The sequence below is a fragment of the Eleutherodactylus coqui genome, unplaced genomic scaffold (genome assembly GCF_035609145.1).
Source record: "Eleutherodactylus coqui strain aEleCoq1 unplaced genomic scaffold, aEleCoq1.hap1 HAP1_SCAFFOLD_43, whole genome shotgun sequence".
In the NCBI taxonomy this organism is placed as follows: Eukaryota; Metazoa; Chordata; class Amphibia; order Anura; family Eleutherodactylidae; genus Eleutherodactylus; species Eleutherodactylus coqui.
In genome coordinates, this window is record NW_027102323.1 from 654,887 (window position 1) to 726,975 (window position 72,089).

Sequence of the window (72,089 nt, forward strand, 5' to 3'; positions counted from 1 at the left end):
TGGGTGAGGGCCTGGGAGAAATGTCTTTCCTGGCTAGTACTTTGATGGCGATCCCTAGCGTGGGGCCGATTGTAGGATGGAGTGCTAGTTCTGTGGGGGCTTGTCCCTCAGACCATGGGAGAGCTACTAACGGCGCCAGGGCTGCTGTTTGTTCTGTTGCTATCCACTGTTTAAGGGCTGCATGCCGGTGCCAGTCCACCATGCGTACTAAGTGTACTGCCTGGTGGTATTTTACGTAATCTAGTAGTCCCATGCCCCCCTCGCTTTTCGGCCGAGATAAAGTGTCTCTTGCTATCCGTGGGGCCTTTCCTGCCCATATGAATGTGGGCGTGAGTGATTGTAAATGCTGGACGAAGAGCCTTGGCACTTGTATGGGAAGGGCCTGAAGTAGGTATAGTATACTGGGGAGTATATTAATTTTGATTATTGCTCCCCTGCCGAACCAAGAGAAAGTCCCTTTGGTCCAAGAGTTGAGGTCTTGTCGAATTTCGCTTAAGAGTGCTGGAAAGTAGGCGGGGTATAGGTCCTCAATGTTTGGCGTTAGCTTGGTCCCCAAGTATTGAATGTGATTCTTTTCCCACTGAAATGAGAACGAGTCCTTTAATTCCTCCACAAAATGTTGTGGGAGAGAGATGTTAAGAGCTGCTGACTTATGATAGTTTATTTTAAAGTTTGATATTTTGGAATAGTGGTTAATTTCTGCCAATAGGTTTGGTAAGGAGATTCGTGGGTTGGAGATAAAGAACAGGAGGTCGTCCGCATATGCGGCGATCTTATATTCTTCCTCCCCCACCGTGATCCCTTTAACGTTTGGGTTATTAAGTATTTGTGACAACAGTGGCTCCAGGCATATTATAAAGATCAGTGGCGATAGAGGGCAGCCCTGCCTTGTACCATTTGAAATGGAAAATGGCTTTGAAAGCTGGCTGTTTACTCTAACGGACGCGGATGGGCTGGAATATAGGCCTGTAATCCAGTGTAACATGTTAGGGCCCATACCCACGTGGGTAATTGTCGTAAATAGGAAGTCCCACTCCACCCTGTCAAATGCCTTTTCTGCATCTGTGGATAAAAGGCATATCGATTTGGAGAGTCTGTGCGCCTGGTGTATTAGGTTAATGGCTTTGGTTGTGTTGTCCCTTGCCTCTCTTAATGGGACGAAGCCGACTTGGTCTTTGTGTATTGTTACATAAGTAGGGGGAGATCCTATTTGCCAGAATTTTAGAAAATAATTTCAGGTCTGCGTTAAGTAAAGAGATGGGGCGGTAGCTCTGGCATTGCGCTGGGTCCTTCCCTTCTTTAGGGATGACCGCTATGTGTGCTGTTAGGGTATCTCTAGGTATTTTGTTTCCGGATGTTATGGAATTGAAGGCTTGGATGAAGTGGGGTGTAAGTGTTTCTGCGAATTTCTTATAATATGATAGGGTTAGCCCATCTGGACCTGGCGCTTTCCCTGTCTGAGAGTCTGTCAGCGCTTCTGCTAGCTCAGTCGGGGATATTGGGGCCTCCATCAGTTCTATGGCCTCCTTTGGGAATCTGCGAATGTTTGATCATTGTAGGCATTCGTGGATCCTAGCTTTCTTGTGTTCTCTGGCTTGCTCGGACTGTGGTGGAGATTGGTTATATAAAGAGTAGTAATATTGCCAAAACGCTTCTGTGATTTGTTCGGGAAGATGTAGTGTGTGGCCTTCGGAGTTCTTAATGTGTAGAACGTAGGCCCTAGCTCTTGCTGCGCGGAGGGCCCGGGCCAATATGCAGCTCGGTTTGTCTCCAAATTCAAAGAAATGACGTCTACATTTCGTCAGGCTCACTTTTGCCTTTCCCAGACAGTGGGAACGGACCTGCTCCTTCAACCGTAGTAATTCTGTTCCCTTCTCTCTGTCTAGTGTCGATTTGTGGGAGGACTCTAGTGCCTGGATCTGATCCAGGAGTCCCCTGAGATGTGCGCTACGTTCCTTTTTAATGCGTGAGCCAAGGCCTACACAGAAACCCCGTATCACGCACTTGTGTGCTTTCCATACCGTTAGTGGGTCAACCTCTGGAGTGACTTTGTGTTCAAAGTATTTCCTTAATGTTGTGCGGATTTCGTCTGAGTTCGCCGTGTATTGAATATCCAATGCCATATTCTATTGTGCAGGGTAGGTAATTTCAGCGCTAGTATGATCATTGCGTGGTCTGAAAATGTGATGGTGTCTATTGTAGCCGAGACTAGATTCGCTAGGGATGAGAGTTGGAGGAGGAAAAAATCGATTCTGGAGTATGAGTTGTGTGGTTGGGAAAAGAACGTGTAGTCCTTTGTGGTGGGGTGTAAGGTTCTCCAGGCGTCTTCCAACTGATACTTGTGTAATGTATTTTTGATCCTGCGGTACGCTGACCTGGGAAGGTTACCGCTGCCTTTAGATGTGTCTATTCTTGGGTCCAACGGCATGTTAAAATCTCCTCCCAGGACCAGGGTGCCCTCCTGAAATTCCTCCAGCTCCTCCAGGATCTCCTCTAAGAAGGACACCTGGTTGGAGTTGGGTGAATAGATGGCCGCTAGTGTGATTTGTGTGCCAGTGAGTTTCCCCTTGAGGAAAATATATCTACCTCCCGGATCACAGCGGACCTCTTCCTGCTCCCATGGGACGGAGTTGGCGATAAGGATGGAGACCCCTTTGGACTTGGATTCCGCATTTGTGCTGTGGTAGGTGTTTGGAAATCTGTCGTTTGCAAATCTGGGGCTTTTGTTCGTGCGGAAGTGGGTCTCCTGGATAAAGGCCACATGTACTCTTCTTTTCCAGAGGAGGTGGAGGATGGAGGACCTCTTCTCTGGCACGTTCAGTTCCTGCGCATTAATGGAGATTATGGAGAGGTTAGCGGAGCCTGACATTGCGAAAGAGAGAAGATCAGGTTGCAAAAAGAAGGGGTAGTGAAAGCACCAAGTTGAGAATCAGGAAAGATATAGAGAGAGAGGGGGAAGGAGAGGGGAGAGTGGAAGAAGAAGAGAAAAAAAAAGAGGTGGGGGGATGGACACTTACACGACACACAAGGAAAACTAATCCGGGACAAACACAACTAAGGCTAGCCCGGTGGCTAGCAACTATATTTTAGTCAGGGAGCCTGTTTCCCCCCCTCAAAAAAGGGGTTAAGCCAGGCCCCCTGATGCCCTACTGGAGGTAACGTGGAAGTGCACTTACTGTTAAGGCCGCTGTCTAACTCGGAGATCAGATAACAAGGAAAACGACCACCGATTCCGTATCTGTTCCTCTATAACCTTCTTACTCGGAACTTGCGGGATGCCACTATCATTAGAAGTAGTACTGTGGGAAAAAAACAAGAGGAAGCAAAGAGACAAAATTAGACAGCTTTCAGCCCGTCCGGCGGGTAAGAGACTGGGGAACGCGCCGCCGTCATCCGTAGGGTATCTGCTGGCGGGGCACAATAAGTCTCGATTTCTTTGATTGGTTGTTAGTCTCGGTCCCTGCTGCCTTGCCGGTTGGAAAGGTTCCCTGGGTCCTTCGCGGGTCACGGGTTGCTCTGTGCCGTGTCCATGGGCATAGTCCAGTCTGGAATGGGCACCGCCAGGACTTCTAGGAACCTGAAAGCTCTGTCCAGGTCTGTGGGTGATCTGACGGTGTACAGGCGGCCTCGCTTGTGTAATATTAAATGAAAGGGGTGGCCCCATTTGTAGGTCGCGTCCGCCTGGCGTGCTGCGTCCACAAGTGGTCTTATCAGTCACCGACTATTGAGGGTCAGTCTGGAGACATCTGGTAAGATAGTAATTTCCACTCCGTTAAAGTTAACTGGACTTCTTTCCCATGCCATGCGTTGGATTTCCTCCTTTTGTCTGTAAAAGTGCACTCGGCAGATGACATCCCTTGGCAGATTGGGGTTCCTTGTTCTCCCGCCCATCATTCTGTGGACCCTGTCCAGCTCTATTGTCCTGTCTTCCGGACGGCGTAGTAGCTTGTTGAAGACGGTTGTTACACACTCATAGAGCGCTTCTGGCGCCTCTCAGCTTTAGGTTGTTGCGGCGGCCTCTGTTTTCGACGTCGTCGAGGTGGAAAGTTAACTCACTGAGCTGTTTCTGCTGTTTTTCTATGAAGCTTGTTAGCTGTTGAAAGTCCATATAGGAGACCTCGGGGTTCTCTTCTAGCGCCATCACCCGTTCTGTAAAGGCCTGTACTGAGTGGTTAACTGCCGCGATGGCCCTCTCGTGTTTCTCTTCTATACATCGTATCTGCATCTCTAAGTCTGTTTTGGTCGGTAGGGCACGTATCATGACCCAGAGTGCTTGTAGTGTTTGGGAATCGTCTGCAGGTGGCGCTGTATGATTGCCAGGAGCTTCTGTTTCGGGAAATTACTGGGAGCTGTAGTCATGGAAGGTATTTATATCTCTGCTGTTGTCTCTCTGTTGAGAAGGAGGTCGGGCGATAGGGATAGGATTATCTCCCTGCATTACCCCGCTCTTGCTTGGGTTGTCCTTCCGGGGAGGGGTATGGTCTGCATCAGGTCCCTTTCTGCCACCCTTTGCGTTAGGGCTGTGTCCCTGGCTGGGGGTTTCATGGGATTCATTACCAATTGTGTAGAGTGTGGGTACAGTGGAATGTCTCGCTGGTGACCTCGGGGTCTCTGCCCTATTCCCCCTCCCATCCTGTTCAGGGTGTTGGGCTCTGTTTGGTGGTGAGGTACCTGGGTTCTTGGTCCACTGCTCCCTTAGTCCTTCTTGCTGCCCCTGCTCCGTGTTGGTGTGGAGCTGCGCTGCTCCTCCGGCATTTGAAGGTGGTGCTTCTGCACCCTGTACTGGCTGCCCGCTCTTTTCTGTCTGTAGCCCCTGGGTCTAGTCGGCAGGGGATTTTCTCCTTCCCTCAGGGTATGGCTCTGCTCCGCTGTTGTATGGGCTTCTCTCTCTGCCCTGGCGGTGTGCCAGCATGGGGCTCTCCTGCCTTCACCTGGCCTGTGGATAGGGTTGCTGGATCTCCACTCTGCTTCAGCGCGGGCTTGTCGCGCTGACCCAGTGCCATGTTGGAGAGCCGTCTTCCCGCTCCGGCAGCGTGTGTTCCGTGCAGGAACCGACTTATAGGGGATCCCTGGATCTGTGGCTGGTCTGCCTTCCTCTTCCCCACTCTAGTCATCATCGGGTATGGGCTATTTTCTTTGTTTTCTGGTTTTCTGAGAGTCAGTGGCAGCGGAGCTCCGAGATGTGCGGCCTCCCTCTCCTATGCCAAGCCACGCCCCCCATGCCACTTGTCATTAACTTTTATCTATCGTACAGTCATGTCTTTCTATCTCATATAATTATTAATAACATATAATTCTCTATACACTTAACCGCTTAATCCTCCAACCTTAACAACCCCCCCTCAGGAATTTCTCTTATCAAGGAGAGGTGATGGAGTAAGATAAACAAAGCTTTAACTGTTTTAGACTCCTACAGCTAACTGCAGTATCCTTGGAATATTTTTCCCTTAATAGGAACACTCAGGTCTCACATTATTAACAACTTAATTATTATTATTTTTTCTTACATGACATTATCACATTGAAAACACCATTTAACAATCAAACGCACTGCAAACCAATTACAGAACTAACATGTACACAAATAACAGCAAGAATGTATGTTCCCTATTCACACAAGTTTATATTAAACTTAATTCCTGATCATCTTCATTACAAGTCTATTCATTTCAAGCAAGCAGAGCATCGCTCTCAGACTACTACGTTAGAGAGTCAGTCACACACTCCCCCCTCCCTTCTTCTCACTAAACTCTAAAGCTGAAAGGTGAGGGTGAAAGTGAAACAAGCATTCCAATGTAACAGATGATTTAACCATTTGTGAGCTAACCCCACCACACAGAGCCAGCACTCAAGCCATTGTCTGTCAACTTCATTTAATACTACTGTAAACTTTCATTCCTTCACTGTCTTACCCCAGGACTATCTGCATCATGTAATCATCTCTGCTGTCCTGCTGCCTACTATCTCTGATCCTTGTCAGCACTACCGTCATCCATAGCAACCTGTCCCCTCACTACCTGACACTTATCTGAAGGAGACCATACATATTCCTCTGCTACGACTAAATATCCCACAGTATCATACTGACCCTATCTTATAACCCACACTTAATAAGGTAGACTACATATCATCAACACACAGAGGACAGTGATGGAGGGTTCTTACTATTCCTGCACAAGTCAAAGAAGGCACTAATCACTAGTGTTGTGTACTACAATCAGTGCAAGCATTGGGATGCTAGGTAAAAGGTACATCTATGGGAGGTGTGAAGCCAAGGTGGCGCCTGGGCGACAGCCGAGGGTATTGCAGCAGGTACTAAAATGGCCGCAGGCCATGACTAGCACTAAAATGGCCACCAGGGATGTGGCCTGACTAAGAGTACTATCAAGCCAGGCAAGCATCTAGCCACGCCTTATTCCTTTGTGTACAATGCCAACAAGTCCCTCATCTGACACATATCTATAATAATCTTTATGTGTATAGCGCCAACATTTCCACAGTGTTTACATAGACAGGGGGAATACAGAAAGACAAAAGTACAAAAAATACAGAACCACGGATACATAGTAATCAGCTGATGGAAACAATAGGGGTGAGGGTTCTGCTCCATCGAGCTTACACAAGTAATGGGGTGATACAGAAGGTAAAGGGGCTGGAGATGTGCACAGTATAGCGGGGTGGAGAGTGAGGGATACTATATACAGACAATGGTCAGAGCTCTTCCACCATTCCCCCATCGTGTAGGATCGGGTAATATGATGATGACCTCTGACAATTTCAGGGCTGTCATCAATAGCGTTCCCCAGACTCACCAATACACCGAAAATAAATGTTATTCCTGTTATTTTTGTCCTTACCGAGGAGGCCCATGGGGAAAGGGTGTGGATTTCTTCACCGAGTTGAGATGGAGACCACCTAATGTGCCCCCCCCCACCCCCCTGTAATGGGCTAAACTAGACCCCCTCAGCACACTGTCCCTGCTCTGCCTGTGCTACCTTTTTACAGTGAGAATGGTGAATCCAGGTCTGCCATTCAGCAATCTTTATTGCAGCAGGAGTGGTCAGGAGTACCTGGTAAGGTCTTTCTCACTTTGGGGTCTTCCAGTTCTTTTTCTTTATCCCCTTGATGAGGACCCAATCACCTGGTATTATTTCCCTTAGTAATGCTTTAGCCACTGAGGCTTCATGCGACTGACCTGTGAGAAACACTTCTATCCACTTGGCTAAAGCATCTATAATAACTAGGCAGTATTTCTTACCTTCACATTTGTTTAATTCTATGTAGTCCATACAAATGTGTTGGAGGGGATACTGAGGTGTAGGACAGCATCCCCTCCATGGTCTTGTATTATTTGTGCTAAACACAAGGCACAAGGGAATATAAGATAAACAAAAATTTTTAGAGTAGTTTGTAAACGCATAGGCTGTGAATACTTTCGATATGAGTGCTACCATCCCCCCTGTTGAGAAATGACACAGGCCATGGCTCAAATTTGCTGCATATCTGAAGAACGATTTAGGTAAGATAGTTTTTTTTCCTTCTGCGGAGATGTCCAACCCATCTACAAAGTGTGTATTCAGCATCTACAAGAGATACATCCTGCAGATCTGGTCTGGGTAACACCTTATGTGCCATCTCTCCTAGACAGTTGTATGGAGGACCGTCTGAAGAAATAGGCAGTAAGGTAGATGGATGGAGCGTAGTACATCCCTCAGTTGTCAGGTGTGGCTGTGAGAGCAGTAGTGTCATGTAGGAGGGATGTCTGGAAGGACAAAGATATGAGTATAACCAACTGCGTGCGGTACACAGTGTGAGTGGCGGAACAGCACTATAGTGGCAGGTCTGACTGCTTCAGCTGCCGCTGCTACCGCTTGTACACAGGGTGGGAGCGCTCGGCCACTGGATCTAGTCTGCAGGAGTAGTATGCCAGCGATCTGTTTCCCACTGTGTGCCTGAGTTAACACAGAGGTCATATATCCTTCCCTTGAGTCAACAGCACAAAGAGCTTGCTGTAGTTCAGCAGCCCCCAAGACTGATGTGCCCACCAGAGTCTGTTTTAACCTGACAAAGGCTTCCTCAGAGGGTGCATCCCACTGGATCCTGTCAGCTGCAGAAAGAGGTTCATCATAGATGAGTCTGGTAAGAGGTGCTGTCAGGGATGCATAATTTAGGATCCAGGCTCTGCAGACGTTTGTCATTCCCAAAAAGGACAGAATTTGCTCGTGGTTTTGGGACTTCCAGAATTGCTTGCCTACCTTCATCTGACAGGTTATACCCCAGATATTTAACTGTTTGCTGACAGTATTGGAGTTTCTACCTGTTTACTTTATGGCCTTGCTTATAAAGAAACCTCAAGGGTTCGACTGTGTCCCCCCACAATTCGCTCCACTGTCTGCTGCTAGCTACCAACATACAGTAGTAGCCCAGTTCCAGCATCCTAGAGGTAGTCAGCTAAGTTTGCTGACATAGCCTGGGAGAAAATTGTTGGAGATTCACAGCAGCCCTGAGGTACTCTGGTGAAGGTGTACCTAATTTTATCATAATATCTTATCTCAACCATTTTACTGGACATATTTAAGACTATATAATCTGACATTTCACAGGCTTATTTGTCTCTAGGTCTGTTATAACTGGTTCAGAGAGGGATTCCCTGTGGGTCCGTCCATTAACCCCTTTTACCATGATATGACTATTACTACATTTTACATTGGGTATATATTGGGATGTATTAATGCCCTGGTGGCTCCTGAGCCCACCAGGAAAGTAATCATCAGCCCATTCACCTGGAGATCTATCTCAGGCAGTAGAAATTGCCAAGAGATCCTCCAAGTGTTGTACATCCATCCCTCTTAGTCATTTTTCCCCAAGGTGCCTGTGAGCATTGTTTCTCTGGGCATCCTCAGGCAAAATCACCAGATTTCCAATCATTCAAACACACATTTAAATCCCCGAGCTGTATCCCACCTCTGCTTCTTCCTTTGCCTCTACTTTCACATCCTCTCGCTGTCCAATGACCTCTCTGACTTTCTTGAACCGTCGTGTCACATTCTTCTCCCTGTATAAAAACTCTCACTTTCCCAACCTTTTCTTTGTAAAACTTTTCTGCATGTTTTGCATATTCCAAAACATCCTGCAATGATCCCATCCTAAGGGTAATCATGTATCTCATTGTGGTGGAAGCCCAGTATATATCTATATGGATCGGTGGGCCTTGGCAGTAGACAGTTGTCAATTTAACATTCTGTATACATATTTGCTTTCTGTCTTGCTACAAATATAATGTTCTTACAGTTATGCAATAGGTACTTCCGCTCATATGAAAATATCTGTTTTATAACTCTGCTGACATGGGGAAGCCAACATGAAACTTCTGTACTCAAAACGCTGACAAGATAATATATAGTATAAACACGTTACATTTTCCATCTGTTTTGCAATTTTGGAGGACAGTATAACTCAGACGGACAACCACAGTCTGAAACAGCCACCGCAGAAATTACCCAAGCAATTTTACTGGAAACGTATGCAAATAATATGGGAGGTTTGTGCAATTTATAGTTCATGATGTAACATCCAATCATATCGAAGGAACCACACGTGGCTCCAGGACAACCCACTCATTTCATCCACCACCTGATGGCCAATCACAGATGACCGGAGGATGGAAGAATTGCAAGATGCTTATCCAATAATTAAACAATACGTTGTATCTATGTAATCTTTGACCTGCCCAGATGGGCGGATATGTTAAACTCTTAAAATAGGCTACACGCCGATCATTAAAGTTAGAATTGAGGAAGCTATGCATGCTGAACCTCGTGTCAGTGTGAAAACTTCTTATGCGCATTATCAATTCAGAATTAATATGGAGGGGTGTAAACATTCCAACTTGAGTAAGCCGTGATTCCGCAAAGGAATTCTACGACAGTGGCACCCCAGATGGGACTGTGATCGATAGGCTCCGAAGAAATCGGACACAAGGCACGGACATAGACAACCTTGGACTTAGCGGGCCCACCAAATACACGGTAGGATAAATTAATTATCTATACCTGTGTGGCTAACTCCGGGCTTGCCTATGTGCCGTGCCAGGCCGATAGATTTGGAGACGCACGACGACAGGTACTTCTTTAAGTCTCGATCACATGATAAGAACCTGTCATAAGATATAAAGGAATGTTTACATGCCTGTTGTTTTGAGAGTACTGGTCGAGTGGCGAGGTCAGTAGCTGCCTTAAGGGGGGGGTTGACCCTGCGCAGGTGTCCCGATTACTCGGTCCAGGTTTGGTTACAAAACCTAAGAGTAAGGGACCTGTGAGGGTAGTTTGACGGGAAGGCTTTCCTGCTCTGGTCTGGTTTGGTTACAAAGCCTAAGGGTCAGAAAGCCATCAAACGTCTGGGCAGGTATCGCTACTTCGGTAAAGTCTGGTAAAAGGCTTCCGAAGAAAGGGAACTGACAGACCGGATCCCGAGGGGCAGTAAGACTAAAACCAGCCGTACTGGTGCTCTGTCTATTTGTGTGTGTCCACAAATATTTGTTTATCGTTTGAATGTCCACGAGTAGATCCCTCCGTCTGAGGGTAGATTGATAAACTGTGTAGCGACAGAAATGCTAGAGACTCTAGGGCGGGGCATATTGTGTCTGGCGTCTGAGGAGACTTCTATAATCATAAATCTGGCAGCCATGATTGAAATTGAAAGGCAGCGAACATTGTACCGAGGTTAATTCTTACACCCTCCAGGAAAGTGTGGAAGGGGTGGAGAGTCAAGTTATCATTGATTAATCAAGCAATCTTTCTGTGTGTTTAAAACGTCCTGCCTGTCCTTTATATAAAGTTAGTGTGCTTGTCTGTTGTGTAGAGCTAATCCTGCTGAGTTATTATATAGAATTAGTATCAGTCCTGCTCAGCTGTAAGAAGGGATTGTTAGCAATGAGCATTGCATTGGCTGGGTTATAGCCAAGATAATGCACCGTACACAGTGGCGCGCTGTGGGTTTGGACTTTATAGGTTAGGTTGCATTATTGGATCCCTTCTAGTAAAAGACAGACTACTAAACTGTGTTGCCTTTGAATTGTTAAACGTTAACAATAGCATAGAAGTATAGGCTTGTGCCCGTAAGTGTGTTTGGAGGAAAAGAAGAAAAAAAAGGCTGCTAAGTTCATTTAAAAAGAAGAAGTGGAACTCCTAATAGAAGCAAAGCGATTCTTGTGCTCCAACATTTGTTAGTTATTTAACTAATGTTGGATGTTAAAACTACTCGTATGTTTTATTATGTAATCTCTAAACTTTGTTATACACCCGTCACATAAATGTAAAAAGTTATATGCCACTCACATCCTGAGGGGGCTCTTAAGAATACAGACTGCGTAGCCCACCATGCCCACAAGAAAATACGTCTATGTTTGCCAAGTCCCCAACAGCATACATGTTAGCAGTCCCCAATTCAATTGTAACCACATACAATGTTAGGTGGTCACCGCTGTGACCGTAAAGTTACAACATAATATATGTGATTTATGCATTAGACGTTAGAATTTCCCTAAGAGACCTGAAAAGGGGAAGAGAAGGTGGGTTGAAATGGCGTCTGTATTAATACACGCCAAAGGCACCAGCGTTCAATATAACAGTTTAGTGAATAGAGAGAATTGCAGTACATTACCAATCAGATGGAGATGCCCGGCATCTAAGACTGCATCTGCCCGGTCGCCGGAAGTCTGGGACAAAAACTGTTGTAAAAGTAAAAATTGTAATCCCTTGTAATCCTGTCGCTGGGCTGTCACGGGAGGGAGAGATTCTGAAAAGAGGAAGTTACTTGCCCTGTAGTCCCAGCACAAGTAACGTATATTCACAGACAATATAAAATAAATAAATAAACTACAGGGAGTAAGAGAAACTGTGGAGAAACTGCAGAGAAGCCAAGGAATAGGAAACAAGCAGGTAACGATAAGGCCAGGTATCCACAGGAGGAACGGGGCAGATTGACTCGTAATTTGTAAAATGTAAATTGTGTGATGCATAAGACTTTATCTTTATTGAGTTGCGATGTGTGCCCAAGGACTGCCAAACATTGAATGAGAGAATAAGGAAGTAAGTGATTAGCCACACTCAGAGGGGTGGAGCTAGATGATGCAAGAACACGTCTCTTATCCAAGGAGGGGGTAAGAATCATAGATAGCCAGAAGAAAAAGTTTTGTTTTTTCTCTTGTCCCAAACTCAGCTTTCCACGGTTCCTGACAAATTATGGGACAACTACAAGACAGACATAGGAAAATTGAATATACCCACCATGATAATATATACGAGACCCGGATACACACCCCTGGGTCAAACAGTATTCCCCTAGTTAAAAAAAAAAAAAAAAAGGGGGTGAAGGGTCAGCCACGCAGATCAGGTGCTGTGTGCTGATGCTTCGGAAAAACTGCCAACCGGCCACAATTTCACTGTTAATTTCTCTTGCAGAAGGCTGTAAGGCCTGGAGGCCTCCAAAGACTAACCAAGTTCTGCAGGCCATACCTGTACATACACTGTTGCCAAATTCCGCACCTTTCAGGGCCTTGCTTCATACTGCCACCCATACGACAGTATTGACACAAAAGCACGGAGGACAACCACAGCCATGAGGTTAGATCCAGTGACTCGAGGAGCTCCCTCATCTGCTTGTGCGGTGGCAGCAGTACAGGCAATGGCTGACAAATCTTCTAAGTTGTTATTGGACTACCCCCTAGTGGTCCGCACCCCAAATGACACCCAGAACATACTCATGCAAGTGCAACCCAAGCACTTATCTCTGGCCTATTAGATCCGGCTACAATGTGCTCTTTCCATGCCTCCCCCAATATCTCTTCCCAATGTTGTAATACCTTGAACCCGGCTACTCTTCTTTTAATCAGGTATTCCTGGGGGGAGGGGAGGCATAGGTGATTTGAGTATGGCAGATCAGCTATTTTTTAAAATTGGTTAAAATTCTGTGCAACAAGATTCTGACATTATTGTAGTGATGTACACACTGTTAATGATGCATATTTTGAGGTTTCTTTGTAGATGGTATCAGGGTGAGGATTGATGATTCCGAACCAGATATGCAGAGGTGACACAACAAGATGTCCTAAACGCAGAAGCTCTGCCTCCGCATGTCTCAGGGCAAGAAGCGGAACCGGAGGCCCTCACTGAGGCGTGTGGAGTGGTGGAAGGTAAGTCGGCAACTTTTTACACTGACTCCTGGAATGCATTTGGCATAGCTCATGATTATGGCCCAATATGGAAGGCCAGACAGCTTGTTATCTCAGTAGGACAGCCAATTAAGAATGGTGCAGCGGTGCAGAGTCTCATGGAAACCCTACTACTACTACCTGGCAATGGAGAATCCACACCGATTTCTACAACGGAGAAGCGAGAGATGACACCCTCGCCAACAACACAGCAAAGGCAGCGGCCCTCAAGCCGTGGAAGAAAGAAGAATAAATACTGACAGCATGAGTCAGTGATAAAAACTTTGGACTTTGATAAAAACTTTGGACTTTGATAAATACTTTGGACTCTGATAAATACTTTGGACTTTGATATGTCAAGGACTTTACAGTTACAAGTCAACGAGGAAAGAAAGCAGATGGGCTAAAAGACGGGAGCGACAGAACAGGACGGCGTATGGCGAACAATCAACAGAACTTGCCTACAGAGGTCCCTGTCCCCCATGATGGCCCAACTGGTACACAGAATCAAAAGCAGCGATGACGTCGACACTGAACAAGAATGGGTGACACCTAGGTTCTCTGTAGCTGCTGCATCATTTGTCCAGTTAGCATGATCTTTGCCATATGCAAGTTCGGACAGAAGTAAGGTGGCCATATAACACTTGCCTTGACCACTCTACCCATTTCAGGGATTGCCAATTTGACCACATTCAGCTCACACCTGTTGGGGAGTATGAACATGTGCTTGTTGTTGCTTGAGTCTTTTTCAGGTTGGAGGCCCACCCTGATACTAAGGTAAATGAGCAGATAACCACACAGAAGCTCATGAATGAGGTAATCTGCAGATACAGGGTACCGGAAGTGAATGAGGTAAACGAAGGTACACAGGTGTTCTCTTCCAGACTCAGAGGCAGACACTGGGACACATATCTTGCAGCCTGGGGATTGGGTGCGCATCAAGAAGTTCCCCAGGAAGCACCCTCCTGAGCCCCGATTTGATGGCCCCTACCAGGTGCTTCTGACTACTGCCACAGCTGTGAAACTAGCCGAAAGACTTACATGGATCCATCCATGCTTCATACTGTAAGAAAGCTTCAGATCCGGGAGACCAGTCTTAGTTGTGCCAAGGACATTACTCTGGTTAGGGCTAGTGAGAGAGGAGGGTGGCAACTGGAATCCTTAGTCGGAAGAATATGGGGGTATGGTTACCTTCCAGTATAACTCGTTCAATGTTGATGAGGTACAATGCTAACAGGAGCAACAAGTCTAACTGTTGCGTGTGCGGTAGTGCCCGACTACACTCGGGGATGGTCCCCCTAAATCTCCCTGTAGATGCTGAAGAGTGGTTTATTAGTCTCTTCACGAACATTTCCGCTAATTACACTGTCCGTGAGAAATGGAAGAAGGAATACTCTATAACTACTTAAGTGTCTTGCACCGGAGAGAGTATTACTGACTACCCTGGAAACTACACCTGCCAGGCAATTAGGCAGGGTAGAGGGAGATTTTTGGGGAACTCACCAATATTTCCCTTATTTAAAAAAGATGAAGAGCCAGTTCCGATAATGCCAACCACATACGCTACCAAAGAAAAGGAGAAATGTACTAGTACTGTGCCTGCCCCGATCTCCTAAGATGGATTGTCAGTGGAATTCCCATTTGCCAAGGGATAGTGCAGAAGACCTTAGGTTCCGGCGAGGGCACACCCTGTGGGGTGTTAACTTGTACAGATAGAGGGTATGGATGCCCGGAAATGAGCCCAGGGAATCCATGGCCTCCCTCTAAGGTGAGGTAGGGATCCCCCCCCCTCCTAGGAGTAGGGACTTACGGGCAGTGGGAAAACCCTGACGCAAGGGTGAGGCGACCTGGACGTGTTCACCATTAGGACTATCTCCAGGAGGGACATTGGTGTGGGTGAAGATTAGGTAGTCCCACGCCGTGCGTACCTGTGCACACTACTAGTATGTACTTCTAGTACAGCACATTAGAGTGAGAAGAGAGGCTCCTGGTGATAGTTTTGACCCACACATGTACGTTGACGTCATAAGACAGCCAAGGGGGGTACCTGACGAGTTTTTAAAGAATTTTCCTGATTTATTAGGGTAAATAAATGTTGACTGGATTAATTATGTTTATTATAATTAACAGCGGTTTATAAATTATACTAGAGACGCCTTATAGGGACTAGTCTACCAATAGGACCTACCTCGACTATGACTTTCCAAAATAGAATGGCACTAGGTACGATTTAGCCAAAAAAGGGAGTGTCTGTAAGATGATAAGGGAGACTTGTACCTACATTCCAGACAAAACGTGACCCGCAGGTAAAGACGCAGTTGCCATTAAGAAGCACTAACTAAAAAGAGCTAACCTTAGTCTGTTTTCCTCAGTTAGGTACCTGACAGGAGAAGGGAAAAATATAGAAAAATAAGTTTTAAGACATTGTGTATTTAGAACACTGTGATAGGTTTTCGCTAAGATTTTGCTTTATTTTATCTGCAGTGCACTCTGCTTATGTCCACGCAACATACCGGTGCTACAACGCCCCTGGTCCTGTTACCTTGCCGCCTCTGGAAAAGGGAAGTGGGAATAATCACCTTGTAGCTCTTTCCTTCCAGACTAATATATATGATAATGCACGTACTAATAAGACAGGGGTTCAGTCATGTTGATCAGTTATTAGATAGTCCTGATTTTGCACTCTTGTCGATGAATCGGAGTAACGTCAAGAAGGCGGGTTCTATACCAGTTATGCAGTGTTTACCTGAAATAGTAAAGGTCGCACCTAATGCCTAATGCCTCGAGATCCCAGGTGGTAGCCTAGACCTCCACATGTACCAAAAGACCCGATTGCCATGAACCCACACCTAGGTATCAGAGGGGCATTTACAGCCTAAGCGACAGTTGTGAAAGACCGCCACTCTACTGAGTTTTCAGAACATTCTGCACAAGAGGTTATTCTGATAAGGAAGTTATTAATTATATTTGTCACCTTTATAGTCATCCTAATTTCTGTTTGTCGTTGCATACAGTGTATTCCGACCCTGATGACTGCCTGGTCCACCTGTCCCACTACGACGTCCAACAAAAAGCCCACTGTCAGCGCAACCATCGTCATCATGGATCCAGAATGTGATGATGTCGAACCATCCTATACCCCCATGGCAGTAATAGGCCCAGTCGTCTACAACACAATGCGAGTCTAGGGTCAGCGGTGGGGGATTGGGGTGGGACGGAGCAGGGCGAGTTTAGTGAAACAGATAGTTTCAAGGGGGGTCTGTGGTGGAAGCCCAGTATATATCTATATGGATCGGTGGGCCTTGGCAGTAGACAGTTGTCAATTTAACATTCTGTATACATATTTGCTTTCTGTCTTGCTACAAATATAATGTTCTTACAGTTATGCAATAGGTACTTCCGCTCATATGAAAATATCTGTTTTATAACTCTGCTGACATGGGGAAGCCAACATGAAACTTCTGTACTCAAAACGCTGACAAGATAATATATAGTATAAACACGTTACATTTTCCATCTGTTTTGCAATTTTGGAGGACAGTATAACTCAGACGGACAACCACAGTCTGAAACAGCCACCGCAGAAATTACCCAAGCAATTTTACTGGAAACGTATGCAAATAATATGGGAGGTTTGTGCAATTTATAGTTCATGATGTAACATCCAATCATATCGAAGGAACCACACGTGGCTCCAGGACAACCCACTCATTTCATCCACCACCTGATGGCCAATCACAGATGACCGGAGGATGGAAGAATTGCAAGATGCTTATCCAATAATTAAACAATACGTTGTATCTATGTAATCTTTGACCTGCCCAGATGGGCGGATATGTTAAACTCTTAAAATAGGCTACACGCCGATCATTAAAGTTAGAATTGAGGAAGCTATGCATGCTGAACCTCGTGTCAGTGTGAAAACTTCTTATGCGCATTATCAATTCAGAATTAATATGGAGGGGTGTAAACATTCCAACTTGAGTAAGCCGTGATTCCGCAAAGGAATTCTACGACATCATTATATAACCTCCTATTTCCTTCTTTACTGCACTTACAAACGCATTCTTTATAATGGCTGATTATATGCAGTGTTAGTATCATCTCTCTCCCCCTAGTTATCCTATGGAAGAGTTCTACCATCTCCGCCCTTCCCATTCTAATTTCCTTCTACAGAACTCCAATCTGGCCCTAGAATTTTTCTATCTGCTCTTTCCATTTAATTGTAACTCCTCATTAACCCTTTGAATTGTTTATCAAAACTGTCGGGGCTCTATTTATATGGGCGTGACAGTTTGGGGCTTCTTTTAACCAGGCTTCAGCAGCGGATAATTCGTATTTCTGCTGATCTTTAGCTGATTTTGTCCGTATTTTATCACATAATTCTTTACAACTTGGAACTTTTAATTTATTTTTTAAATCCATATTTCTATCCCCCCTTATGTCACAATATTTGACAGTCAGGATCTAACTTGTCCATGTACTTCTTATCCCCTTCAAGGACTTCCTGTCATTGGCAACAACAGAGACATGCACAGGAGAATGCCTTACAATTTGTATTTCCCATTGTTAGTAATTATGTTCTTGACATCGATTTACAAGACAAACAACATAAAACAAGCCTCTGGCCACTAAAATGTATAGTGAAAACGCAGGGGTTCCTGACCAGAATCAGTGCTTCGCTATATACACGAAGACTCCTTCTTGCCTTTCCGAGTAGGGCCTGTGAACATAAAACACAATATGGGGCTTGTCCGAAAACAACCTGCACAGCAAGGCTGGTCCTTAATGTGTCCTAGAGGTCAGTGCCCACGTATCAGATCCGCTTATCTCAAATCACTCACACATTCGCTTCATGCAGTATAAGTCAACAATACAAATATTACAATATGTTAGTAGGCGGCCGCCCTCTTTATATTCTTAGTTACTCTATAACACAATATCAAAGAAAAAGTAGTAGTAGTAAGATAAGAAGTAAAGTTCCTGGACACCCCTGTGCCCCATGACGTCATCTAACCGATTCTTTTACGTGCTGCGTGGAGTAATTCTTTCCTGTAGCCTTCTCACAATGCCTATGGTCTCACATAGACTACTGCTATTGTCCCTTGACAACAAATTTGTCTATACTTGCTTCTAATTTACAATACACATCGCACATAGACTACTGCTATTGTCCCTTGACAACCCATTCCTCTATACTTGCTTCTCTTTTACAATACCCATTGTAAATTTTACTAACACCAAAGCATACAGAAGAAGAGAGAAGAAAAGTTTAACCATTGTTATACTTACTACACGTTATCTGGGAGGCTTCTAAATTCTTAGGCTAGTTCGGAAAAACATCACTGTTTCAGACAGGATGCCCGACTGGCCTCTAATGACGTCTAAGCAAGACGGAGGTCTTTTAATGATTGGAGAGTACTTCAGACCCACCTTTTCACAGCCAGGCTGTCCCTTCCCTCTGCAGTGAGTCTTTCCGTCTCGAAGGACCAAAAATGTAAGGAGAATTTATGTGTTTATCAAAGAGAAGATGATCCCAGATCTCGTGCAGAAGTCTGGACCCAGGAGAAATACATATCACACCAGCCTGTGCGGTATCAGATGATTTCTAATTTATTCAAAGGTGTATTTGGTTTATATACCATAAATGACATCACAGGAAAAGTATATACCTCCAAGGTTAATAATAATACATGATAGGCTGAAACTAAAATGTTTAACATAAGTTACACCTTTTAAGGTGTTACTATAACATACAATGAGACCGTTATGAGTTCAGTGAAAAGGAATGAAGGTGGGGGGGGGGGGGGGGTTCTGGGAGACTGTCTTATCTGCTGTCTGTCCCACCAGTACCATGCACGAATATAGAAAGGTTTCGTTTATCCCCTTCACCATTTCTGGACCCAGGTATATGTTAAGGAAATTGTAGATCAATGTATCAATTAATAGCTCTTTTATTGGATTATAGACTAGAAAGATTTAGCATGCTAGTATAAGTAGTGAAGTCTGGGGCAATTCCACCATATATGTAAGAAGGTACCCTCACCCTCATAGGCCTGAAACCGGAGACCTGATACCCTAGGAAACATACAGGACAGTCTTTGAGGCTTCAGATACCATCACATTAAGAGTTTGCAGCCTGCTTTAATAATTGATACATTGACAGACAGCTTGGCAGTTGAATCAGCAATTTTATTCCGTTCCAAGACCAGAAGTTCCTCATCTGGTCCAACTCCTTGCTCAATGCAGGATCACTAAATCATACCAGACAGATGTCTGTCCAGCCTCTGTTTGAAGACTTCCATTGAAGTAGAACTCACCACCTCCCGTGGTAACCTGTTCCACTCATTGATCACCCTGACTGTCGAATATCTAATTTGTGTCTCCTCCCTTTCACTTTCATCCCATTGCTTCTAGTCTTTCCTTGTGCAGATGAGAATATGGCTGATCCCTCTGCACTGTGACAGCACTTCAGATATTTGTAGACAGCTATTAAGTCTCCTCTCAGCCCTCTTTTTTGCAAGCTAAACATTCCCATATCTCCTAACTGCTCCTCATAGGACATGATTTGCAGACGGCTCACAATCTTGGTAACTCTTCTCTGAACTTGCTTCAGTTTGCCTATGTCTTTTTTTAGAGTGGGGTGCTCAAAACTGGACAAAGTATTTCAGAACCAACGCAGGGTTCTTCTTCAGGCTTAAATCCTTGCCTTTAGTAACAACTGTTTTCCATCACTGAGCCCAAAGACACATTTTCCACCAGACCAAGCATTCTCATGTTATGTCCCAACCATTTATGTGTCACAATATCAAATGGTTTGGAAAAATCAGGACATACAGTACAATATCTAGTGTCTTACCATGATCCAGCTTAGAACTTACCTCCTCATAGAAGCTGATCAGATTGGTTTGACAGCAGCTTGTCGCTCTCACCTATTGAATGATATTGAACAACGCATCTCTACAGGGAGGTGTATGGCCATCTTCAAGCTTAAAGAGGTAAATTATTGATGGCGTTTTCTCGAGATGGGTTTAGTGCCAGGGACCCCCACCGGTCGATTGTTTTGTGGGTCAGTGAGCTCAAGTACCAAGCTGATTTCTGTTCCAACTGCACTGGCCTGGCTTGGTATTGCTAGCTAAGTTCTCAATTAAATGAATGGGCACTTGGCATGCAATACCAAGATGGGTTACTGCAGTGGGAACAGAGCTGTACACTTCTGCGAAAATCAGCTGAGTGCACCAGCCCAGAGAACAGCTGATCGGTGGGTCTGCCTCCCGCCTCTCTACTATTGATCACTCATCTTAAGAATAGGCCATCAACAATTGACAACTGAACAACCCCTTTAAGGGCAGTCCTCTTGAGACATTAATAGTATTTTTTAAAAGTAACTCCAACACAATATGCTTGATTCCATCATCGGAATCACTAACCAGGCAAAGAACAAGATTTTATTTCTCAACCATAGGAATACACAAATGGGTGTACATAGAGCAAAAGACAAAGGAGCTCCTCACCAGGTGCCACTACTCCCCCCTTCCCATTCGTGCAAGTGCATAAAAATACTGAATATATTTGTGCCTGCTCTGGCTATTCTGCTTCCCTTTTGCAAATGTTATATGCACTAGAGCTTTGAACACCTTCATAGCATCAATAGGAAAGAGTTTAACCAACCAATCACCTCCTTTTTTTCCTTCATGAGCCTCAATGCTGCAGCAGAAGTTCCTTATATATTATGTCCCCCCCCCCCCCCGACAAACACACCCACATACAAAATATTCATGGAAAGGAAAATAAATTAGGCTTTGAATATACGTTAACCTAGAATAATTCTATTGACTCTTACTGTGATCCCAAATATTGTATTTCCTGCCTTGGGTTCTATTCATACCATGTTTGATCATATACAGTTGCAATCAAAATTATTCACCCCCAAATTACATTTCATTGCTAAATTTACGAACTCCCGGCTCTTTGCAAAAAAAAAACTAAAACTAACAAAAACTATTTAAGTATCTCAATGCAACTAATATAACAGGGGGCTTCTCCAAATTCAACACAAAATGACACTTTTAAAGAATCCTGCAGTCTCAGAATTGTTCAACCCCCTCATGAGAATTGTCTTTAGTACTAATTAGAGCTCTTTGCGGTTATGACCTGCTGTAACCGTGATGCATAGCCCGACAGCAGCTTCTGACAGCGTTCCTGAGGACTCTTACCCAATTTCTCATGGATAATGGCCTCCAGCTCACCAATATTCTTGGGTTTGAATGCTGCAATTGCCTTCTTCACATCCCGCAAAAGATTTTTTTCTACGGGGTTCAAGTCAGGCAACTGTGAAGACCCCTCCAGAAGCTTCCAGGACTTCTTCTGAAACCACGGCTTGGTGGAGTTTGAGGTATGTTTGGGATCATTGTCCTATTATAAAGGTCCAATGACATCCAAGCTTCAGCTTCCTCACAGAGGCATGATTTCTTCTAAGATGCCCTGGATACTTGATTGAATCCATCTTGCCCTCTACATACTGGAGGTTTCCAGAGCCAGAACACAAAGCAGCCCCAGAGTATCACCCAGCCACGGCCATACTTCACTGTAGCAGGGGGTTCTTTTTAGCATATGCTTTATTCTTCCCAACATACCGCTGATCCACAGGCCTGAAAAGTTTCACTTTTGTTTCATGTTCCACAGAACAGAATCCCAAAACTTCTGTTGCTTATTTATATGGCTTTAGGCATGAGCTGACTTTTCTTGTGCTTTGGGTCAGTAGAGCTGTACTCCTGTGCAAATTGAAACCGCAGTATCTGCTGCCACCAAATCTTGCTGCAGGTGTTTTGCAGTTATACAAGGGTATTTGACCACCTACCTGTTTAGGAATCTGGTGTCAGCCGGTGATAGCTTCCTCTTTCTGTCACATTTAGGTAGTGTAGCCAGTGTGTCTTTAACTTTAAACTTGCAAACTATGCTTCCAACTGTATCTATAGGAACAGTCAGTGCCTTTGCTAACTTTTTATATAATTTTCCTTGTTTATGCAATGATGTCTTCACTTTCCGGGGAGAGGGGGTTGGAAACAGGTTGTACTAGATGGACATTGTCTTCTTTCAGCCTAACATACTATGTTAAGGCCCATTTAGACACAACAATAATCGCTCGAAAGATGTCTTTTGAGCGACTTTTCAGCAATAATCGTTGTGTCATTTAAGCACAAGGTGATTGCTCAAACGTTGAGCGATCACCTTGCGATCCCAGCAGAGGATGCAGATGACAAGCGGGGAGCCACTTGTTCTCTGCATCCAGCTGTTCCCCGCTGGGAGCCCCCGTCTGTCATACAGCCGAGCGCTCGGAGCGGAGGATGCAGAAGACAAGCGGGGTGGCCCTGCTTGTCTTCTGCATCCAGCTGTTTTCTGCATGTAGCGCCCGGCTGTTATCCAGCCGAACGCCCCGAGAAGGGTATGGAGAACGCAGCTAGACAGCTGTGTTCTTCATACCCAGCCTGTCAGCAGGGAGCGGGATACAGCTGAAACAATAGTATCAGCTGTATCCCGCTGTGAATCCCCGATAAGGCTCATTGTTGTCTTTCAGCATGCTGAAAGACAACGTTGAGCGACAGCTTAACGAAAACTGCATGAAGTCAGTGCAGTTAAACATAACGATTATCGCTCAAAAGGCGAATTTTGAGCGATAATTGTTGTGTCTAAATGGGCCTTTAACCATATTTCTAACATGCAGTCAAATGTCGTCCACAAACCTCTATCTAGTCCAGATAGATAATAAAGCCCTTGATTAGTTGCATCAGGTGTGCTTAAGACAACACCTAATTTGCAAATGTGTGCTCCCATGAGGGATTTTATTGAGGGAGGAAGGTGAAGAATTCTAAAAGTGCAGTAGTCATGAAAAATTATATTTTGTGTTGTATTTGGAGAAACCACTTATGTTAGTTGTGTTGAGCAATTTAAATTGTTCATCCCCTGCTTTTTTGCAAACAGCTGAAAGTTTGTAAATTTGGCAAATAAACTTGCAATGGGATTGAACAATTTTCATTGCAATTATAGATGGCAAAATATGTTTAAAAATATCTAATCATACAGCATATAATACAGCATTTCTAAAGTAAAGGTGGCCATTCACATTAGTTGAAGGGCTTCTGTCATCACTAACTGTAAACTAAGTTATGGGGCTCAAAGGTGAGGGCCGGTGGTCTGCTTATTATACTCAGTGTCCCCTGTTTCAGTGCTGGGCCCCTGAGAAATCAGCACACACACACAGTGACCATATCAGAAGGCTGTGCGCATACGCTCTCCCATCTATCTCTTTAGGAGAGTGGGCGCACACAGCCTTGGGAAGAGTGTCACCATATATATGCGAACACTAATTTCTCAGAAACACAGTCCTGGAACAGGGACCCTGTGGCTATAAAAAGCATCTTACCTGATCCCCCGTCCCTTTATCTTTGAGGCCCATTATACAGTTCATGGGGCCAACAGTTGAAGACAGAGGCTCTTTAAGTGCATTTTGCATGGAGCAATTTGCTCCGGTAGCCAAGCGCCAAATCATTGGCACTTGTATACCAAGCCTTTGCATAAGCTGATTCAAACCTTCTGCAGGACTAATCGTTTGTCCCACATAGAGAATCATTGCTGTCGGCACCACATCCCTTGTTGACATCATAAGGTTTGCAGCTGGCGATGATTTTGTTCAGCTGCATGAAAGTTGCGACCAGCTGCTGAACAAATGTTTGCTTATTAAATGGTGGATCAGGTACAGCTTTACATAGGTCAAAAGTCAGGCAAAAGGGTGTTCATGTGATCGTTCATGCCAGATTGTCAGCTCATGTACAAAGACGTATAGAAGGTGGTTGATCAGTCGTTAAATTTTCATCTAGTGAATGATTGTTTCACAGATGTAGCCATACGTTTGTAAGTCCGTGTTGGCTGCCACAGTTGTTCAAACTGGCCATACTAGTTCAATGACACTTGGCGACAGACTAATGAGCTTTTGTGCATGATTCTTCGAATCTTTTGCCTCACCCTTGGACAAAGATTTCCAGACAAGGTCTGTATGTCTAAGAAAGAGCTCTGTACTCCAACATACAATTGTAGATGTGAGGGTTTCATTAGACAGGCAATCCTAAGTCAGTAACATTTCATTCCACTCACATATTTGGACCCTTTTCAAACAATTGTTACTGGTAATCAAATATCATCACAAAGGATTAGCTGAATTGCACGAAGGAGAAGACATCGGTCACGTGTATGGCACCATATAATGCAGAGTTCTTACTTACATATATCAGATGGAACTCCTATTCTAGCACCCAGCTTACACCACAGTGCAGTCAACTATCTGACTAGATGAGTGTATGCGATTTGTCAGATGAAACAATTGTTGATTGTTAAATTTAACCTTATGAATGAGGATTTTGCTTGATATTGTCCATTTTCATCAACTTAAGTTTAATGTGTATGGGTACGAACATTGGGGAAGGCAATGGCAAACCACACGGCAAAAACGGTCTGCCAAGAAAATGTCATGACGTGACGTGGCCCTAGGAGTCAGTCATGACTCTGTGCTTGCACCAGGGGACTTTACTTTTACCTACCAACATACACCAAAAGTATATATGTCTTTATGGGATACATCTGGATACATTTTTTTTGGTACAGTACTAAAAACAATAAAATTATAAGTCAAGAGCAGAATCCAAGAATTATGCATATACACTACCACAGAATATGATTGGACCAACCCACATCCTCCTAATAATAAAAGGCGCATCCTCCATAGAAAACAAAACAATGTATCATCTAGATCCTGACTGTATTTTTGTATCTTCAAAACCAGCATACAATGGCATCCATGTGTTTTTTCTAACTATATCGTTGGTCATAGGATTTGGCAACAACAAACTGAATAACTTTACTTCCATCGTTACGAGGAAACTTTATAAAAGTTCGTCAAAAAGTACTCGGCGAAAACAACAGAAAAAGTAAAGCAATAAAAGTAAAAAGAAACTCATCACTGCGGAGATGGAGCAGCGCTGTACATTCTCTACTACACTTTTTTGAAGTCAGGAAACATAGGACAAAAGAAGAACAGATTTTATTTATTTATTTTTTAAATAATGGTCAAGGATTTAATTCATCTTGTTTCAATATCATTACAGAAAATGTTATGGTACAGAGTTCTTCAGTATTTTCTTTGCTTCTTTTTCTCCACATGAATGCTGGTACACTGTAATCTGTACAAGATCAGTTTTTGATTTTTTTTTCTGTACATTTCTTAAATGTATTGGTTAAAAAGGCTGTCAGCACTTAAGGAAGCAATTTTTTTTTCAAAGAAAAGGTATTCAGTTACTGCCCAATAGTACTGAGCGGAGTGATTGCCAGGACGTCTCTCCTCCTTGTTAAGAAGATGGGAGTCTGGATCCAGATGCAACCACTTGGCACATCAACACGTTATACAAGATAAAGAACAAGCAGAGCTCTCTTGTGAAGCGGTTATGAAGCATACTGATAAGGGAAACAGCAGTGTCATCTAAGCTAGTATAAAGTAAGCAGACAGCCTTGGTTAAGAGCTTAAGTATTTGTACTTTAAGGATGAGAGAAACACAACTTTTGCAGGCATCTACTGCTGTCTACTAAAAGCTACTGCTATTAGACCTAGCATTTTAACACACAAAGCAATTGCAATGAAGGAAAAGTTGCCTTGATATAATCAGAATAAGGTTTTATAAGAGTTTTTTTTTTATAAGGTTTTTTTTTGGGGGGGGGGGGATTTTTTTTTCAGTTTTTCTCCTCAAAGTCAGTTTTTGAAATTTAGTTCAAGATGTTGACTACACTGATCAACTTTATCCAAATCATAAAAACTAGCTGTGCCGTTGCATATTACAGGATACAGTCAATGATATGTGGACATGCATCAATGCTTCTCTCTTGCTTTTGTCATCATAGCCTTCCGATGACCATGACATCCACCACCTCTCCCTTGTGAAGTTCCACATACTGCTCTGTCTTTGGAGGTAGCATCAACAGTCCATTGGCACTGCGCATACTCATCAGGCGACTGCTCATCTGATTACCTGCGTGGAGAAGACATAGACGTTAGCACACTCCTCGTAAGACAAGATGACAATGGACATTTCCTATATGGGAGTTCTTGGTGTCTGGATCAGTCGACGTAATGTAAAGACTGGTTCATTAATCAGCTTACTCTACCTAGTGGCTAATGATTAACCTTCTAGTGTGATGGGTTATTCGTCTTTAGGGTCTGGAGGAAGTAGTTGACTATACTAATAGATCACAGACTGAACATGAGTCAACACTGTGACGTAGCAGCAAAAATGAAAAACACAATTCTGTGATGTATTAAGAGAAGCATAGAGTCTAGATCATATGAGGTAATTATCTCCCTCTACTCTTCCTTAGTCAGACCTCAGCTGGAATACTGTGTCCAGTTCTGGGCACCCCAATTTAAAAAAAAATAGACAAACTGGATTAAGTTCAGAGAAGAGCTACCAGGATAGTGAGCGGTCTGCAAACCATGTCCTGTTAGGTACGGTTAAAGCATCTGGGAATGTTTAGCTTGCAAAAGTGAAGGCTGAGAGGAGACTTAATAGCGGTCTACAAATATCTGATGGGTTGTCACAGTGCAGAGAGATCAGCCCTATTCTCATCTGCACAAGGAAAGACTAGAAGCAATGGGATGAAAGTGAAAGGGAGGAGACACAAATTAGATATTCGACAGTCAGGGTGATCAATGGGTGGAACAGGTTACCACGGGAGGTGGTGAGTTCTACTTCAATGGAAGTCTTCAAACAGAGGCTGGACAGACATCTGTCTGGTATGATTTAGTGATCCTGCATTGAGCAAAGAGTTGGACCGGATGACCATGGAGGTCCCTTCCAAATCCACGATTCTATGATATTTATGGGAACTATAAAAAGATTTTCCAAACCTGGCATCCATTTTTTTGGTCCTTAGGAACATAAAGTAAAAACTAAAACAATGTAAGGTACAATATACTGTGTATAATTCAAGTTGACTCCTCTGACTTTCTTGATGTAGGTAGTGGGACCCTTAGTGGTCATCTATTGTGGTGACGGGTTGAGTAATGTCTGTTTGGCAATCAAGGTCAGGTTTCCAGCTAAAGGATTTTCAGATCTCCTGATGATACAATATAGAATAGAGCCAGCGGATTTCCATTTCATCCCAATGTATTTTTACACCATATTATGCACCACGCCTGTTCTTTTTGCAATGTTTTGCCACATCGACTGTTAACGCTTTACCATACAAGCAAGCTATAGGAACCTTTCCTAAAAATGGTTCTTGCCACCATTTGGTCAGTTTTTTTTTTTACTTCTTCCATGACTGATATGATAAATTCTTTTTGCTTTATAGCGAGTCATCCACCAGCATATTTCCATTCAAATCCCTCTTCTTCCTTGCAGGGCTAATAGAAATCAACCTTTACAAGTCTAAAAGGAGCCTAAGGGTGGCTTCACCTGTGCCAACTATTGGCTGAAAAATCGTTCGAACTAGCAATTTTGACTGATAGTTTTTCTGTGCAATAACGCAGGATTCGATTGAGCGAGAAATTGCTCATTGATCATTTTGTTTTGGCTAAGTGTAACAAAGCAACTAGTGAGTTCTCATTGAACAACTGTTTGTTCACAGTAAACGGAGGTTGACAGCTGGAAGAGATCTCCAGCGCGCTTCGCCTCCATTAACTGAACGACTATCGCTCCTGTGTGAAAGTACAGAAGTCTTAGTTGTTGGAATGGCTTTCGAACGCTTACATACCCGAAAGTCATCCTGTGAAAAGCTACCCTAAGAAAAGAAAATGGTGGCTTCCATTACCGGTTATGCAGTTATTTTTTGTTAGAAGCTGTAGGGGTGGGCACCCCGCCATGGCACTTTCTGACTGTGTGATATCTGCTAGTTATATTATCAAGTTGATGGCAATGTTATTAAAATATCCATTACAACCTAACTGATAGAAGTGTCCAGTTATATGTAGTCAATAGAGACCTGTACTTTGTGCCCAAGGCAGTGGCTCTTGGTGATGCCACGTAAGTATGCAGCGATGGTACTCTGGGCGAGGATCCAACTTTACATCACAAGATAACTGCAAGACAGAAAAGAAAATGTTCTCCTATATTCAGTCATATTCACCTATTTTTCTTGTTGTATTTCAATCATCTGTCCAACTTTAAATACCATCTACGAGAGTGAAGAGCGGCAGCTAGGAGCATCTGAAAAAACAGACACATCTATGTATTACACAGACATGCCACTGATAGCAATGGACAAGTGTAGAAGTTCCCCTTGCTGTCTTTTCCCTCATAGATTCCAGTGGTTTGCTTGGGGTCCAGCAGTTGGACAAACTGGGATTAGCTTATTTTTAATGAGGGTCCCTTCTAACAAAAAGGAATGGTCTAAAGAGGACTTTGTAAATATATAGCATTACTTATCTTGTACTGATCATGACTTACAGTCTGCATTATAATCAAGAGCTGTGCCCATAATTCTGCTGGTCCCCATTGCACTCCTATGATGCAGTGAAACTATTCAGTGCCTGATGTGAAAATCACATTTCCCAAATATGCCAATATATATCCAGACATACATCCAGTAATAAATCATAGGGTATTTTGGCAATGAAACCTGAAGAATTGGGAATGCAGCTCTGGAGAATAATACAGGATGTAACTCCGTACAAGTGGAGCTGGTGTTCTGCTTGCATACCAATTAAATTACTAGTTTCTTCAAGCACAAAAATAAGCCATGGTGAAATTGAGCATTACACACAGCCCATTAAAATGAGTAAGAGGTCTGTGTAATGCAGGGCAGGTCAAGTCCTCCAGATCAGGAGACATTCTTTCTAACTGCTCTCCACTCCTCAGGAGACAGGGACCCTCAATGCCCTCTTCTAATCTAATTTTGGATTCCTATGAGGCTTTTTCTTTCTGTCATTATACAAGAGCGCCACCTGCTGGCTAAAACCAGCACTGCAGTATGTGGTGTACCTAAGAGGCTCTGATGACGGAGCAGCCGACAATATACAGTAAAAATACCCTGTCGGACGTCTTCAGGCTTTAATCAGAATGTCGGAAGCTGTCAGACAGTTGATTGGAAAGGGTTAACTCATAATTCCCTAATAGGGTACACGAAAATGTTTTTTTTTTAAAAACAGTACAACCCCTTTAACATAACATCCTCCAATTGTTAGCAACATATTGTAGTAGTGAAATTGGGGAACACAAAGACCGTATAGTGTAAAGTTAGGGTGGTTTTATATCTGCAACCATGGTTCCACTTTTGTGCTCTGTTCGGGGAGCAGGAAAGGGGAATCTCCGCAACCAAATGGCTCATTCTCTGGACAGCACCACAAGCACCAGACAGACCCCATTGATTATAATGAGGTCCGTCTGTTTTCCACTCGGCTGCCTAACTTTAGATGAAAGAAAAAGCTCTGCATGCAGCACTTTTTCTTCCAGTACTTTGAGCCGAATCTGCGACTGAACCTCCGTCTCCGATGTGAAATCGGCCTTAATCACATACACATTTACCTGGAGTTTTTCCTTAAAGCGGTATTCCGGGCGATGGGACATTTTTTCCAGTTTTCACCCATCCAGTGAAAACTGATAGATCAGTGGGATCGTCCGATTGCTGTGCTTGGCTGTTTGCCCCTTTGAAATGAATGAAGCAGACAATAATAGTCGAGCACAGCACTCGGCTATTTCTGTCTGCCCCGTTGAAATGAATGGAGTGGCACTACTCCATTCATTTCAATAGGTCAGACATATAGGCAAACACAGCACAGCACTCGGCTATCTGCCTGCACCGTTGAGAGGAATCAGCCTGTTCTGTGTGACCAGCAGCTCTATTCCCTGCTTCCCTGCAGAAGCGAGACGATGTATGCTGAACTGTGAAATAAGCGGGACGCAGGTCCCCCAGTCTCAGGAACACTGGGGGTCCCAGCAGTCATACCCCCACCGTTGAAACATCCCATCGTTGAAAATCCCTCTTAAAGTAAACCTTCAAAATTCTGTCCTTGTACCTAACGAAGTGGAGGGTAAATTACCTGCACTTGTTCTTCTATGCCACGCCTCCCAATCTGCCAGTTTCAGGCCGTGGCTCCACCTGTCCAAGATGGCTACAGCTATTTTCTAACTACCTAATGCACTGCTCTCTGATTGTCCATTGGCAAGTCAGCGAACAGGTATAATGCATCGTTAGTCTAAGACTACCAATACACTGTAGAGATTAGCTAGATTGAAGACTGAATCGGCCATCTTGAATGCCCGAAAAGAGGACCTGGAACTGCAAATTGGAAAGACGGCAGAGAAGAACAACTGCAGATAATATACACACCCACGTTCCTCCTCCGGCTCCATTGCAGAATTTTGTCCAGAAAACTGGAGGGTCACTTTAACATTTACTTATAAAACAAAAACAATATAAGTTTTCAAACAGCGGCAAAGTAATGGAAATTGAGCAGCTATTTTGTGTCTTCATATACAGAGACATTCATGTTGATGTAAAGTCATATAACTGCTTTATATGGTAAATTCTCAAAATAAAGACCCTTTGTACGTGTATAGAGCCGCCTCACTAGACACTTGGACATGAAACACACACTGTTTTAGAGGTGTATAACATTTCCTAATAGGGGTGACTGCAATAAATAGCGATGGAACGGCAGATACGAATTCCGCTCTCCATATAACATGGGCGGTATAAATACCCTGGCTTTGATGATTGTAGGTCTTGGATCCAGGATTCCCTGCATCTTTCTTAGTGCTGGTACGACAAAAAGATTACAGGTAACTACTGCTGACACAGGGTTGCCTAGAGTGAATGGAAGACAAATACCATTAATCAGGAGAAGGCAGGTAGTAAACAACGTAAATTATGTGTAACACGTTCAGGCTTTTACTCCAGAATCCACATTTGATTTTGTAAGATGTAGAAATAGATTTTTCCCTTTAACCTTGTGAATGCACGGTAAGTTCTGATCAATAAGGCCTTTTTCGAGCTGGACCCCTTCAAGACCATAGCGCGACTAGTAAAACCAATGCTTTCCCTTGTATGGGTTAATTTATTAGGCATTACATATGTTGATTGAAAAAACAATCAAAATACTAACGACCACCCGTCTGTCGGTGAGTTACATGCTCCGCCCCTGATCACATGACAGTGACCTCATCAACTAGTTACAGCGAGGTAATGAGGTGCCCCAAGGATGTCTAACCACCACCTAACTAGTTACACCGAGTTAGTGAGGTGCCCCAAGGATGTCTAACAACCACCTAACTAGTTACACCGAGGTAGTGAGGCGCCCCAAGGATGTCTAACAACCACCTGACCAGTTACACCAAGGTAGTGAGGTGCCCCAAGGATGTCTAACCACCACCTAACTAGTTACACCGAGGTAGTGAGGCACCCCAAGGATGTCTAACAACCACCTAACTAGTTACACCAAGGTAGTGAGGCACCCCAAGGATGTCTAACAACCACCTAACTAGTTACATCCAGGTAGTGAGGCGCCCTAAGGATGTCTAACAACCACCTATCTAGTTACACCGAGGTAATGAGTTGCCCCAAGGATGTCTAACAACCACCTAACTAGTTACACCGAGGTAGTGAGGCGCCCCAAGGATGTCTAACAACCACCTAACTAGTTACATCCAGGTGGTGAGGCACCCCAAGGATGTCTAACAACCACCTAACTAGTTACATCCAGGTAGTGAGGCACCCCAAGGATGTCTAACAACCACCTAACTAGTTACACCAAGGTAGTGAGGCACGCCAAGGATGTCTAACAACCACCTAACTAGTTACATCCAGGTGGTGAGGCACCCCAAGGATGTCTAACAACCACCTAACTAGTTACACTGAGGAAACACCAACCTCCCAGTAACCATTATTAACCATCTCTGTTCCTCCGGTCATCACAGCCTCATCCTCCGGTTACCCCACAGCCGACAGTCTGCATACAGCGGTCAGTTATCTCGCAGCTGACAGATACCAAGCAGTAGTTACCTCAGAGCTGACAGTGGACAGTTACCTCAGAACAGTCTCCTGCAGCGCTCAGTTACCTCAGTGCAGCGCTCAGTCACCTCAGAGCTCAGTTACCTCAGCGCAGCGCTCAGTCACCTCAGAGCTCAGTCACCTCAGAGCAGCGCCGAGTCACCTCAGAGCTCAGCTACCTCAGCTCAGACATGACACCATTAATAAAACACAATTGTTAAGCAGACATACATTCCCCATCATCACCCTGACTCACCCTTTCTTTACAGCCTAGTAAGGGTTACCACTAACACATTTAAAACTGACCAATCTACCTTAGGGGGCGCTCACCCCAATGTAATTGCATATGGGTATGTGTATATACAAGCCCATATATATATATATACACGTATTGGCTCTATCATGTGCATATATGTGGCAAAAATACAACATGCTGCGTTCTGTTTTGCGCTCATGTATTACACAATTCCGATACGCTAATTTGAGAGGAACTGCGTAAGGCAATGCGATTAATTGCCTGCGAGTTACCACCTTTCATACGGGCATACAGAACACACGTAATACATGGTAATCATATGGCGGCCTAATGGATGGACAATCTCAGACAACGGTCCCTCCTCTAAGTACCTCAGACCCACCAAGCCATAATACACAAAGGGGTGAAGCTGTGTCACTCACCTGTTTCAGCTTGAAGGTTTTTTTAAAATGATATCCTCCAGGTCCAACAAATCTGGTTCTCTTGGACAACGGCGCTTGGACAGTGTCTAGAAAACGAAGCAGAAATGGTAACAATTTCTACCATGATATTGCGGGAAAAGTACAGTTCATCCATCAAGTGTACCACTAGCTTCTTAAGAGCAACAGATCAAAGTATGAATAGCTTTTTTCCCCTAATTCAGCATAGAGCTGAAAAAAAATTCTAGAAAATTAAGCATTAGTTTATGATTCAGTTTAGTGATCGGGTTTACAAACTACTCAGCAATGTCTACTAAGTGGAAGGATAAAACCACTTCCACAGGCCGGTACTGGAATATAACATTGGCTAGGAGGACTTGTTTTTTTAGTTGTAAATGGGTATTTCCAGAACGGACCGACCACCTATCCACAGAACAGTTGATAAAGTCTGATCAGCAGCGCGAATCTCACCACTGGGACACCCACCGATCCCAAAAACGCCAATCCCGTGTCCCTCTCTGCTGCTCACTTCAAACCCCGCAGTGAGGAGCAGCTTGACTAGTGTGGCGGCTGAGCATGTACAATGCCAGTCCATTACATTCTGTGGTCCTGCTTAAGTGCTTGTCCTGAGCTTTCTCCGGCAGCCCGATTGAAAGGAATTGAGCAGAAGCAAACAGTCATCCGCACCTTCATTCATGCACCAGGAGAGGCGGATACGGCGACCCTGTTCTTGGCATCAGTGCTGGTTTCGGTGGCGAGACCCTCACCAATCAGACTTTCGGCACCTATTTTGTGGATAGGTGCCAAGACAATCCTGAGATTAGTGCTTTATAGCAACCCTCTGGTTTCAGGACCAAACTTCTACCCTGGACTGAAGGAGGGTATATTACTTGCAGTTGTTCTTCTCTGCCATCTATCCGATTCACGAATTCCAGGTCACATTTTTCAGGCGCCCAAGATGGCTGTTGCAGTTTTCTAACTATCTAATGTATACTGTGCACTGCTCTCTGATTGACCAGTGTTGCTCATGTGATCAGTGCTGGCCAATCAGAGAGCAGGTATAGCAGGTTATATCAGCCACCTTAGACAACCAAAAACAGTACCCAGAACCAATGGATCAGAGGGACGGCAGAGAACAACTGCAGGTTATATACCCCCTTCTCCCTCCGACCCGGTAACAGATCTTTGTGAAGTATTCTACTTCACTAGACTTTAATTGGCTTCCATTTAGCACTGCACTTTAATATTATACATGTATTACCGGTTACAGGACTGTTTTCTCTCTGGGTTTCTCTTGGCTTTGAGATGGTTCTATTCATGATCTGCAGGATTTCTTTTTATGCAACTAGAAATAAAACAAGAGCATTTGAGAGGGAAGATTAAATATGTAAGACGGGTCTGACAGATGCATAATTAGCCCAACAACATTTAGAGAATATACAATCTATACTCCTTTCCCTTACAGAATATATTAAATGAGTTTCCCCACCGATAACACACATGGTATACAAAAATAATACTCAATATACACAAGCAAGGAGAAGATCTGCCAAGGCTGGATACTACCGGCAAGGAGCGCCCGCTGCGGCTCGGCCCCCTCACTTGAGTGTTGCGTCAAACTTCTAAGTAGATTTCTTTCTGTAGCGCAGCAGCGGTTCAGAATAAAACAAGACACATGCCAAATGGGCATCTCTGTCCTGGGTTCATGCTGCCCGTGGGTTTGGGTGGCATGAACCTAGTGACAGCTTCCTTTTAAGGATTAAAGATTACATACCGTACTGATTTCTCATTTTTATACAGCTCTATGCACACACTTGCTTCGGAACGGAAGACATAAGCATCAATTACAGGAGATTGTAAAATTGTGTGTATATAATAGAATATGAGAAACATCTATTTACAGTGAGCCGCTGAACAGAAAGGTGACAGCTGGCCTGAAAGCACATTTATAGTCATGTATCTACTAGTAAACCGTATCCTGTAGTGAAAATGTCAGCACTGACTCTGAGAAGAGACATTTACACAGAACTGAAGGGGTTAAATAAGCATAGACTATAGATGCGAGATGTGAGACAGGTAGGTGGGAGGCGGTAGGTGTGAGATGGGTAGACGAGAGACACCCATTAACAGACCCCAGCCGATCAACTATTGATATCCCGAGGAAAGATCTTCAATAGTATTTCCCTGGAAAACCCCTGTAAGTCCTCCTGCCCGCGGCCGGGTCGGAATCCGACTGCGAAATCTCACAGCGGAATCAGACCTGGTGACCCCCAGAGACTCTATACTCGCCTATCCGGATCCGCTACGAGTGTTTCGGCTGGGGCAGGGCGTAACGCGCCAGCGCTGGGCTCTAACACGGATTCCTGCGATACTACTGCGAAAGTGCTGACGGCCGGTCAGCTTCCATTGACTGCAATGGAAACTGTCTGTGCGTTTTTCTGCACTAAATAGAACCTGCTGCGACTCACCCCCGCAAACGGAAAATCACAGTTAATTTCCGCTAGTGGGCAGGGAAGAATCTTTTAACATTGCATGTCAATGGACGGACATTGCTGCGGATTTCGCGGCGGGCGTCTGACTGCGAATTCCGCAGCAAAAGTCCGTCCATGGGCATTGGGCCTAAGAGAAGAGATTATTACTTTTTATAGACAAGGAAAGCTCCGTGCTTCTCACAGAATGTGATGATCTGCCTGTCTAAACGTTCTGCACGAGCGCAAACAACCAGCGGTGATGTCACATGTTCGCGCAGATCGTTTAGCCGACAGTTGTTTCATGTAAATGGGGCATGAGGTTATATGTACACAGGCAAGTGTGATAACTCAGACCTATATCGCACTCGTAAACCGCAGATTTACAGGCTTCTGCAATGCGCTTCCCCTTTAAAAACGTGCGATTTGCATCGCTGAACGTGTTTGTCACTCATGAAAACAATTGCTCATGCCTTCAATAGTTAAAATGGAAAAACACATCAAACTCATGAGAACTGCATTTGCAGATGAGTCTAATGCAGTATTTTTGTCTCCTCTACAGAATACTGGGTGATCCTTGCAGACAAAATCACCCAAAAATAAGACAAACTGTGATTTTTCACTTTCACTGTATTGGTACGAGCGAAACATTGCTGGATGAGAGCGAATCCACTGAAAATAATTGGTTCTTTAAACACGCAGGTTCTGTGCGCGGCGCAACAACACAGAACCCCTGGATTATTACCGCTGGTGTAAATACAGCCTAAGGGCTTACTCAGACGACCGTATATTGGCCAGGTATTCACGCCCGGCCAATATACGGTGTCCCTCTCTGCAGGGGGAGGAGGCTGGAAGAGATGGGAGTAGTGCACTGAGCTCCCACGCCCTCTCCACCCCTCGGCACTATTTGCAAAGGGAGGGGCGAGGCAGGGCAGAGCTAGGTCTCGAAACTTAGCTCTGTCCCCGCCCCGCCCTGCCCCCTCTCATGAATACCTATCCGATATACGGTCGTCTGAATAAGCCCTAAAGACGCTCGTCATGAAGGGGCTGAATACTTCTCAGACTGCAGGAGGTTTTAAAAGTGGCATTCTATCTTCAACTTGGAGAAACCACTTTTATATCAGTTGTGTAGATTTATTTAAATTGCTTTTATTTGATTGAGTTTTACAAACAGCCGTAAGTTCTTAAATCTGACAAGCCTAATTTGCAGGGGGGGGGGGGATAATTTTGATTGTAACTTTAGTTATGCCCTATCCTATGAGTAACTTTATATTACTGGAATACCTCTTTAAGCACTTACAGAACTCCAGTGTTGTGACCTCATCGTAACCAAGACATCTGCCATAAGTGGTATGACATCACTCTCTCTGCCACCTGAACAACAGCACTGACTCTGAAGAGGTGGAGGCACATCTGAGACCAGAGGAAATGATACATCGCTTCTTCATCCAACAATACAGTAAGTAGATGGGAACTGGGTTATAGAGTCCGCATGGAGGGGGAGGAGGTGCACTGTGCTGTAGCGTTACATGAAATGCAGTATCATATATAAAATATAGATTTATTAATATATTTTACTTGAACTCAAAACTACCAATTACCTGATAGTTTTATTCTTTATGGAAAATAGGCGTCATAATAGCAATCCTATATAGATAGTAAATGTACATGCTGTCTCATGACATAGAGGTATTTCCTTATAAATTGTTTATGTTGCCATAGTAACGTCAGGAGACGACCACCAATAGGATTGCTGGTCATCAAATTGAAAGTTGTCAGTTGTGTGCAGTCAGTTATTGGTGGGTGATGTTCTTCTCTCCATTCAGTACTAGTAGACATGTGATGGAGATCTATACTGGAAGCTCGAGTAGAAGATCTATAGTTGTCCTGTGTTTGGGGCTCATTCACACGGGCGTAAGGGCATTTCAGCCACAGAAATACGCAGCATTTTGTGTGACTGGAATGCACTGATGCCCGCTTATTTTGCCGGCTTTGGCATCTATTTGCCACATGTTTGCGCACACAAATGTTGAGTGGATTGATTTCAATAGGCTCTTGCGGTGCACAAATGACACCAGGAAAGGTCATGTTGCAGATTTTTCACGCGATCGCAGATTGCATGAAATTGAGATCAATGGGTTCTATTTACTGAGGATTATGCATGCAAAATTTGTGTGGGTTTTATGTTGTGTGAATACGCCCAGGTGAACGAGCACTTATTCCCTATGGAGGGCATTTGCTGCCCGCAGGCTCCTCACTTGTAAGTCCTATTTTGGGTCTTTATCTCTGAGGATATAGAGGTCTTCTCTTGCTTTCTATGGTTACGTGTCAATGTGGCCTCTCGTATAGATATATCACAGCAATCACAGCCTATCAGTCACAAATATCAAATTATTTTGTTGATATAGAGCTGAAAGCAAGTGATGCCAAGAGAACATGACCGAAGCCAAAGGACAAGATGAGTTCATAATAGGGATCAATGGGAAGCCAGGTAAGTATAATAATGTGAAAAACACAGAAATACACAAATCATAAAAACACATTACATTAAAAAGATCCCCACATAATATAAGTCCCTGAAAGCATAATACAAAGCATATATTTATTATATAGCAGCCTGCTAGTATAAGCAGCAGCTAAATAGTTAAAATGAATTAGGGGACATATGTATTAAGTCTCCTAGACTGGGCAAGATATAGCACCCTGCTAGTATAAGCAGCAGCTAAATACTTCATCTGAATAAGGGGACACATGTATTAAGTATCCTAGCCTGGGCAAGATATACAACCCTGCTAGTATAAGCAGCAGCTAAACAGTTAAAATGAATAAGGGGACATATGTATTAAGTCTCCTAGACTGGGCAAGATATAGCACCCTGCTAGTATAAGCAGCAGCTAAATAGTTAAAATGAATAAGGGGACACATGTATTAAGTCTCCTAGCCTGGGCAAGATATAGCACCCTGCTAGCATAAGCAGCAGCTAAATAGTTAACGTGTTTAATATTATATGCTTGTATGTGCAATGTTTTTCTATGTACCCCCACACCTCGTTCTCATGAGGCACCCATGCGAGAGATCCGCAAATCAAGCCACCCATAGGGATGCATTAGCACTACAAAATAACTAAAACCATGTGGATGTCAATTTTTCCTGGCATGCAAATCGTACATGCAGGAAAAAAAAAAATCACAGCATGCTCCATTTTTCTGTGGATCCAGCACTGACGGCTTCCATTGAAGCTGACACTGTGGATGTGCAGCAGATCCGCGGGAAAACAGGAGATTGAAATGTTAAAAAAAAAGCACAGCGCACCCGCAGTGCAGAAGAAAGAAGATCTGGCCGTGGACAGAAAAGACCCACACTGGCTTCGGACAAGTAAGAAAATGTTTTTTAGGCCTCATGGCTTTGGGCACAGGTGGAAACCACTGCGGGATTCCACACTTTGAAACCGTGCGTGTCCGTGGACATGAGGCATTATCACATACATGTCTGCTAGTAGTTTCATTCTTTTTGTGTCTTTGAAATCACACGTCTGAATAGTAGCACGTCTGTAACCTACACCTTAAGGCGTAAACATATGTTAATCATTAGCATTACAACCTGTTTTGAATACTCATTTGTTCTGCTTGTATATACTGTCTGCATGTATATAATGGTGTATATATATTCTGCAATGTCCACATATGTAATTTATATTCATGGTGGTAATATCATATGCAATGTACATAACATATTCTTGTATATAGTGTTTGTGTATGTATTATTAATATTGCAATGTCTGTACATATTATAAATGTCCACATGTTTTAGATATATTTATACACAATCTACACATAATGTGCACACAGTGTTTATACGTATAATATTTGTACTTTACTTTTTGGTGTTATGCCTGTTTATTTTTATATAAAGTTTGGATATACTGATGTCCATGTATATAATATATAACAAAAGTATCTCTCCCATGGGTTAGGCTGCCTTCACATCTGAAGACTGTGAGTATATATAAGTGTAACTGTATCTATACATGCATATACATCCGTGTACTATTAATTCTGTAATATATATGTGATATGTTTCTATATCCTGGTAATGTTTCCGTGCATTAGCACATCAATATCTGTATATATGATTGATGCCCACGCATGTATTTATGTTATATCCTTAGGGAGCCAGAAGACTGAGTATATAAAAGTGTATATGTACCTATATATGCATATACATCTGTGTACTATTATTTCTGTCATATAATATATGTATAGAGTATAATGGTAACAAAAGCATCTCTCCCATGAGTTAGGCTGCCTTCACATCTGAAGACTGTGAGTATCTATATATGCATACACATCCATGTACTAATAATTCTGTAATACATATGTGATATGTTTCTATATCCTGTTAATGTTTCTGTGTATTGCATTAGCACATCAATATCTGTATATATGATTGGTGCCCACAAATGTATTCATGTTATATATTTAATGTATATATTGTTTGCATTGGTAATGTGTATATTTATGCCTGTATGGATATTATATGAATATGTGTATATGTGATGCTCTTCAATGTAATTAATGTTATGTTAATGTCATTGTATATATGTACACAGTATATATAATAAAGTATAATGTATTGTTAATTGCTTGAGATAATAGTAGTATCTTCAGTATAAGCTTCTTATTGTATCCTGTTAATGTTTATGTGACTGTATTATGTGATAAGTTCTGACCCTGATGTGACTGACCGTACAGAAGAAGCAGAATACAGGACAAGCTGCAATGGACAAAGCCTTCCAATTACACTCAGTATTGTCACTAAATAAGCAGAGCAGGATGTAAATGACATTTCTCTTCCCATCAGGCCCTCCAGGGCCCCTTATGGAGATGGGTCCCTATACTGACACTGTATATGTAGAACAGGAGATCTCCAGTGTAATTGGTCGGCTTTATAGGGATTCTCTGGTTATATGTAAGTAGCATTTATATAGCAGATACATAACTGATCACTACATGCGCTCTGACCTTCTTATATCATCACTGTGACCCTACAGAATCCTGAGCGCTGATCTCTGGTTCTGCCCTGCAGGGGGCGCACAGTGTAAAGATGCTCCTGATCATAGATGAGGATAACAGGTTAGAGCTCTAGTGACGGGTTATCTAGCAGCTAGTTATATATTCCCGGGGAATGCTTTACCATAGCAGTGTGATACTTTACCTGTATAGTCACTCACATCAGTATTATCTGTCCATGTGTTATTATATAAGGTAGCATACAGCAAGGCTCCTGCTGGAATGAAGCACATAATGTAGAATAAAAGCCACCTAGAAGTGTATAGATACAATGTGTGCAGTGTAACAACTGCAAACTAGATCAGTTATTAGAAGGTTCTGCATCATATTGATGCATATAGAGGACAATGTGATTCTGTGCTCTGACAGAGGATGACATGAGCCACATGGAGAAGTGACACATGCCACATCTGAGTATCTCCTCTTCTACAAATCTAGTCTTAGTGTAGGGACCCATCTGAATGAGGTCGCCGTGACGGGGCAGATGGGCTCGCACAATTGGAATAAAATGTGCGCCAAGAACCTCACATTTATACCTCTAGTTAGTAATATGTAAACTGTGTGGGAAAGAGTTTATCATTGGGATCTCTGCTCATATCAGTAGTATTAACTCAAATGGAAACTTTGCCAGGAAATCCCAGCAGCTCACGATAGGTAGACGAGAGCGCGAGATAGATAGATAGATAGATAGAGAGCGATAGATAGAATCATATATAGGCTATAGATTTAGTAATAAACATACAGCCAGTCTGCTCCTTGTAATATATGTAATGACGGTACACGTGATCCAAGATCATCCTACACAACCCAAGTGCAGACACGCTCCAATAATGCCAAGTGTTGGTTCACACTTCTGTTTACAATAGAAAACCGTGACACAAGAGCTCGACTATCTCTAGCCGTCCCATTGACGTGAATGCGACAATGCTGCAGTACTCAGTAGGGCTGCCAGGAATAGTACGATGCTCTGAGTAATGCTGCCTTATTACGATATCCATCAAAAAATGGTTCAAATGAGCGAAAGTGAAGATAATTGTTGGGTTTAAACAAAAGCCAATAACAGAATGAGATTCAGCAGGACTAACAGTCATTGTGAGCTCGTTCACTTATCATTGTGTTTAATCATCCCGCTCAGTTCCAGCGCAGATCCAACATGAAATGTCTGCAAGAGCCAAGCAGAACCCATATTATAGTCAATGGGGTTCATTCGGTCATTGAACCATTTGTCCAGAGGATTCCCTTTTTCAGCTTGCATAAACAGAGAAGGAAAATGGAATCCCCAATGCAAATGTGACTGTAGACTAAGAAGATGAATGCCGCCCTCAAATATGACCCCTGTTTATTAATCTGTCAGTGAGGAATCTCAGCCTCAGGTGAAGCTTCTGTCCAGCCTTGGACCATTCTCAAACTTCGAGAAGTAAATCTACATAAAGTGAATGTAGACCCCGCTGGGATCACACAAGTTTAGGCAAACATATACCTTCTCTTTTAGGGTTCTTCATGTGATTACATACAATAGTTTGACCATGGAGATTTACTATAAGTAGAGCGAATACAAATCATGTCCTGCCCGGTTTTTGTTTCCTTGCAGGTAACAGTGTGAAATGATAACGGTCTGTTCCTTATCTAACCAGTGAAATAATTTGGCCGTGATCCGACCGACGGTAGAATGAGGTTGTCCAGAAAAGTTCTGCATTCCCTTGCCAGCACCGTGACCAGAGCCCTCAGTGACAAGAACAGTATCGCAATGAGTGGAACTGACTCTTCAGCGCCCCCATACACACATCCTGAATAACTGTGCCCCCCCCCCCCATCTGTATATTCTGTACATAACATTCTAAAGACCTGAGACAATGTATTTGATATCTCATTACATGACTTGTCATTCATTTCTTCTATCAGTCCTGCTTTGTTGTTGGGTTCTTCTCTCTTGTGTGGAAGGATTCATATTTGTGTCCAGTATATAGGCCTTCATTGTAAATTCACAAATGAAGTACACTCTATACACAACCGCTCCTCTTTAGTATTGCAGGATGATGTAACTAATGCATTCCATGCATCAGAATGTGCGCTATAACCATTAACCCCATACCACTGCAGGGCATATAGTTACATCCTGGAGGTTCAAGGTGTGTAATGGAGGGTGATCACGGGTCGATCCCGCTCTATACCATGCAGGTGTCAGCTATTTTTTACAGCCGATACCCGCCCACAATAGCCTTGAGAAGCAGTGCTGCTCATCGGGGTTTGTTAACCCTTCAAACGCTGCCATCAATTCTGACGTCCAATGCTATTATACACAGGCTGGACCGCACTGTCTACTGCCACAGTGTGTAACAAACAATGACTATTTCCCCATGCGTACCTTTCCGGTGGTAGGTCCTGGAAGTAGGTTAGGCCTACTAGTTCAAAGCAATCTTCAAGCACCCCTACATCGCCATCGCGTTAAAGCCGAACTATCTGAGTCTCACTTGGATTTGGACTTGAATGAGGAACAGGTCTCTAAACTCTCCTCTCTGGTTGGTAGCCTAATACTTGCAGTGAAAGTGAACCTTCACCTGAAGGGTCTGACACATACTTCATCTGAGAAAACCTTTACCTTCAGACGCCCAAAGGTCTTCCCTTCCCATACAGAATTTGAGGACCTTTTAGCTAGGGAATGAAACCTTCCCAGCAAACACTTCACCAAACAAAAGCATTTAGATATCTTGTATCATTTCGTCTTTACCAGTAGTGCCTATGGCTGATGCCTCGTTCTTTAGGGAGGCAGGAGCCAAAAATTTTGAATCCCTAGCCAAAGTTTCCTTTGGGGCAGAGGGTTCGGCACTACAACCTGTTTTTGTCTTTACCTGGTTCGATAGGGCCACCAGCGAATCTGCCAAGCAACTACATTGCAGCAGTCTTTTGTCTCTTCGCCAGAAGAATTAGACATTGTGCAGGAGATAGGCTAGGCAGGAAAATTTATCTGCGAAGCGGATACAGCAAGATTATTGGCCCGCACCGCAGCAGTGTCGGGAACCTCCCTCTGGACTTTATGGCTCAAGTTCTGGGCCGCAGATTGAATTGCTTAGGCTTGAATCTTTTAACTTTAAAGTTAGATTTAAACTAGGCCAAATAAATGATTTGCCTCAGAGGTTGAAAAAAATCCTCCTGTGGTGGAGTATGAGTCTCACAAATAATCGGGAGAGGTTGATAGCAGGAGATGCAGAGTCTATGCATAGATTTCCTTATCGTGTCGGGACCACTAGATGACAGACTGGACATCTACAACACAAAGGCTAAAATTGGTGCCATATATCCTCCTACCTGAAATCCAAGGTAGAGTAGAGAAACACCAGGGCTGCTTAGCACACTAACCCAAACAGTGAAAAAATATCAAGATCAGATTTTTTTTCAAATTTAATTTTTTATTGAACATTTTGAAGCTGTAGAATTAAAGATGCTTAACGCTTTCCAACCCACTGTCTGACATCTGAAGACATTCTGATTGAAGCCTGTACAGCTTCGATGTCAGAAGATGTCCGGCAGGGTATTCTTACTGTATATTACTGGCCGCTCTGTTGTCGGGGGGCCTCTCCAGCATGTCACACATCGCAGTACTGGCTCTAGCCAGCAGATGGCGCCATTGTAAAATCTTAGACAAAAGTAATAATGTAAACTGTGTGGCGTGTCCGAAGACAAGGGTAATTACAGAGGCTGCTGGGGATGGGCACATGGGGCATTTAAACATGAGGTATCCCTCCTCCTCCCATGCTTTTTTGGGGGGTATTTCTTGACCTCAGCGGCAGGGATGGGGTGTAGAAAGTGGTGGTCTGTGAGGCTTTGTAATCTTGGTGAGGTGCGGCGGTCTCACACAGAAGGCGCTGAACAAGCTGCTCCTGGAACTGCAGGAAGGTGAGAGTTGCCAGGGCTTCTTGTAAATTACGTATTACTGGTAGCGGTCTGAATAACGCCAGGCTCACACGGCTGTATGTAGAATCCGCTTGTGAAGGCCCGCAGCGGATCCCAGCTGTGTGCCTGGCTGTGGCGCTACATATGGCCGTGTAATGTACTGCGCATAACTGCATACTTACACAGGCAGCCATGTGTAATACACCATTTTTTGTTTGTATTTCCTGCGCTGTCGCTTAGGAATGACACGGGTACCCGCAGCCCGTACATAATATAACTGCGTATGAGTTGTGGGTTTATACGTGACCATGGAGCACAATGGACTCTATGTCACGGATATCCGTGATAAAATAGAACATGCAGTGTTCTGTTTTCTGCGAGTGGATTACGTAATTCCGACCCTCTAGTCTGTGGAGAATTGCGTAATCCATTGATTTGATTCATCCGCGTATTACCGCAAATCAGACGCATGTGGAGTCGGAAATTTCTATCCAGTCGTATAAGACTGGCCTGAGGTAGATCGCTTCCTTTTTTATCAGGTGACCGGGGACCGCTCAACGAGGCCCCTGGTCACTGCTCCAGGCTCTCGATGACCTTTGATTGCCGGGAGCAAGGAGATTTTAAATTTCCCGGGCTCCCTGGCTCTAGCGAATGTGTCTGGCATTTTGCTGGCGGTCGCATGCGCAGAAGCCAGAAAGGTCCATGGAGAAGGATTACGTTGGGGTTCAAATATGCGGGCCTCCGGTAAAAAGTTTCATTTTCTCTCACCGATCGCATTGGTGAGGGAAGATGAAACTTCAACTTTTTAAAATATTTTTATGTGATCGCCATTATCCATTGACCAGGGACCATTTACTGCACTCCCTCCATGTAATCGTCCTTCATACGTAATGTCTGACTAATTAAACCCATAAACTATACACCCCTGACATTGGCAATTAGAACAACCATCACAATGCTATCAATTGAATACCTAAAAATTCCAACCGAGTACATGGCCATGGGATTTTTTCCGTTCGCCAGCAGCACCCCCAAAATCCTCCATCCTGACCACATGCCCTCTAAAACTTGTGCACCCCTCATTACCCTGATGCCCCATAAACAACAATCATCTAAGTAGTGTATTACACCAACATCCGGAGATTCCTTCCTCCCACCTACTCTAAAAATAAGGATAGTCCTAAATAATAGTAGGATGCCTTAGATCCCATCGGTAACGCCAAACCGGAAACCAAAGGATTAAAACCCCAACCAATAAGAAGTTATCCGAATACTGCATCACATGACCGAAGTGCCATATCAAAGCCAATGTAGTCACATGATGCATATCTTAATGCCAGCAGCTCAGGAGCGCCTCAGCATTCAGAGAAGACTGCTTGGGGTAAGATAGATGATAAATCACTGAGAGGAGATAGACTCCTTCTGTGGTATCACCCTTAAAGGGGACAACCTCAAATTGAAAAAAGGGGGGTATCAAAATGACCGGCAACTCTGCCCTCATCTATGTGATTAGCAATTTAACTACCTCAGGATCATAAACAGCTGAAATTAACTTATTAACCCCTTCACAGCCGGGTCCCTTTAACTCATGCACATATAAGCCGTACCGGGATCCTTCTTTATTGAGCCGGGCCTACTTCCAATATGAGAGGCTCACTGGAGTCTTGCCCTATTGCAGGAAACTGTATTTCCTGGATGCAAGGAATTTGTACTGATTTCTGACTAAAACAACCATAAATGGATGAGAGCGGCACAATATGAGCCCTCATGGCAGTACCCACAGCTCTCCATTACCTCGATCCCATAAATGTAAACACACATCCAGGTAGTGAGGCGCCCCAAGGATGTCTAACAGCCACCTAACTAGTCACACCGAGGTAGTGAGGCGCCCCAAGGATGTCTAACAACCACCTAACTAGTTACACCGAGGTAGTGAGGCGCCCCAAGGATGTCTATAAACCACCTAACTAGTTACACCGAGGTAGTGAGGCGCCCCAAGGATGTCTAACCACCTGACCAGTTACACCGAGGTAGTGAGGCGCCCCAAGGATGTCTAACAACCACCTAACTAGTTACACCGAGGTAGTGAGGCGCCCCAAGGATGTCTAACCACCACCTAACTAGTTACACCGAGGTAGTGAGGGGCCCCAAGGATGTCTAACAACCACCTAACTAGTTACACCGAGGTAGTGAGGCGCCCCAAGGATGTCTAACAACCACCTCACTAGTTACACCGAGGTAGTGAGGGGCCCCAAGGATGTCTAACCACCACCTAACTAGTTACACCGAGGTAGTGAGGCGCCCCAAGGATGTCTAACAACCACCTCACTAGTTACACCGAGGTAGTGAGGGGCCCCAAGGATGTCTAACAACCACCTGACCAGTTACACCGAGGTAGTGAGGCGCCCCAAGGATGTCTAACAACCACCTAACTAGTTACACTGAGGAAACACCAGCGTCCCGGTAACCATTAATAACCATCTCTGTTCCTCCGGTCATCACAGCCTCATCCTCCAGTTACCCCACAGCCGACAGTCTGCATACAGTGGTTACCTCACAGCTGACTGCCTGCATACAGTGGTCAGTTATCTCGCACCCCCTTTATTTCAGGGGCATTGTGGAGTGCTGCTGTCAAATAAGGTATTTATTACGCCACTCCATACCCCTTCCCCTCTACGGTGCTGATGCTGCTCCCACTGAACACAGGCGAAGCCATCCCATGATGTCACAGCTGGGGGCATTGCAAGGAGCCCAGTGGTGAAGCCGCTTGAAGCTGAAAAGGAGGCATAGCACAGCAGAGACAGGAGCCAAGCCAATCAGCAGCTGTAGGTGTTCCCTATACCTTCCACAGCACAATCCCTGGTCTACACCCATTTTCGTGGTGGAGACAAGATACACCAGTACCCAAGAATCTAACTACTATAGTACTGCCCACTAAGTACAGGAATATAACTACTATAATACTGTCCCCTATGTACAAGAATATAACTGTTACAGTACTGCCCCGTATGTACAAGAATGCAACTACTATAATACTGTCTCATGTACAAGAATATAAGTACTAGAATACGGACTACTATGTACAAAGATTTTATTACTAGAATACTGCCCCCTATATAAAGTAATATAACTACTAGAATACTGTCTGTTACATACAAGAATATAACTAATATAATACTGCCCCCTATGTACAAGAATATAACTACTAAAATATAACTACGTAGAAGAATATAACTACTATAGAACTGCCCCTTATGTACAAAAATATAACTACTTTACTAATGTCTCCTATGTACAAGAATATTACTACTAGAATACTGTTCCCCCCCTGTGTACAAGAATATAACTACTAGAATACTGTCCCCTATGTACAAGAATATAACTACTAGAATACTGTCTCCTAAGTACAAGAATATAACTACTAGAATACTGTCTGCTACATACAAGAATATAACTAATATAATACTGCCCGCTATGTACAAGAATATAACTACTACTATACTTTCACCTATTAGCAGGAATATATTTACTAGTATACTGTCTCTTATGCACAAGACTATAACTACTAGGATACTGTCTCCTATGTACAAGAATATAACTACTATAATACTGTCTCCTATGTACAAGTATATAACTACTAGGATACTGTTCTCTATGTACAAGAATATAACTACTAGAATATTGTCCCCTATGTAGAAGAATGCAGCTACTAGAATATGGTCTACTATGTACAAAGATATAATTACTAGAACACTGCCATCTATGTACAGGAATATAACTACTATAATGCTGTCTCCTATGTAAAAGAATATAACTACAAGAATATTGTCTCCTATATACAATAATATAACTACTAGAATACTGTCTCCTATATACAATAATATAACTACTAGAATACTGTCTCCTATATACAAGAGTATAATTGCTATAGTAACAGGAAAATAACTGCTTGGATGATAATAATCATCGACTTGGCCTAAGAAGTTAAACGTACGGTATGCATTTTTTTTTTTGCCGCAGATAACTAACTATATCGCTATATATGCATCTATATATACATAGATAATATATATATGTATATACACATATACACAGTCATTTAGCTGACATGTGGCTAAGCCGTATTGGACCGCAGTGCGAGATATGGGCAGCTGGTCCTTGAAGCTCCACCACAGATCGAGGGCGAGGCTGATCCAGGGCAGCAACAGTAAGTACTGGATGATAAGAGGCAGCGGATGCCAACAGAAGGCCAGGATATTGAATTTGGGAACTCCTCTCAGAGATGTTTCTCCATGTCGGTGGTTAACGCCCCACCTCTTCCCGATATTACAGTAATTTATTTACTAAATCACACAGTCATTAACTATCAATTGAAAACCCCAAACAACTGCGCAGCGGTTACGTTTTTTTAACCAGAATGTGTAAACCCAGCTTGAAACCTCATATATTTAATGGACATAATACGGACAACCTACAACACCATTGATTTGCATTGGTGTATTCATGTGTGCGGTGTTTTTCAGCATGTCTTATTTTATTCCATATTTACACACCAAAATTGCACATTCAAATCTATAGATGCATAAAAAAAACTATCCTACGGCTGTCAAATGCATATTCACTGCATTTATGCCAGAAGACCGTGTGAAGAAGAGCGGACATCAGTTGGGCCTTTTTTTTGCACAAGTGAAAAAAAGCACAAATTACACACAGACCAAAATAGCATGCGCCCGTATGAATGAGCCCTAAAGCTGAGATCTCACTGTGGGGAGTTTTTAACTTATGAGATGCAAGGAAAAAAACACTGAAAACCCAGAAATAAAACATACTGTTTTATAACATACATGCATTGTACAAGCTTAACCAGTGATAATCAGTCCTTGCACTATCATCATTTACATTCATATATATATATATATATTGTAATGGAGCGACATGGGCCCTTTAATTTAGCTCTTGTGAGACAAGACATAACAGTTATCCTCTGTGTAGTGCAGTGAAGTGGGCGGAGCTTGAAGTGGGCGGAGCTTCCAGAAGAAAAAGTGGCAGTTGGTCAGTCAGACGCCATCTTGAAGCCAGATGAGAACTGTTGCTGCTGCTGACAAGAAGCTAACCCTACTGGATTGGATTTTGCCAGGAACAGCTGGAGAAGCCAGAAGAGGAGAAATGGTGACAGTGGCAGATGAAGAAGAAAGAAGAGGCAACAGAAAGTCATAGTCCAAGGAGATCTATCCTGTAGCAAAGACCAGGCAGACAAAGAGCGCAGCGGAGACCCAACTAGGGGCCCAATACGTTGGATTGGAGGACAGAAGGAACAGACATTAAGGACTGGATTATTACCTGATAGGACCAGTGATCTGCAGCTGTCCGCGGGGAAGCCAGTGCCGGCCGCAGCGTCAGCCTCAAGGAGCGCCAGCGAGGGGGTCACCTGGAGCCGTAAGCAACCAAGTCACACAAAGATTAGCAGTCATTTAATTCACAGTTTAATGTTATAGATTTTGTCTTGCATTTTGGGTGGACTTGCCGCAGATTTCACACTTTGGATTCAAAAAGGTGAAATCTGCAGCACATAGTTAACCTGCTGCGGATATAAAGTCCACAGCGTATCCCTCGGGGAGATCGTCTGCACTCTGCGGGGGAGATTTGCTAAACTCTCATCCCCATGGCTTATATTGTAAATGCTGCTGATTCACCTTGCGCAAAGTCCACACCGAAAATCATTCTTGTCCCATGTGATATACCCTAATGCTCCAGGAGGATTTGGACGATTAGGCCTCCTTCCCACGGACAGATTTCCGCCACATAATATGCGGCAAAAATCCACCGCGTTGCCCGCAGCTATTAGGTTCTATTGAACCTAATAGCTCAATGCTCATGGTGCGGAATTCCGCACCGTGAAATCTCCCGTCCTCACCCGCGGCATGCTCTATTTGCCGCGGGTGTACACGCGGCCGGCTTCCATTGCAGTCAATGGAAGCCTTCCGCTCACACTATCTTCCGCTGTAGCACAGTGGAAGATAGCGTGAAATCGCCTCTCCGCCCATCGCCGCCGCGCGTCATATGACATGGCCGGCCGCGTCATGCGACGCTGTGGGCGTGTCTTGTGACGTGGCCGGCGTGTCACATGACGATGCGTGCTCGTCACGCCGAAGCGTCATGCGGGACCCAGAACACCAGATTCGCTGATAAGTATGGGGTCTCTGGGGGGCGCCATGACGGGCTTCGCTGTGGAATATTCCGCGGCGAAGCCCTTCACGGCCGTGTGCAGGCGGCCTAATTCTACATGTAGTATATTGGTGTGACTATTATATACAGAACAATAATATATGTATACACACACACTGAATAGCCATTGAGACTTGAAATAATAAAGTTAAAAGGGTTTTCCAATTCGGTGACATTTTTTGAAAATCGATCGATCAGTGGGGGTCCTACTGCTGGGAACCCCCTCCCATTGATCATCAGAATAATGGCTTTAAAGACGTTCAAATGGCCACCTTTAGCAGTCCTACTGCAATAAATGGAGCAGCAGTGTGTATGTACAGCCAACGCTCAATTAATTCTGCCAACTTCAGCACTACCATTGTGGTGATTGGTGGGGATGCCGGCAGTCGGACCCTCACCGATCTATCAGGTATCACCTATCCAGAGAACAGAAAGAGGAAACATGAAAAACGTCACCGAACCAGAAAACCCTTTAATATAGAAATATGACATTGCTGTATTTTCCTCAAATGGGCCGATACACAAGTAACGATTTCCTACTGAGTTATTTGGCCTATATGGTATTCATTGAGGACCCTTATCTATTTCATGTTTATCTAAGGAAACGGTTCTATAAGGAGCAGTCAGTCCACAATAGACTAATATGTAGGTGTAAGTAGTGATCGTTATTCCTCAATGACTGAAGCGCTTGTAGTGATGACATACGGGTCATTGGGGCTTTATTATAGATATTGGTAGAAATTACATCTCTGGAAATTACACAACTAAAATGCTGGTTATTTCATTAACCCCTTCATAATAAAGGTTGTACATGTTTGGGAGCCAAGCCCGCTCCAAGCACGGAGGGTGCCCAATGTGTTACATAGCAGACATCCACCTTCAGGGATCAGATGCCAGCTGCTTAACTTATTTCACACTCAATGATGAACGTGGCATCTAAGCCGTTAGAGGGAATCCCTCCATCCCTCCCCAGCAACACAACTGTAGGGTGGCTATGGGTTACTATGGTAACCCAAGGCCTAGTTAATGCTACTGGGACTAGTGTATATTAAGGCCTTTTAAGTCTCAACAGTGAAAAGGTGTAATATATATAAGTATTGCAGTGTTTTCTGTCAGCAATCGCATGTTCCAGTCCCCTAATGGGACTAAAAAGTGTTTTTAACTTTTCAATATATTTTATTTTAAAAATGTTATTAAACCTCTCACATATATCTAGACAATAAATAAATATAATTGCTGTGACACAGTAGAAAGGATCACAGCACTACAGACATTACGTCATGTAAGTGTTGCAGGTTGTTCATATATTGTACATACCTACACAGTATTTGAATGGAAGAAGTCCGAAGTAGAAAACAGCCACAAATAAGGTAAGCTGCCAAAATGAACATTTCTTTCCTGTCTAAAGTTTATGGCGCTGTATGTATAAGAAGCGCTTTATGTACTTGTCCATTCCATATGGTATGCAGAATAATGTGCCCGGTTACAACAAACCTGTCAAGTCACCCAAATTCAGGGCTGCCAACCGTCCATAAATTCATGAACAGTTGACAAAAACTGGGTGCTATTTTTCTATCCCAAAAAAAAGCAACGTTCATTAATTTTCAGCTTTCATTTCTGAATTTGCACAGTGCGCATGTGCCAACATGGTTCCACTACTGCAGCCGACAGGAGAGGAAAGAGGATGTGACAAGAGAGGGGGGGATCTCATTCACCCAATCCCCACTCTCTTTAACCCCTTAAGGACATGACGTATTTTGGGCATATGGATGCCCACTTGTCAAAACTCATATTTTTTTAAATTTCTCTGATGACTTGAGGGCTTCTTTTACTTGCAAGGCGAAATGTAGTTTTTATTAGTACCATGTTTAGTGAAAAAATACCATATTTTGTAAATCGTAACTTTTTGGAGAGCAAAGAGAGAAAACACGTCAATTCTGCCATTGTTTCTTTTACAGCATTAATCATGCGGCATAATACATTTTTTATGAGAGTCAGTTCAATTATGACGATAACAAATTCTTATTTTTTTAGCTTTTCCACTTTTCCGCAATATTTCATTTCTATATCGCTGCAAAGTCCCATAACGTTTTTTCTGTCATGTTTGGAGCTCTGTGAGGGCTTGCTGTTAGCGTGACAAGATGTAGTTAATATTGGTTACCATTTTGGGGTACTGCTTTTTTAATCACTTCTATTGCGTTTTTGGGAGGCAAAAAGAAAATACCGTATATACCGGCGTATAAGACGACTTTTGAACCCCGAAAAATCTGCTCTGAAGTCGGGGGTCGTCTTATGCGCCGGTAATACAAAAAAAAAAAAGGGTAAAAAAAAAATCATTACTCACCTCCCCCGGCGTTCTGTCGCGCTCCGGCAGGATGTCGCTCGCTCCTCGTCCCCAGCGCAGCATTGATTTCTGAATGCGGGGCTTGAAATCCCCGCTTCCAGAAAGCTAATACACACGCCGTCAGCCAGTTACAGCCATTCAATGACAGCATTGAATGGCTGTGATTGGCTAAAACACACGTGGCTTGAGCCAATCACACTATTCAATGACATCATTGAATGGCTGTGATTGGCTGAAGGCGCACGTGTGTTAGCAATCACACCCATTCAATGATGTCATTGAATAATTTTTTAACTTTTTTTTTTTTGTCCCTTTAGGGGACTTCCACAGGGACCCATCAGGACCCCCTGATCACATTCCGGGGGTCTGATGGTGACAGCCCTTTACATGCTGTAGTGACAGCCCTTTACATGCTGCAGTCACATAGACTGCAGCATGTAAAGGGTTAACACAGCAGAGATCGGAGGTTTTCTCTGATCTCTGCTTTAAGAGCTGGTACCTAGCTGTCCTCTGATAGCCAAGCACCAAGCTCTCCCTGTCACAGAGACCATCGGCTTGCTTCTGACAAGCCGATGGTCTCTATGGCAACCTGTAAACAAAGCAGGACATTGCCGATATGCCGGCAATATCTTCTGCTGGTTTTTCAAAGCCCTTGCTTTCTTCTTTGTGGGTCTGTGCAGGCAGAGCACAGTGTCACAGCTTGTGGCATTGTGCTCTGCAGCTTCCATAGTGATACATAGCCCGGAAGATTTCCGGGCTGTCACTATGAGCAGTGGAGCTCGTCCCGGAAAATTTCCGGGCGTGCCACTCAAGGGGTTAAACGTTTCATTTTTTTCCCCCTTCATTTTCCTGTCGGGGATTTGAATCATAATGCGAATAATCGCTATTAAAAGGCATTGTAGGACTTCCGTAACGCAATGCCTTATTGATTGTAATAGCGATCATAGGCAATGGCAAGACGGGACACCAGTATCTGGCATGCTGTTGCCATAGCAACTCATCACCCGGCTGCAATTACATTGCGGGGGGCCAATAATGTCACGAATAGAGCGCCCGCCCTCTGTAAACCCTATTCATACCGTGATCTAAATAGATAGTGGCTTATAGGGGGTTAAAAGCAAAGATTATTGTTAATTGTTCTCAGGTGTTGCAACGCATGATATAAGTTTATGTCCTGGTGCATTAAGTAGCATGCTGCCATGACGTAAACTTACTTCATACAATGTTGATGTTAACCAACAGGAATCAGAGAAGCATGCCATTACCTCACTATCTGAAGAAAATGGTACACTCACCTGCTCTATACAGAACAAGCCGTTCATTTGTTTCAAAAAACAACTAAAATACCCACTTATCTTTCCATAAAGAGAGGCCCTACGTGGGACAGACCGGCCGAGAGGCCCTACGTGGGACAGACCGGCCGAGAGGCCCTACGTGGGACAGACCGGCCGAGAGGCCCTACGTGGGACAGACCGGCCGAGAGGCCCTACGTGGGACAGACCGGCCGAGAGGCCCTACGTGGGACAGACCGGCCGAGAGGCCCTACGTGGGACAGACCGGCCGAGAGGCCCTACGTGGGACAGACCGGCCGAGAGGCCCTACGTGGGACAGACCGGCCGAGAGGCCCTACGTGGGACAGACCGGCCGAGAGGCCCTACGTGGGACAGACCGGCCGAGAGGCCCTACGTGGGACAGACCGGCCGAGAGGCCCTACGTGGGACAGACCGGCCGAGAGGCCCTACGTGGGACAGACCGGCCGAGAGGCCCTACGTGGGACAGACCGGCCGAGAGGCCCTACGTGGGACAGACCGGCCGAGAGGCCCTACGTGGGACAGACCGGCCGAGAGGCCCTACGTGGGACAGACCGGCCGAGAGGCCCTACGTGGGACAGACCGGCCGAGAGGCCCTACGTGGGACAGACCGGCCGAGAGGCCCTACGTGGGACAGACCGGCCGAGAGGCCCTACGTGGGACAGACCGGCCGAGAGGCCCTACGTGGGACAGACCGGCCGAGAGGCCCTACGTGGGACAGACCGGCCGAGAGGCCCTACGTGGGACAGACCGGCCGAGAGGCCCTACGTGGGACAGACCGGCCGAGAGGCCCTACGTGGGACAGACCGGCCGAGAGGCCCTACGTGGGACAGACCGGCCGAGAGGCCCTACGTGGGACAGACCGGCCGAGAGGCCCTACGTGGGACAGACCGGCCGAGAGGCCCTACGTGGGACAGACCGGCCGAGAGGCCCTACGTGGGACAGACCGGCCGAGAGGCCCTACGTGGGACAGACCGGCCGAGAGGCCCTACGTGGGACAGACCGGCCGAGAGGCCCTACGTGGGACAGACCGGCCGAGAGGCCCTACGTGGGACAGACCGGCCGAGAGGCCCTACGTGGGACAGACCGGCCGAGAGGCCCTACGTGGGACAGACCGGCCGAGAGGCCCTACGTGGGACAGACCGGCCGAGAGGCCCTACGTGGGACAGACCGGCCGAGAGGCCCTACGTGGGACAGACCGGCCGAGAGGCCCTACGTGGGACAGACCGGCCGAGAGGCCCTACGTGGGACAGACCGGCCGAGAGGCCCTACGTGGGACAGACCGGCCGAGAGGCCCTACGTGGGACAGACCGGCCGAGAGGCCCTACGTGGGACAGACCGGCCGAGAGGCCCTACGTGGGACAGACCGGCCGAGAGGCCCTACGTGGGACAGACCGGCCGAGAGGCCCTACGTGGGACAGACCGGCCGAGAGGCCCTACGTGGGACAGACCGGCCGAGAGGCCCTACGTGGGACAGACCGGCCGAGAGGCCCTACGTGGGACAGACCGGCCGAGAGGCCCTACGTGGGACAGACCGGCCGAGAGGCCCTACGTGGGACAGACCGGCCGAGAGGCCCTACGTGGGACAGACCGGCCGAGAGGCCCTACGTGGGACAGACCGGCCGAGAGGCCCTACGTGGGACAGACCGGCCGAGAGGCCCTACGTGGGACAGACCGGCCGAGAGGCCCTACGTGGGACAGACCGGCCGAGAGGCCCTACGTGGGACAGACCGGCCGAGAGGCCCTACGTGGGACAGACCGGCCGAGAGGCCCTACGTGGGACAGACCGGCCGAGAGGCCCTACGTGGGACAGACCGGCCGAGAGGCCCTACGTGGGACAGACCGGCCGAGAGGCCCTACGTGGGACAGACCGGCCGAGAGGCCCTACGTGGGACAGACCGGCCGAGAGGCCCTACGTGGGACAGACCGGCCGAGAGGCCCTACGTGGGACAGACCGGCCGAGAGGCCCTACGTGGGACAGACCGGCCGAGAGGCCCTACGTGGGACAGACCGGCCGAGAGGCCCTACGTGGGACAGACCGGCCGAGAGGCCCTACGTGGGACAGACCGGCCGAGAGGCCCTACGTGGGACAGACCGGCCGAGAGGCCCTACGTGGGACAGACCGGCCGAGAGGCCCTACGTGGGACAGACCGGCCGAGAGGCCCTACGTGGGACAGACCGGCCGAGAGGCCCTACGTGGGACAGACCGGCCGAGAGGCCCTACGTGGGACAGACCGGCCGAGAGGCCCTACGTGGGACAGACCGGCCGAGAGGCCCTACGTGGGACAGACCGGCCGAGAGGCCCTACGTGGGACAGACCGGCCGAGAGGCCCTACGTGGGACAGACCGGCCGAGAGGCCCTACGTGGGACAGACCGGCCGAGAGGCCCTACGTGGGACAGACCGGCCGAGAGGCCCTACGTGGGACAGACCGGCCGAGAGGCCCTACGTGGGACAGACCGGCCGAGAGGCCCTACGTGGGACAGACCGGCCGAGAGGCCCTACGTGGGACAGACCGGCCGAGAGGCCCTACGTGGGACAGACCGGCCGAGAGGCCCTACGTGGGACAGACCGGCCGAGAGGCCCTACGTGGGACAGACCGGCCGAGAGGCCCTACGTGGGACAGACCGGCCGAGAGGCCCTACGTGGGACAGACCGGCCGAGAGGCCCTACGTGGGACAGACCGGCCGAGAGGCCCTACGTGGGACAGACCGGCCGAGAGGCCCTACGTGGGACAGACCGGCCGAGAGGCCCTACGTGGGACAGACCGGCCGAGAGGCCCTACGTGGGACAGACCGGCCGAGAGGCCCTACGTGGGACAGACCGGCCGAGAGGCCCTACGTGGGACAGACCGGCCGAGAGGCCCTACGTGGGACAGACCGGCCGAGAGGCCCTACGTGGGACAGACCGGCCGAGAGGCCCTACGTGGGACAGACCGGCCGAGAGGCCCTACGTGGGACAGACCGGCCGAGAGGCCCTACGTGGGACAGACCGGCCGAGAGGCCCTACGTGGGACAGACCGGCCGAGAGGCCCTACGTGGGACAGACCGGCCGAGAGGCCCTACGTGGGACAGACCGGCCGAGAGGCCCTACGTGGGACAGACCGGCCGAGAGGCCCTACGTGGGACAGACCGGCCGAGAGGCCCTACGTGGGACAGACCGGCCGAGAGGCCCTACGTGGGACAGACCGGCCGAGAGGCCCTACGTGGGACAGACCGGCCGAGAGGCCCTACGTGGGACAGACCGGCCGAGAGGCCCTACGTGGGACAGACCGGCCGAGAGGCCCTACGTGGGACAGACCGGCCGAGAGGCCCTACGTGGGACAGACCGGCCGAGAGGCCCTACGTGGGACAGACCGGCCGAGAGGCCCTACGTGGGACAGACCGGCCGAGAGGCCCTACGTGGGACAGACCGGCCGAGAGGCCCTACGTGGGACAGACCGGCCGAGAGGCCCTACGTGGGACAGACCGGCCGAGAGGCCCTACGTGGGACAGACCGGCCGAGAGGCCCTACGTGGGACAGACCGGCCGAGAGGCCCTACGTGGGACAGACCGGCCGAGAGGCCCTACGTGGGACAGACCGGCCGAGAGGCCCTACGTGGGACAGACCGGCCGAGAGGCCCTACGTGGGACAGACCGGCCGAGAGGCCCTACGTGGGACAGACCGGCCGAGAGGCCCTACGTGGGACAGACCGGCCGAGAGGCCCTACGTGGGACAGACCGGCCGAGAGGCCCTACGTGGGACAGACCGGCCGAGAGGCCCTACGTGGGACAGACCGGCCGAGAGGCCCTACGTGGGACAGACCGGCCGAGAGGCCCTACGTGGGACAGACCGGCCGAGAGGCCCTACGTGGGACAGACCGGCCGAGAGGCCCTACGTGGGACAGACCGGCCGAGAGGCCCTACGTGGGACAGACCGGCCGAGAGGCCCTACGTGGGACAGACCGGCCGAGAGGCCCTACGTGGGACAGACCGGCCGAGAGGCCCTACGTGGGACAGACCGGCCGAGAGGCCCTACGTGGGACAGACCGGCCGAGAGGCCCTACGTGGGACAGACCGGCCGAGAGGCCCTACGTGGGACAGACCGGCCGAGAGGCCCTACGTGGGACAGACCGGCCGAGAGGCCCTACGTGGGACAGACCGGCCGAGAGGCCCTACGTGGGACAGACCGGCCGAGAGGCCCTACGTGGGACAGACCGGCCGAGAGGCCCTACGTGGGACAGACCGGCCGAGAGGCCCTACGTGGGACAGACCGGCCGAGAGGCCCTACGCGGGACAGACCGGCCGAGAGGCCCTACGCGGGACAGACCGGCCGAGAGGCCCTACGCGGGACAGACCGGCCGAGAGGCCCTACGCGGGACAGACCGGCCGAGAGGCCCTACGCGGGACAGACCGGCCGAGAGGCCCTACGCGGGACAGACCGGCCGAGAGGCCCTACGCGGGACAGACCGGCCGAGAGGCCCTACGCGGGACAGACCGGCCGAGAGGCCCTACGCGGGACAGACCGGCCGAGAGGCCCTACGCGGGACAGACCGGCCGAGAGGCCCTACGCGGGACAGACCGGCCGAGAGGCCCTACGCGGGACAGACCGGCCGAGAGGCCCTACGCGGGACAGACCGGCCGAGAGGCCCTACGCGGGACAGACCGGCCGAGAGGCCCTACGCGGGACAGACCGGCCGAGAGGCCCTACGCGGGACAGACCGGCCGAGAGGCCCTACGCGGGACAGACCGGCCGAGAGGCCCTACGCGGGACAGACCGGCCGAGAGGCCCTACGCGGGACAGACCGGCCGAGAGGCCCTACGCGGGACAGACCGGCCGAGAGGCCCTACGCGGGACAGACCGGCCGAGAGGCCCTACGCGGGACAGACCGGCCGAGAGGCCCTACGCGGGACAGACCGGCCGAGAGGCCCTACGCGGGACAGACCGGCCGAGAGGCCCTACGCGGGACAGACCGGCCGAGAGGCCCTACGCGGGACAGACCGGCCGAGAGGCCCTACGCGGGACAGACCGGCCGAGAGGCCCTACGCGGGACAGACCGGCCGAGAGGCCCTACGCGGGACAGACCGGCCGAGAGGCCCTACGCGGGACAGACCGGCCGAGAGGCCCTACGCGGGACAGACCGGCCGAGAGGCCCTACGCGGGACAGACCGGCCGAGAGGCCCTACGCGGGACAGACCGGCCGAGAGGCCCTACGCGGGACAGACCGGCCGAGAGGCCCTACGCGGGACAGACCGGCCGAGAGGCCCTACGCGGGACAGACCGGCCGAGAGGCCCTACGCGGGACAGACCGGCCGAGAGGCCCTACGCGGGACAGACCGGCCGAGAGGCCCTACGCGGGACAGACCGGCCGAGAGGCCCTACGCGGGACAGACCGGCCGAGAGGCCCTACGCGGGACAGACCGGCCGAGAGGCCCTACGCGGGACAGACCGGCCGAGAGGCCCTACGCGGGACAGACCGGCCGAGAGGCCCTACGCGGGACAGACCGGCCGAGAGGCCCTACGCGGGACAGACCGGCCGAGAGGCCCTACGCGGGACAGACCGGCCGAGAGGCCCTACGCGGGACAGACCGGCCGAGAGGCCCTACGCGGGACAGACCGGCCGAGAGGCCCTACGCGGGACAGACCGGCCGAGAGGCCCTACGCGGGACAGACCGGCCGAGAGGCCCTACGCGGGACAGACCGGCCGAGAGGCCCTACGCGGGACCCCATATATTAAAAAAATTATGTACTATACTCACTTTTCTCTTTTTCTTTTTAGAGGCCGCCCCCAGCGCCATCCAACACAGAGGCCGCCCCCAGCGCCATCCAACACAGAGGCCGCCCCCAGCGCCATCCAACACAGAAGCCGCCCCCAGCTGCACCCAAGACAGAAGCCGCCCCCAGCTGCACCCAAGACAGAAGCCGCCCCCAGCTGCACCCAAGACAGAAGCCGCCCCCAGCTGCACCCAAGACAGAAGCCGCCCCCAGCTGCACCCAAGACAGAAGCCGCCCCCAGCTGCACCCAAGACAGAAGCCGCCCCCAGCTGCACCCAAGACAGAAGCCGCCCCCAGCTGCACCCAAGACAGAAGCCGCCACCAGCTGCACCCAAGACAGAAGCCGCCACCAGCTGCACCCAAGACAGAAGCCGCCACCAGCTCCATAGTTTAAGACAGCGGTCCCCAACTCCAGTGCTCAGGGACCACCAACAGGTCATGTTTTCAGGATATCCTATGGCAAGAACAGCTGTGGCAATGTCTGAGGCTCCGGCAATAATTACATCACCTGTGCAACACTGAGGAAATCCTGAAAACATGACCTGTTGGCGGTCCCTGAGGACTGGAGTTGGGGAACACTGGTTTAAAAGACTCTTTGTTCCTGCAAAAGCTTGCATACAGAGACAGTGTTGTTTAATAGTAAAGCAAGCATAGTCAAAGTAGTTGAAACTGTTCCAAGTTTGTGACTGTACCACTAATTCAGCTGTCAAATAAAGACCTTTATTTTACTGCAATGTGTCTTGTTGTTAAATCTACCTACACACGCTTTCAGTAGTAGTCTGTGACCTGGTTCTTAATTTGAACTAGGGGCCCTCTAGACTCTGAATTGAGGACATATCCTCTGGCAGGCCTCAATGCAAGATTCTGCAAGGCTACCCATTGTATAGATTAGCACAGCGCTCTTTCTGTAGCTCTTATTGAAGAAAAAAGAGGCTACTGATACAGCATAAGGGCTTATTCAGATGTGCGTAAATCAGCCAGGTTTTCATGCCCAGCAGTACACTGAGCTCCCGCTCCCTCGCCACTCTTTGCAATGGGAGGGATGGGGTGGAGCTAAATTCCACCCTGCCCCTTCTATTGCAAATAGTGGCGAGGGGCGTAGAGGGGGCAAGAGCTCAGTGCACTGCTTCTGGCCTGGCCCACTTCCTCCCCCTGCAGAGAGGAACAGCGTATATCAGCCGGGCGTGAAAACCCCACCGATATACGCACGTCTGAATAAGCCCTAACACCGTGCACTGTGCTGCTTCCTTAACTCCCAGACTTTTGATAACAGTGTAGTGTTGGTCTGTGCCGTTTCCTTAGCCGCCATTTACTTCAATGAGATTAACAAAAACAGCCCTGTATTAAGCACTCAGTTCTCCTCTTTGACTGGTAAAATGCCGATCCAATACTCCCCTCTGCATAGGGTTTGTGTTGACAGTCTGCATTCAACCCGTTTACAGAAAATCAGACTACGGCAGCCAATCAGAGACCTCAGTGCTCGAATGCTGAGATCTGATTGGCTCCATCTGCCTGTGACATTCCATACACAGGCCGACTGCAGCCTGTCCACACTGCATTAGAGAGAAGACTGACGGATGTGACACTGCAGCTGCACAAACCTGGGAGAAGGGGCTATACATTATTTCTATGTAATATATATTTTTTTGCATTGTGAGCAGGAATATAAATGGAACCTGTCACGTCCCCACCGCACCATAGACAAAGTTAGTGCACCATTAGGGGATGTGACCGAGTCACACGATGTATTATATATACTCACCGATCCCCATGATCCAGTGAAGAGTCTCATACATGTGCTCTCCAACAGACGTGTATGGGAGTGTGCATGCACAGGACTCGGAAAAGAATCGGAATTTCGTGCCATGCGTTGTCTTCAGAGGGGGCATCGTGAGAGTTTCTAAAAAATACTATATCTGGCTCCCTGTCACGTGTCTCAACAGCACCATAACTTTGTTTATGGCGCTGTGGGGACTAGACAGGTTTTCTGTAAAAAAAAAAAACAAAAAAAAACTAAGTGACAAGCTATGCTGTTATTGCGCAATAGAAGAATAAAGAAAAATCTTCTACATAGTTGGCATCACTGTAATTGTACTGAGAATAAAGGTAACACATTATTGCCACTCGTTACTGTAGAATTTAAAATGCAAAATAAAAAGCAACACTTCTGGTTGTCTGAAAAAAGTGACAAAGTTGGCCTGGTAAGTAGTAGGAGATAAGTGCTTTGGTAATTGCCTCCGTTCAAACCGTCTATCCCATTTTTGGAGCAGAGCGACCAAAGTAAGGTCTCTTACACACTGGCGATAGGTTTTCTAGTGAGTGGAAATGCATGATTATGAAACCAATGTTTTTCAATGGTTTCTTTCTCATTTGCTGTATTTACTCAAGCCTCCGTGCGATACAAAAAAACTTGCAATATCACCCATTGTTTTTTATGGGGCCGGGGCCCCATTAAAATCAATAGGAGAAGATCGCACAACAGTCTTGGAATCCCCCATAGCGAGGGGAGAGAGCGGGCGGAGCTACACGGGATCTCTGACATATCTTGAAGAGATATGGGGCGCTGCTAAAGGGCTTTCTCAGGGTTTAGCTGAGAGAAGGGTGAGGCTAGAGGGATTCTCATAGTGATTCTTGTCTAGCAAAGAGAGAAGGCAGGGCTAGCGGGAGGATCCCGCTAACCCTACCCCCTCTCTTGGCCACAGATTGAATTACTATATCACTAGAAAAGTAAAGTTATGGGGGAAGAATTTACTAATACTGGAATTTGTTACAAACCTTGGCACAAAATGCCCCAAATTTATTAAGGGCTCAGGCCCATGGGCTATGTGTAAAACACGAGTTTAACTACAGAGGCCCCTCCCTCATATAAGTAGACCAAAGTATTATAAACACCGCATGTAAGTAGGGGGTCACTGTTATAGATTTTGCATCGGGGCCCAAGAGCTTCTAGTTACGCCTCTGCTTGTGACCAGAGAGCTGGCACAGACCGCGTATGGCACTGCACATGCCCGCGTATCATTTTTTATCTTGACTTTAGTAAAGCATTTGACAAAGTATCTCATACTATACTTATTGAAAAAAATGACCAAATATGGGATTAACAAGGCAACTGTTAGGTGGATTCACAACTGGCTGAGTGATTGTACTCAAAGAGTGGTCATAAATGGCTGCACATCCAAGTAGAAGAATGTATCAAGTGGGGTACCACAAGGCTCTGTCCTAGGCCCAGTGTTGTTCAACATTTTTATAAATGATCTGGAGGAGGGAATTGATGCGAAACTGATCAAATTTTCTGATGACACAAAGCTAGGAGGGATAGCTAACACTAGGGAAGAGAGGGAGTATTCAAAAAGATCTAGAAAAGCTTGAACAGTGGGTGGCGACTAACGGAATGGTATTTAACAAGGAGAAATGCAAAGTCCTACATCTAGGCAATAAAAATGAAAAAAGCACATACAGAATGGGAGGAATTGGGCTAAGCAGCACATGTGAAAGAGACTTGTGTATACGAATAGATCATAGACTGAACATGAGTCAACAATATGATGCAGCAGTCAAAAAGGCAAACACAATTCTGGGATGTATTAAGAGAAGCATAGAATCTAGATCATGTGAGGTAATTATCCCCCTCTACTCTTCCTTGGTCAGACCTCATCTGGAATACTGTGTCCAGTTCTGGGCACCCCACTTTAAAAAAGACATAGACAAACTGGAGCAAGTGCAAAGAAGAGTTACCAGGATGGTGGAATACTGTGTCCAGTTCTGGGCACCCCACTTTAAAAAAGACAGACAAACTGGAGCAAGTCCAAAGAAGAGTTACCAGGATGGTGAGCGGTCTGCAAATCATGTTCTATAAAGAACAGTTAAAGGATCTGGGAATGTTTAACTTGCAAAAAAGAAGGCTGAGAGGAGACCTAATAGCCTTCTACAACTATCTGAAGGGTTGCCACAGTGCAGAGGTATCAGCCCTATTCTCATTTGCACAAGGAAAGACCAGAAGCAATGGGATAAAACTGAAAGGGAGGACACACAAATTAGATATTAGAAAAAAACTTTCTGACAGTGAGGGGAATCAATGAGTGGAAGAGGTTACCACGGGAGGTGGCGAGTTTCCCTTCAATGGAAGTGTTCAAACAAAGGCTGGACAAATATCTGTCTGGGATGATTTAGTGAATCCTGCACTGAGCAGGGAGTTGGACCCAATGACCTGGGAGGTCCCTTCCAACTCTATGAGTCTATGAGTATCACACAGACATGCAGGGATGCATATGAAAATGCTACACATACACAATGTATTGCATAGCAGGGTCATACAAGCAGGACAGACCCATCAGCAGTCTATGCACTGGTCTTACCACTCTTGTCTGCTCCAGTCTTAAAGCCATCACTCACTAGTACTCCTCTGTGCTAGCAGGGCCATACTAGCAGCACAACCCCATCAGACATCTCTGCAGTGGTCTTACCCCTCTTGTCTGCTCCAGTCTTACAGCCATAACTCAGTAGTACTCCTCCATGCTAGCAGGGTCATACTAGCAGCACAGCCCCATCAGCAGTCTATGCCCCGTTCTTACCCCTCTTGTCTGCTTCAGTCTTACAGGCATCACTCAGTAGTACTCCTCCGTGCTAGCAGGGCCATACTAGCAGCACAGCCACATCAGCAGTCTATGCCCTGGTCTTACCCCTTTTGTCTGCTCCAGTCTTACAGCAATCACTCACTAGTACTCCTATAGAAAGAGCCAGCTCTTCTCACCTGGTCAGTCAGAGCAGCAGGTGTAATTCTTGGGATGGAATGAGGGTGGGGGATCCTCCCAACTCTTCCCCAAGCGGCTTCAGGACCCTCTCCATGCTGGACTGGGACAGAACACCGTTTTCTTCTATGTTTAAACACTATGGGGCTGATTTATTAAGACCAGTAACAGTAACCATGAATGTAACTTTGTGTCCTGTGGCATTAAGGGGTTAAGAGGTTTATGCCACTTAATAGATGTGTCTTGGATGGCTCATGTGCCAGAAGAAGAAATCTTTACCAGCTATGAGGAAGTTCCCTGGTGTAAATTCTACTAAATATAGTAGGTGCCCCCACCTACCTCTCTCAAAGTGTGGAGTGTGGTTCAAAAATCCCAAAAGTTACAAGTCTTAGTGCTGGCTATATTTGTGCACAAAATTAGCTACTTATTTTTTCCCAACATTTGTCCAAGTTGCCACCCCGCCATAACATCATTTTTTCTCATAATTAAAATTGCCAGTAAAAAATTATTCCCCACACCGGCCTCTAGATGTAATTACTGTCCAGGCCGGTCATTTACCAGCAGGGTGGCAACCCTAGTAAGGAATGGGGCATACTGGGAGATGAGGGGACAGTAATGAATGTGACACATGGGGAGATGAGGGGACAGTAATGAATGTGACACATGGGGAGATGAGGGGACAGTAATGAATGTGACACATGGGGAGATGAGGGGACAGTAATTAATGTGACTCATGGGGAGATGGGGGGACAACAAGGATATGTTCACAAGGTGGATTCCACCTGGAATTCCATTCTGCTGCAGTTTTTGCCGTGAATCCACACGTGGATGTAGCCATCAGTGGGCTAAATTTGCGAGCAAATGTTTGTGACGTGCATTCAAGAATAGAAGTCGTATGTTACTTCTTCATGCGGACCCATGCAAAAACGTGTCAGACATTCAGTACGCGGATTTTACCCATTGACAGAGCTAAATCCGCATATTGATCAAGAGCAAAAGCCTAATAAATGTGTCACACATGGAGATGAGAGGGCAGTAATGAATGTGACATAAATAGTATAAGATAGAGAGTGCCCCCATTGTGCCAGACAGACTACCATCATAAATAGTGCCAGACAGAGAATGCCTCCATATATAGTATCAGATGGAATGCCTTATAGTGACCCATAGAGAGCGACCCAATAAATAGTGCGAGATAGCGAATGTCACCCTAGTGCTACACAGAGTGCCCTCATAAATAGTATCAGATGGAGAGTGTCCCCACAAATAGTGCTAGACAGAGCGCCCCCATAAGCAGTGTCAGAATTCCTCTATAATGTAGGCAGTCAGCATTCCCCATGAACAGTGTCCGCCAAATAACGTCCCCGCAAAGAGCAGCCCCATAACCAGTGCCTGACAGTGACCCTGCAAAAACTATTAGCCAGTAAACAGTTCTAGCCCAACAACAGGCCCGTTCACAATATCAGGGCACTGCACAGTGCCAGCCACAGAGTGCCCACATTAACAGTGCCATGTAAGAGAACTGGAGGCAGGTTCATACGGATGGATATCTCATCATTGTCTGATTAGTGAGGGGTCCGCTGTTGGGACCCCTACCATTCCCACACGTTGCTGTAAAGGAAGTGCAGCTGTATTCACCAGCATTATGGCAAGGAAAAAGCTAAAGAGGCAGTTGGGCCGTTACCCGGGGGGTGCAGACATCCATGGATATCACATAGCATCAGATATCACATAATATGCCATCAATGACATTATGTGTTGGGTAGGATTATCCCTTCAAATGCAGTTTAATAAGCAGACACTAGAGGGAGGCAATGAGCCAACATAGTTAATACACTACATAGCTGTGCCATCTATAGACATCAATATCCTCCTCATCTAGGTTCTTACGTTTTGGCACATGTGGACGATAGTGATTATCATCCATATGTAAAGAGACCTTCCTCAAAGGGTTTTCTTAATGGCCAATTTTTGGTTTTACACTTTTGTGTTTTTCTCCCCATTAAAAAAAAACCATAACTTATTTATTTGTCCGGCAACATAACCATCTGAGGGCTTGTTTTTTGCAGACAAGTTGTAGGTTTCAATGGCATCATTTAATGTACCCCATAAAGTACTGAAAAGCTTTTAAAAATTTCTAAGTGGGCTGAAATGCAAAAAAAAACCCCGCCATTTTTTGGAAGGGAAGGGGTTACAGTAAACAACCTGCAGCTAAAATGGAATGTTGGCTTTATTTTGTTAGAATGATTACAACAATATCACATGTATCTAGTTTATTTTTAAAATGAATATATAAAATATATTTTTTCTGTCACCATCTTCTGACACCATCCCTTTTTCATTTTTCTATCAAGTTGGTTGTTTAAAGGCTTTCTTTTTTGGGGGGGGGGAAGGGGGACTCTAGTTTCTATTGACACCATTTTGGGGTATGTACGGATTTTTAATCGCTTTCTATAATATTTTTTTCTTGGAAATAAAAGTGCACTTTTTGTACGATGTATCCTTTTTCTAATGGTGTTAGCCGTGCGGCAAAAATAATACACTCTTTGTCAAAAAAAAATCAAGCAGCTAGAATTAGTTGTCGTTTTACTACAAAACCCGCCATGCAGTTATATCTCCGGCAGATATGCAAATAATTATAGTGGTGGCATGATTAGATGAACAGTCCTGCCAGCTGTGGCCTCTTTCACACGGGCTACAAAATTGCCACTACAAAACGCATGTATGTGAAGTCCATGGTTTCCAATGGGTTCTTTCAGGCTACAAAGCATCTCATGTGAAAGAACCCAATGGACACCATGGGCTTCACATACATGCATTTTGTAGCCCATGTGAAGGAGGCCTTAAAGGGGTGGTCTCGCGAAACCAAGTGGGGTTATACACTTCCGTATGGCCATATTAATGCACTTTGTAATGTACATTGTGCATTAAATATGAGCCATACAGAAGTTATTCCACTTACCTGCTCCGTTGCTAGCGTCCTCGTCTCCATGGTTCCGTCTAAATTCGCTGGCAGCTTGCTTTTTTAGACGCGCTTGCGCAGTCCGGTCTTCTCCATTCAGCACGAGCCGCTTCAGTGTGCTCCCCGCTACAGCTCTTCTGCGCATGCGCAGACGAGCTGTCACTGCTCGGGAGCGCGCTGCAGCGGCCATTCTGTACCTTCCTCTGTTAGAGGAAGGTGCAGAAAGTGGAGCTGCCCAGCGGAGAAGCCCAGCCCAGCAGCCCCGAGAAGCCTCCCAGGTAAGTGATTTGTCGGGGGGGGGGGGGGGGCTGTCGCTAGGCCGGGGGGGGGGGGGGGGGGGGGGCTGCCGCTGCGCCGGGCTGCGCCGGGGGGGCTGCCGCTGCGATGGGGGGGCTGTCGCTAGGCCGGGGGGGGGGGGGGGGGGGCTGCCGCTAGGCCGGGGGAACTAGCGCTGGGCTCCGGAACCTAGCGCTGGGCTCCGGGGCCTTCACCTGGGCTGAGGGTCTAGCGCTGGGGAGCCGGGGGCTAGCGCCGGTTACCTGCTGCCTGGCGGTGGGCGTCTGGTCGGCGGCTGCGGGGCGTCTGGTCGGCGGCTGCGATGCGTCCGGTTGCCATGGAGACACAGCTGGCGGCGTCTCGGGAGCGCGCACGTCGGGCTGCAGCGAGCGACGGGGAAAGAGCCGGCGGCCATCTTGAGGAAACTTTTATAAGTTGCTGAAACGCTGGAACGGTAAGTACGAACCAGCTAGAAATGTCATTTACAGGGGGGCTTAGTAATGTGTACTTAATGGGGGGGACTGGGCAAAAAAAAAATTTAACTGCTTCCTCGAGACATCTCCTTTAAATTAGTTCCACCCTTGGCCTATAGAAAGGCTCTCAGAGACTACTTGTGTGTATTGGACCTCTTTTTCCGCTTGTGTAGAGCTTGTTGACCACTAGACGCCTCTACGTTATAATCAAAGAGATTTTGCCCAGTTAACGGAGTTTCAATGGGAAGGTATTATTGGAATGCGAGAACCTGGATGGTTCTATGTATAAATCGCCCATTACCTGGGCTGACCAGACTGTTAGGAGACATTGGGACCAGAGCATGTATGAGGGCACTTAATAGACCACCAGTATGGAGGATCATTTGATTGCCCGACAAGCATGAGCAGCTCCAACCGTATTATTGTCTGCCATCCACAGACAGGTGGCACCATTGTTACAGGCCACTGTGTCTTCTGTCGAAACATTTGCCGGCCACTTGGCTGAAAGAGATTTGGTGTCACGGCACCCATTATGCCTTTGACACTCACCCACCGTTTGCAGTGGCGTCGTGCACAGCTAAACTGGACTGCTACGGAGTGGAACTGGGCTGTCTTCAGCGAAAAATCCAAGTTTAGTTTGGGCACCGACGCCGCCGTGTTCCTGTCTGTAGACCTAGGGGTGAGCGCCTCAATTCTACCTTTGCTGTAGAGCTGCACACTGTCGCCAATGGTGTGATGGTCTGGGGGCCATCGAATATGATATACAGTCATCTCTAGTAATGACACGAGGGACAATGAGAGCTCAGCAATATGTTCAGGACATCCTGCAGCCACGTGTGTTCTTCTCATGGCGGCTTCCAAGAGGCATTTTCCAACAGGATAATACTCGATCGCACACAAGTGTCACAGGAACGCCTCCACAATATTGCCACAATTCCGTGGCCCGCCGGGCACAAAATTTATCACCAATAGAACATGTATGGGACCATCTGGGACGCCAACTTCGACAGCCTACGAGTTTGTATGATCTAGAGGCTCAGTTACAGCAAATCTGGACCGATATGCTGCCATACAGAACCCGTATGCTTCCATGCCCGTCCGTATTCTTGTATCCAAGCTAGAGACGGTACCACGGGGTACTAGAGCCTCCATGCCCGCCTATATCACATCTTACATCCAAGCTAGAGGCGGTACAACAGGGTACTAGAGCCTCCATGCCCGCCTGTATCACATCTTACATCCAAACTAGAGGTGACCCACCAGGGTACTAGAGCCTCCATGCCTGCCCGTATCACATCTTACATCCAAGCTAGAGGTGGTAGAATAGGGTACTAGAGCCTCCATGCCCGCCTATATTACATCTTACATCCACGCTAGAGGCGGTACAGCAGGGTACTAGAGCTTCCATGCCCGCCCGTATCACATCTTACATCCAAGCTAGAAGCGGTACAGCAGGGTACTAGAGCCTCCCTTCAAGTGTTCGGTTTTCTGCAGTAAATTCTCCTTTTGGTCTGATATCGTAATCACTTCTTGATATCATCGTTGCAATCACACAGAGAAAGGTTCATTTGATTCCAAGAACATCTTCTAGGGGAGGAATTTCTTTTGATAATGAGTATATGTTTTATTTCAAATCAAAATTCGCACCAATGTTGCGGATTTTGACTCTGTTTTGGATTTGGAAATACTGCAGACATTCTGGATTCATGATAGGGCTACGTATTGCTGGTTGATCTTTGTGTAATAATGTGTCAGAAGCTCACCGGATGCCACAATCGTGGGTCAAATTTGAAGACGGTGGTCAGCAGAAGGAAATGTGCATCATCATAGTGAGACTGGAGCACTGAGACGAACAATTCACATATCCGGTGTTAGAAGTAGCTGCTCCACAATCCGCTGCTGGTGACATTATGCAGAGTATATGGACAGATTACTGCAGCATTTATCAGCATTGCCCCAACACTTCACACTGCACCCCAACATTCAGCACCCTCCTATTTATTGGACTTTTTCATCCACTTCACCGCCATCTAACATCCCACTCCAGGGATTACTGTGCATTCCTCTCAAAACCTCAATATTTATTTACTTCCAAGCCTGTATCCCAATATCAAACTATATCATCAATGGTTATTAAAGCACCATCCCACAGCGGAGATGTACCCCAATATTCAACACCCTATGGCCTTAGTCAGACGGGCGTTTTTAGCCGCGATTTGCGCATGCGCATGTGTCCGGCGATTTTTTAAAACCATTGCTTTACAATGGTATCGGACACATGAGCGCTTTTTATGCGCTCGTCCGATAAATTATAGAACAAAAAAAAATAAAAAAAATCGCAGATCGCACCTATCTGCGATTCCTGTTCTCTTCTGTATATGCGCTCAATGGGGCCGGCGGCAGCAGCGCCGACCCCATTGAGAACATATAGAAGACAAATCATTCTTCTCTGCTACAGCTGTAACAGCTGTGGCAGAGAAGAACGATGTTTGCCCATTGAATTCAATGGAGCGGCAATACAGCCGCTCCATTGAAAGCAATGGGCTGCCGGCGTGCGCGGGGTGAATTGTCGGGAAGGGGTTAAATATATAAGCCCTTCCCTGCAATTCATCCTAAAATGTGTTAAAATAAAAAAAAAAATTGTATACTCACCTTTCCGCTGCAGCCGGAGTCCAGCCGCGGCCGCTGTCAGTTCTCCTGAACTGCTTCTCGGCACTATTCAGCCGGCGGGGCTTTAAAATCCCCGCCTGCTGAATGATCTGCCTCTGATTGGTCACAGCCCTGACCAATCAGAGGCCGATTTCACTCACACACCCATTCATGAATGGGTGAGTGACTGCTGCCTCTCAGCGCTGAGCCAATCAGGGGCAGGTCTGACTCACATCCATTCATGAATTCATGAATGGGTGTGAGTGAGGCATGCCTCTGATTGGCTCAGCGCTGAGCCAATCAGGGGGCAGGTCTGACTCACACCCATTCATGAATTCATGAATGGGTGTGAGTGAGGCATGCCTCTGATTGGCTCAGCGCTGAGCCAATCAGGGGGCAGGTCTGACTCACACCCCCTTCACACCCACTGCAGGACGGCCGCACGGAGCTCTGGCTGCCGGGAGAAGGTGAGTATACAATTTTTTTTTATTTTAACACATTTTAGGATGAATTGCAGGGAAGGGCTTATATATTTAAGCCCTTACCGACAATTCATCCCGGGCTCGCCCGCAGCGCATTGCTTTAAATGGAGGCGGCTCTATTGCCGTCTCCATTGAATGCAATGCGCTGGACAGCTCCGGCCTGTTTCTAATGAAACGCGGCTAGGAGCAGATTTTCGGGCGATTTTCGGGCGACTTGCGCGCACCGGTCACGCGATTTGCGGATGTGCATCCGTCATGCGATCCGCAAATCGCGCGAAAAACCGCCCGTCTGACTAAGGCCTATAGGTGCATCTTACACTTAGGGCAGTCATCTGGTATTGCTTTATCCTCATCATCCAGCACCTGCACCCCAATATCCATGTACCATTGTGGTCTTGGTTTTGTGATCTTGATAACGGACGTTATTTTTCCCCCACATGCCCGTATTGTCATTGGCTTATCTAATGTCCATCACATCACACGTCAAAGTGTCTCCAGCGTTCGCAGTAGCCCGATAATTGTCGC

The 72,089-nt window shown here is 46.5% G+C and overlaps 1 protein-coding gene across 1 annotated transcript; it reads right to left on the minus strand.

The window, feature by feature from the left end:
* Positions 1-26,057: 26,057 nt before the first annotated feature.
* LOC136601747 (gephyrin-like) lies at positions 26,058-31,001 on the minus strand. The gene is made up of 3 exons (XM_066588847.1): positions 30,954-31,001; positions 28,235-28,331; positions 26,058-26,283 (listed from the first exon to the last, which is right to left on the minus strand). The coding sequence occupies exons 1-3, from the start codon at positions 30,996-30,998 to the stop codon at positions 26,150-26,152; spliced, it is 276 nt and encodes a 91-aa protein (XP_066444944.1). The 5' UTR covers positions 30,999-31,001; the 3' UTR covers positions 26,058-26,149.
* Between the last annotated feature and the right edge of the window lie 41,088 nt (positions 31,002-72,089).

What these genes read in the sequence shown, in the direction of transcription:
- LOC136601747 (XM_066588847.1), bottom strand. Translation starts at nt 30,998, where the DNA reads ATGCAGGGAATCCTGGATCCAAGACCTACAATCATCAAAGCCAGG. An exon ending in CTACAATCATCAAAGCCAGG is followed by an intron (nt 28,332 to 30,953) that starts GTATTTATACCG and finishes TCTGTCTTGCAG; the next exon opens with TTATCTTGTGATGTAAAGTT. An exon ending in GCCTTGGGCACAAAGTACAG is followed by an intron (nt 26,284 to 28,234) that starts GTCTCTATTGAC and finishes TTCTCCACGCAG; the next exon opens with GTAATCAGATGAGCAGTCGC.